The sequence below is a fragment of the Medicago truncatula genome, chromosome 6 (assembly GCF_003473485.1).
Source record: "Medicago truncatula cultivar Jemalong A17 chromosome 6, MtrunA17r5.0-ANR, whole genome shotgun sequence".
NCBI classification, from domain to species: domain Eukaryota; kingdom Viridiplantae; phylum Streptophyta; class Magnoliopsida; order Fabales; family Fabaceae; genus Medicago; species Medicago truncatula.
Window position 1 is genome coordinate 9,436,163 of NC_053047.1, and position 68,106 is coordinate 9,504,268.

Genomic DNA, 68,106 nt, shown 5'->3' on the forward strand with positions numbered 1-68,106 from the left:
ATTTTTTATTTTAATCGTGGGACACGTTAGCTCAAGAGAGAATCCCTGTATAGTTGTCGGTAACTAATAGGTACCCATTTTTCTTTCTTCAATAGATGTCCTTAATAGGTCGATGTACTTATTAAGTAAAAGACTCACATTTGAGATGCTCTAAGTGTTGGGAATCTATCTTCAGATTCATCTTCAACAACGGCGACAACTACAACATTTATCACTATTTCAATTTTCTATCATTTGTCTCTAAACAGTTTCTCTCCATCAACAATTATCTCCTATTCTCACTCACTATCTACATTCAAGGACGCCATTTCCTTGGTCTCATCTTCAACGAGTTCACCAACCTTAACTTGCTCAACCTCAAGCAAACAGGCAATTATGACCTTGACCTTAACGATCTTCTCCATCAGATCTTAAACTTCGCATTGAAGAAACTCACATCGCTCAATATCTCCAACCAATGGACCTTTCCTGCTAATGGGTTGCTAGTTTTATCTAAAAAGATTACAACTTTGACCTCTCTCAATTGTTCCAACATGTTTCTTGATAACAACAAACTGTTATTCGTTGTTGGTTGTTTCCCTTTGCTTAAAGAACTCAACCTTAGTCACACCTTGGTCAACTATCACAGTAATGTCTTTAATTAAATTCACCATTTGTTATCCAAGTGTCAATGTTTACAACATTTGGTTCTTAATAGCACTTATTTTATATATGAATGATCAACATGTTGTCAAGTTGTCTTTGTTTCTTGGTAATTTGGTGTCTATAAACCTTAGTCACAGAATTAGCCTTGTTTTCACTTGTTAGAATTAGCCTTTGTTTCTTGTTTTCACTTGTCAATTAAAGTCTCTTTATTTGGGTGACAATTTGTGGTTAACGGATGAAATCATCATAATGTTTGCTTCCATTTTTTCCAATTTGCATATGCTTGATTTAATTATTGAGATTATATATCTAAAGGTATTTGTCAAGTTTTAAGAAGATGTTGTAAGATTAAACATTTGAACTTCGTTGGATGATCAAGAGTGAAGCTACTTGCAATAAACTTTGTAGTTCCCAAGTTGGATTGTGTTGAATTTGTCAAATATAGAGTTTGATGATGAAACACAGTATATTTGCCAAATTCTTTAAGATCAAATACTGTGTTTCTAACCCTAAACATTTTAATGGAGTGATTACATACGAGCTGCTATACACTGATATGTGCCACTATTTATTTTATTTTTGTTTCATGATTTGTGAATGTGAAAATGAGGAATTTATTGGTTTGAAAATATAATAATTTTTTTTTTGAGACTATTGGATTTGGCTTGATTTTGAACTAAAATGTATTAGTTCATGCATGAGTTGATGGTAGACAACGTTAATTGACATAGATCAAAAATATATTTAACCATAATATTTTTTTTAAATGTTGAATGGCACGACACGACAAGAGACGAACATATTTTAGCACCACATCTATGTGTACCTAAGTGTGTTTCGTATGGCTTAAATACTTGCATGTGTTTTTGTATTGGATATCTTAGATGGAGTATACCTAGACATTTTAATGGAGTGGTTACATACGAGCTGCTATACACCGATATGTGTCAGTATTCATTTTATTTTTGTTTCATGATTTGTGAATGTAAAAATGAGGAATTTATTGGTTTGAAAATATAATAATCTTCATTGAGACTATTGGATTTGGCTTGATTTTGATGTTATAATTTAAAAAGAAAGATGTTGAACTAAAATGTATTAGTTCATGCATGAGTTGATGGCAGACAACGTTAATTGACATATTTATAAGGATCAAAATAATTATAATATTTTTTTTAAATGTTGAATGGCACGACACGACAAGAGATGAACATATCTAATCTGTTGTTTTAGCACCTCATCTCTGTGATTTTCTCCAGATTTTTTTTTTTTTTTTAAATAAGTCAAAATGAATTATATTACCACAAGAGACAAAATCTACGATAAGGAATCCTCCAAATATTTAATTATACTTTTTTTCAACTTTTTAATTGATCAATCTTTGAATTGTATGTTTTCAACAACAAAATATGTTGTACCAAATATCACTTGTGTTGGTAATAATTTGATTTCAATGTGCGAACGAAAGAAGACACAACTCTAGGAGATATTTTTTTACCCAAATAACTTATATTATTTCATTCATTATAGTCTTAATATAAGTTTTTTTGACACAACTCTAGGAGATATTATTAACTAAACCATATTATGTGTACTATCAAATTAACTAGCCAAGATCAATAAATTTGCAAATTTTAAAAGTGTAGTGTTCAAAATGGAAAATTAAACTAAATTACTTGATCATAAAATTGCGTTATTAATACAAAATATATCAATTTGTTCCTTAATACGATCCTTGTCAATTTGTCTATTAGACCAAGTTCCAAGTATATACATTACATGGAAGCACAGATCCTAAGGTCACAAAAATCAAAGTGTCATTAAACAATTTGTGACATTATCACAGTGTGTTAAGATTCTTAGGATTCAGTTGGTTAATTAGGATTACTTAATAGTTAGTTATAAGTTAGTTCGTGGAGTTGGAAGTTAATTAAACAATTGGTTAGTCCATTAAGTCCTATAAATAAGGACTATTATGTACTCATTTAGCATCTTTTATTAATCTATTCATTTCTATAATAAGTTTCTATGAGTATCTTCCACACGAGTACTCTTATGCTTGCTCTCTTGCTTACATCTATGATTTTTATCTCTATGACTCTACGATTTTCTACACAGTGGCAAGTTCACAGACCTAAAATCCAACCAGCAAATACCATCTTTTTCATTCCTTATGTAGATCATATATATATTCTACTTCTCCAAGCTGAGAACTAATGTTTCCTCATACTAATGGATTTACAGTGTAAAGGTAACCCCCATATTCGAACCCAAAGCACACCATGATCAAAATCCAAAGTTTCAATCTTGGTTTCCCTATTCCATTGGTGGACCATAAACCAAGTGTTTCTAATAATCCAAGTAAGAAATCTTTAACAATCTTCTTGATATCTTGTTCTTTGTCCGTCACAATTTGATAAGTAAAATTTTCAATTTCTGCACTATAATTTAGTGTAATCATAGCGAAACAAACAAAAACAACAAGAATAAAGGAGATAAGATCACAAAACACACAACTACCGGAATGATAGGAAATCTTGAAAAAAGGCACGAAGGTAAACCGAATCACTCCAAGAAAATATTAAACCAAAAGCAAAATCACCAAGCCCTAGGCAAGAAAAAGAAGAGAGAGCCAAAACAAGAAGGAAACACACTTCAGCAAGGATCAACAAACCAATTTCCAATCATCAATAGGCAAAATAAGGAAACGAAAGGAGAGATCAAAGGAAGATAACTAACAATAAGACTTATAATTCTTTAAAAAAAAAAAACTTAATTGTGCATTTATAGTAAAACTTATTTTATTTTTTATAAATACAATGATGGCTACTTAAAAAAAAAAGGTCGATCAAAATAAAAGATCTTTTTTGTGGTGGCCGAGATTTGAACTCCGGACCTTGCATATATTATGTATTGTCCCTACCAACTGAGTTTAGCTCACGAGGACAACCTAAATATAAGATCTTATAAAATTGGAATAATTTCCTAAATTATTACAAAAATTCAATAAAAAAAAAAAAAAAAAAACTGACATAGTAGTCAGTGAAAACAACTTTGCTTGAAAATATAGGTTCAATTAATTTTGATTTAGTTTATTTCGGTAGTTCAGTTTAACGGTTATTTTGAGCACTCGTACTCTTAGTTAAAGATTGTACACATGGCACTGTATAGAGGGATTAAAATGAAAGATGATAAATTTATAGTGATTAGATTAGATTAATTTTGGTTAAAATAAGTTGATAGCTTAAAAAATACATCATGTTTCACTTTAAGTCCCACTATATTGTTTTACTTTAACTTATTTTCATAGCAATGACCAAATTTACTTAGGGAAATCATTTGAGGGATCATTGTTTGAAGAAATTTTTTATAGGGATTAAAAATGAAAAATGTTTTATTTATATATACCAAAAATTTATTGTACACTTTGATCAACGCATGCAATTTTTTCAACCAAGTAATTATGCTCAAAATGGTTAGTTGCGCACCCACATATGATATAAATTCTACTTTTTCATTAGATTTACTTACGTCTATATCCTATTTATATGCGGGTATTTCAAAAACAAAAAAAAAAAGGATTGTCTGATTTTGGTAAATACATCCAACCAACTCCAATCATTTTACTGATTAACATGTTAGAAGACTTCACAAAACCCTTCTTGCTTAGTTTTCGAATTTTCATAAATGTATTAGCCGATGAATTAGTCGTTGTTGTTCTTGTTTCGTTAGCTCCTTTAGTATTTTCTGTACATGTTATGTTTCTGGGATTGTTATCAAGTGGTATTCAAGCTTCAATTTTTACTACCTTAGTTGCGGCTTATATAGGTAAATTCATGGAAGGGCGTCATTGATTAGTTGTCAAAATAGTGTCTCTCTTTTTTTTAGTTTAGCCTGCGACAAAGTATGTGTGGCTCATGATAATTTACTTAATAAAATAAACATAAATAAAAAAATTGAAAGAAATTTTGAAAATAATTGTAAGGGATTATCTAACGTCCTCGTGAGCTTAACTCAGTTAGTAAGGACAATACATTAATATATGTAAGGTCTGGGGTTCAAACCCCGGCCACCAAAAAAAAAAAAAAAAGGATTATCCAACCCACTCCAAAAAATGTACTAAGTATGTATAAATAAAATAAAAACCATTCTCAGGGAATGGTAGTAAAAAAATAGGAAAAAGATTTTTTAGATATTTCTCTTTCCTATTTTTTCGAAAAATAGTCTTTTTTTACCAATTTATATTTTACTCCATTGAATATTTTTTTTCTTATTATTTTGTTCATTCAATTACTATGCTTAAAATATAGTTTAAATAATTTTGATTATTTTGAGGACGGCATTATTTTAAAATATAGGATTTATTTAAATGTTGTGCATTTATCAAATTGTAAATGTTTTGTAAATGTTTCTTCAAATGCAATTCATTTTAATTTGTTTCATCAGATAAAAAAAAAAATCAGATAAGACATCAATGTCATCTCTCAATCGAAATGAAAATGTTTATAATCTTATTATACAAATTGGGACATTACAACTAGCAAGGACCTAATTTGCTTACGGAAAACATTTGAGGGGTCATTGTTTAAAGAAATTGTTTAAAGGGATTAAAAACAAAAAATTATATATTTATCAACTCGTCCAATTGTCAACCAAGTGATTTAACTTTAGTGGTTAAATAACTCCCTCTAGGACGAATTTTTCGAGACAATCCAGATACAATTTATAGTGGAAACAATTCTTGGACATACTTTATTTAACTCCCGACCAAACTCTCGGTTTATTGATCATTTTTCTCCGAGGAACCGGAGAGTGGACATCAACAACAAAAAAAAAATCATGTAATTTTCACACTTGAAATGTATTAACTTACGATCCTAACATTTTCTAAACCAAAAAAATTATCAAATTGTAATTTTAATCAATAAATAAATGTTTTTTCACCTCTTCAATGCATAATTATCATAGCTAAAAAACATTCATTATCATTTTTATTTTTCTTTAATTTTGGTACTCTTTCCCTTAATAAAAAAAACCCAAAGAAACTTTGACCAGCATCAAAAACTTTATTTGAGATCTTTATTATGTTTAATTGATCAATTTATTAAGCTAAAGGACAAATATGTCACATTGATCTACATTAGAGACGTTTAAATGGTAAAAAAAAACTATTTAATTGATTTTTATTGAGGGGAGACTATTTAATTGATGTTATCAAAGAATTAAATTTTACTTATAAATTGTTTAAACAAAACTTTATATTTCATATATACATTAAGAAAAATATGGCTCACATTTTCAACTATGTTTATGCTTTGCTAGTGTTTCTTTCTCTATTTCTCATGGTAACCAATGGAAGTAAGTAACTTTTGACATTGTTCTCTCATTTTCTTCTTTATGTACTATATTCCTTTAACAAAATTTCTTTATTGTTATTTGACTTGACAGTACATATTGGTTGCGATAAGGACCGGGACTGTCCAAAACAAATGTGTCACCTTAATCAAACTCCAAAGTGCTTGAAAAATATTTGTAAATGTGTTTAACTATAACCATTGTACTTTAATAATTTCCCTCGCACTTTGGTTTATGCTTCTTTAAGCTTTAAATTTCTTTCACAAGATCAATAATGTATTACTATATTTTAATTTACTTATAAAAGTATGAACTATTTGTATGTCATAAAATTCATACATTAATAATTATTCTTGGACTTTGATTTATGTTTATCTTGTCTTTGTGTTGTCTACCAAACTCGCATTTTATCACATTGGGCTATTCTAAGGTTTTTAATGAGGCAGAAGTTGAAAGTCTTTGGTTCTTTTTTCTTGAGTTTTAGTCTTGTCCCCCGAATTTTTTAACTATCATTTTCACAAAAAGTTCAAATCGTCATATAAACGAGACCCTATCTAGAGCCAATATCCTCGTTTGGGCATGCAACAGAGAAACAAAGCTAAACAATTTATTTCCACATTCCCATTGTCTTTATTTATTCCTATCATTACTATAAACAATTTTTTTTCAAATTCATTGAATAATTGATGTTTGTGAACCGTATGATAGTTTAAATACATCGGTTATTGAATTAATCTGAAAGAAAGAAGAATATTTGTGACCCTTATTATTTTCGGTTTTAATTTTTTATGGAAGGATCTAGTGGTATGTTTTTAGTTTTTACTCAATACACAACAAAGATTGGTTAACTTGGATTTTCAGTCAAATCACTAAATATGGTCACAAACTAAACTACCCTTAACATAAATTTATTGGTTCTTATTTACATTAACATTAAAACTTTTCAAAGCCTCTTTCAGCTCTTCCTTAGTTCAGTGTCCTTCATCTTCCTGGCCATGAGGTTGAGAAACTTAGGGAAGTCAATAGTATTATACCCATCAGCATAACAGTTCCAAGATCATGATTCATTCCACCATATGAATAGTTGTTTTTTAAAGTAGCTTGTGACTTAGTTAATTAGCTGAAAATTAGTTATATGAATATGGTTGATTTGAGGGAAGTGTATAGTGGAAGGCCAGCAAGGCTTTAGCCTTAAACCCCATAATTTTTTTCAATTTTTATCAGAAGTGCTATATGGTACGAACGTATTTTGACGAAATTTCACAAACAGTATTGAAATCATTATCTCTCACTCACCTACGCAACTCAGTGAACTCTTGATAGAAATAATACATCACCTGTCAAGGTAAAATCTTGAGTTGCCTTATACCATTTATGGTTTCTTGCCGGTGAATCAAGTCTCAATTGGTGTTCATGCTCACCTATTGTGAACTACAAGGGTCATGGCCTTCGAAAAGGACAAGACACCGAAAATCAATCGTCGTCCAAACTACTACTCCCTTTTGTCTTTGTTATAAGCAAATACTCATATTTTTTTCTGATTCATTGAATAACTGATGTACCTTGACTATATTATAAATCAAATACATCAATTATTCAATAAATCTGAAGAAAAAAATTCTTAATAGCCATCCAAACTCAACGATTGAGAAGCTTGATAAAAGAAAACCGGAGTCATGGTACCTTGGCACAATACACGAGTGGTGGCAATGTAAGTCCATATTTGCCATCTTTGAGACTTACTTAGGTCCACAAGTCCTAAACTACTTAAACCTCAGTCACCATTCAAGAAGATATTATAAAATTAGAAGTAATACAAAGCTGAATGTCAAATATCATTACAATAATAGTCACCACCATTCACCAATATATGAATGGTAAAAACTGAAATGACCTTAACACTAAAACTTGTTCAAGAGATAAAATTACAAGACAAACTAAGAAGACACCATTCAACCACAATCAATAGCAGCAGGACTTACCACTAATTAAACATTTAACCATGAAATAAAATGTAAAAAAGAAAGGGCAATGATTACTACAAAGCACGGTTATACAAGTAAAACATTGTCCCCCTCCCTAATGTCATTTCCTTAATCAACATTTTCTTAAATTTAGGTTTTTGTGGATATGATGTGAAAGAAAGGAGATCATTTAGCCATCATGACCTTAACGAATTCCTCGTAGTTTATTTGACCATCACCATCAACATCAGCCTCACGGATCATCTCATCGACTTCTTCATCGGTGAGCTTCTCGCCAAGGTTGGTCATCACATGGCGAAGCTCAGCAGCAGAAATGAAACCGTTCTGATCCTTGTCAAAAACCCGAAACGCTTCTTTCAGCTCCTCCTCAGAGTCGGTGTCCTTCATCTTCCTTGCCATGAGGTTAAGAAACTCGGGGAAGTCAATAGTACCATTCCCATCAGCATCTACTTCATTGATCATGTCCTGAAGCTCTGCCTCAGTTGGGTTTTGCCCCAATGAACGCATAACAGTTCCAAGCTCCTTGGTTGTGATGCAACCTGCAAGTTCACACCATATATATATTAATCAACAACAAATTTATAGCTTCATCAACTCATTCCCCTATATGGCTTGTTGTTTATTAAGCTTGTGACTTCTTACCTATGAAAATTAGTTATAGATGATTATGGTTGGTTTACATCCTGCTAGTAAAATGATTATGGCTAATTACAATGACACACCCTGCTAGTATATAGCCACATAACTAAAATGGGAAATCATCCTGAATTAAAATGACGCTAACTAAAGACTATTTTTCAAGTATCTGAACCATTCCCCTTGAGGTTATGAGATCAAGCTCTAGTGATTGATATGACACCACATATACACTAGTCACATATAGTCGATGTGTAGTCAAACCTTTATTCATATAATATGGTTAGTTTCATTCAATTTCTCTTCACCACATGCATCTCTCACCCTTCTCATATATAAGCCACGTAACAATGCCAACAGCAAGGGTAACTCATTCAAGTGTTACTCCTCTCTTGCACATGGGTGCTGTTGGCATTGTTATATAGCCAGTGTCAGTGTGTATTCAAATATTTTTCATTCAATAAAATACAGGTCTTCATTTTTGTTTGTGTTTTTTGAAAAGACAGAAATTCAAATAATACAACGCGACAATAATTGAAAGTTGTGACTCTAAATGAACAAAGAAAAACTTCACAATAAAATCAGTAAGTCAAATAGCAGCACTATGCCTATATCATAGTAGAATTTGAATTAATCACTATTGTTTTGTGATTCCCTATTTAATAGAAAGTGTTGTCATATAGCAGCAAATTCACACTATAGTCTGTAGCGTAGTGGAATTCAAACAACCCACTATTGACAATACTGAATAAGCTACATCATGAAAACCCATATCTTTCAAAACCTGTCACATGTCATGTTTCTCAAAACTCATACACGTAAACAAACTCACAAGCCATAGGCAAAATATCTATGATTAATATTCACAAAAAAGTCAATAACACTTTGAAAAAGGGATGCAGATGTGACTGAACATATCAAGTAACCGTTATATCAAGGTGAGAGTTTTATCATAGCCCTTACTTGTCTCACCCTACTAGTTTATAAGCCACAAAAATGTAGCCAACATGTGTTCAACCTTTTTCATTCAATCAAAATTGAAGTCAAAGTATGTTTTTTCAAATGGAAAAAGAAAAAGAAAAAAACCTTCCAAAAAATCTAACAAGATATAGTGATAGAAAGTTTAGACTCTAAACAAAGAAAAAACTCTACAATGAATAAAATCAGTGTTGTCAAATAGAGGCGCTACAGCATGGTGGAATTTGAGCAAATCACTATTGTTCTGTGATTCACTGTTTAGTTCAAAGGGCTGTAAAAAAACATTATACCACAATAGCGTAGTTGAATTTAAAAAACCCGCTATTTGCTGTGATCCGTGATTGACAACACTGAATAAACTACATCATGAAAACCCGTATCTTTCAACACCTGCCATCATGCCATATTTCCCAAAACTCAAAACACACCATAGGAAAAATATCTATGAATCATATCAACAAAAATGTCGATAATACTTTGAAAAAGGGCTGCATGTGTAGCAGAACATATCATTTAACCATTATATCAAGGTGAGAGTTTTATCTTATTCCTTACTTCCTTATAGGAATCATGATCTTTATCCTTGCTTGTAGGTTATTAATTACAAAAAATGCAGCCAAAACAAACAAACAAAAAGTATTCGAACTCATTTAACACTAACAATTCAGACCAAAGGCGTGTCCAGCTACGAAGCACTTACTTACACTTACACGACAATGACACACCAACACTGGTAATAATTTGAGAAAACGAGTTATTTGAATGTAATCACGTGTGTTGAAACATGCCACTGATTAGATGTGTCGGTGCCACAAAGGTGTCCGATGTCTGACATGTGTAAAGTGTCCATATACTAACACGACAGTGACATATAGTTACATTCAATTATTTCTATTTTCTTAAATTATTAAGAGTATTAACATATCACCGTGATTATAAAGTAGTAACTATATATAAAATTGAGATATAGCCTCAGAATAATCATAGCTTCAAATAAATATGCTATAAAAAAGATCGTCCAACTTATGCAGTAAATCAATTCAGATCGAAGACACGTCTAGTGTCCAATATTAACACGGCAACGACACATATAGTTACATGCAAGTTCAATCACTTCTATTTTCTTAAATTATTACCGTTATTTACCTATCACTATCGTAATAAACTATAAAAATAAAATTGAGATATATCCTTAGAACTATCATAACTTAGAACACGAATAAGCAACAAATTTTTCCTAACTCGCAGTTCTCTTTAGCTTTCTACGTTTTATTTCCCTAAATTAAAGACTTTCTGATTTAATTTTTCAATTTTTTGAAAACATGTGTTAATCTAAATCAGCAAAAAATCAACGATAAATTAACATAATAATAATCATATAAGAAATAATAATATACTCTACATGAAATTCAAAACAAATTAACAAAATCAAACCAAAACATAACAAAACTACAAATCCAAATCACATCACAAATCAATCAAAACAAAATAAATTAACAATTAAAAAATTCCTAATCAAAATCGCATCATAAACAAATCCTAACAAAATCACAAAAAAAAAAAAAAAAATCTACAAAAAAAAAAAAAAAACGAGAACGAGATTGTTACCATCGCCATCCTTGTCGAATAAGCTGAAAGCTTCCTTGAACTCAGAGATCTGATCGTCTGTGAGTTGATCTGCCATCGTTGCTTTTCTTCTTCTTCTGTAGAGAGAGAAACTAAATCGGTTATAGTTTTAGAGAGAGAAAATGAAAGAGCGCGTGTTTGAAATGAATCTTCAATGAAACGCTGGCGTTTTATATATATATATATATATATATATCAATAAATGAATGAATGAATGAGGTTACTGTTGAACACGGTCTTCACACTTCTTTTTCTAATTTTGACTTTTTTATTTATGAAAATTTCACCCATAATAAATAACAACTTATTATTATAAAAAAATAAAAATAAAAACTCCATTTTTTCAATTTTTAAATGATTTGAGTCAACTAAGGAAATTAGATTAGATGATAATGGATCTCTTTTCGTTTAACTATTAAATTTGAATTCAACCAAGGATGAAGTATTGTTAAATTTTTTGATAAGGAGTTTTTTTAAACTATTGGAGCTACCTCTTTTGATTGCAATTCAAATGTTAATTTGTCGCGTTATAAAAATTGAATTATTTTGTGTTTCAAACGGCGTTTCATTTTAATATTGCAACAAGATTCGCGTCAACAAGAATGTTTGATTTTCCAACTGCTCTCTTTTCTTAGCTGTTACTCTTTAAGACATATCTTTGATTGTCCGATCACTAAATCTAAAATGTTCTAACTCCTTCAATTTAGTTCAATTTCGTTGATTAAATAAATGGCATTTATCCACCTTAAAATAAACGCTTAAAACTATAAAGTATAAACAATATCTTTTTGGTGGATAAGATATAAACAATATTTTTGTATCTACCAAGTTTCAATTAAGAGGGGTAAAAAAAAATTTACAAAATTCACGAATTTAAATTCGATTTTTGTAGGAATAATTTTTTATCGGGTTTTAGTTAACTTCACTTTACTAAGAGTCGTTCCGCTTAAAATATATTTAACTTGTTTTATTTTTAGGAAAATTATTTAACTTTTTTTAGGAAAAATATTTAAGTTGTTATTATGTTATATTTTTATCATGTTTTTAAATTTAAATATTTTTTTTTAAAAAAATATTGTTGTAAATTTATTTATTTATTTTATTGTCTTTTTACTCAGTATAGTCAGCAAACTAGCCAAGTGGAGACATAAGACGCGTTACGCGGTTTGGACACGGAATATGTGAAGCGTAGGGCCCCACTTTAAAGTGTGTTATGTCGTTTTCATTCATCCTTGTTTGCACCCCCTTTGAACTTTGAAGTTCAACTGAAAATTCTAATAAGGGATTTTCATGACATTGATTAACTTTTTTTTATTAAAGATATTTTTAGGATAGAATCGATGACATAAAGTGTATAGGACGGTCCATGGGTCACCATCAAAGATAATTGGAGGTTTTATTAGTTAGGTAACTTAGCTTAGGTGAATATTAATAAAGGTTTATTTGCTTGAACAATGATAGTTTAAGATGCAAAAACTCATGGATAAATGAAAATGGATTCAAGAAGAGGTTCTCATCAACAAGATGCATTGCGGATTCAAGAATAAGTTTTCATCAACAATAAATTGCATCATGCAACTTATTCTCCACTCTCCTATCTTGCAATTCAAAAACAAATGATTTCATCGCATTTGTTCCATATTTTGTCTGTCTTTCTTGCTTTGAGGTCGTTTGGTCAACCAATGTGTCCTCGCTGAAGTGCATCTATTATGGAGTAGATATCCTCTATATATTTTAAAAGAAATTATTGGAAAAAACACAAATTCCACGTCGGATAGATAAGACTTATGATGAGAGTTTATAAAGAGGGGCAATCATCACCTTACAAGCCAGGTTTGTAAGGATGAATTAGACCTCAAATTTCAACATGGTATCAGAGCTTGTCGAATTCAAGAGCCACCTACCTATTAACGCACCAAATCCAAAGAGTGATGGGCATGAGAGGTATAGTTTTGTTAGTGCAGCATGTGTAGGTTTTACTTTTCAACAAGTCCAAAATTCCTCACACATTAATTTGGCAGATTGTGCTACTTCTAGAATTTCCTCATGTAAACGTTTACGTGATCTATCCTTATCATCATTTTTTCCATATAAGTTACTTTGCTTTGAGTCTCAATATAAAGAAAGTCCTTAAGCTCATTTTCAAAGTTCTAGAATATGAAAAATCAAGATTAAATTAATACTATTCAAAGGGTATTTTTGGTACATGTGTTTATAAAATGAACACATTAACCACTATCAAATTTTCATAATAAAACTGAAATTTGCATGTTTGTTGTAGCCATATCATTACAAGCATTTATTTAAAAAATAAAATTTTAATTATGGATACTTTTTTCTTGTTTGAGTACGCTTTTTTTTGACTAAATTGTTTGAATACTTTTGAAATATTATTTTAAATGCCTTACTTTTTAGTACATTTGTCTCATTTTAGGGGTTGTACGCAGTTCTTAAAAATATAATTAATTGTTGATATGTATGATAGATGTAGCAAGTAATTTTGTATAAAAAATGTAGCAAGTGGTTAATAATTAATGAAATTCAATAAAACCTCATATTATATGAGTCGTTATATTTTGGGCTCTATTTAGAATTTTTATTTTCAACTACTTTTTTGAATTTTGATATTTTGATCGAATAGATTTCCATAAAAAAAGAGTAGACGGTGGAATAAAAAAAATAAATAGAAGATGAATGTTAACTATAATTGAATCAATCCACTAAAAACTAACTGAAATAAAAAACAGTTACTTAATTGAATCAATTAAATAAACTAACTATAGTATAGTCTAGTTCCTAGTTAACTAACTTGACCACTTCTATATCTCATTTGAAAATGTTTCTCATCGGGGAAATAACTCGAAGATCAATGTTGAAGTCTGTTTATTGCATATGATATGATAGAGATCTGATCATCGCCATGATATGTTAGGGTCCGTTTTTATTTATATTCAACTTCACTCTTTCCAATTTTATTGCTTTCTTTTTTGTTAATTTATATTTTATTGGTTTAAATATCTTTCTTGAACTCTCTTCTTCATACCAATGAAAGTTGAAAGATGCATCCATAAGATTGTAGACTAGATTCATCAACGAGTTATAATATAATTACTTGTGATTGAAAGTATAAAAATGAGTTTGTTTGTTTTTTTTTGCAATTTTTACTTTTCTCAATACTTCACTTCACAAATACTTTTCTTCAAGCCGTTGTATTGTACACTAATCTTAAAAAAATTAACAGGTAGTTTTATCGATGAAAAGATGCTGAAAATCTGGAAGGAATAACAACAAATGTATTAGTTATCTTGCAAAAAATTTAAACCTGGACACCACTTGTTACAGGACCAACAATTGTTAGAACTTGTAAAATTTATATGTGTGTGTCTATATATATATATAATAATAATAATAATAATAATAAAAAGAAGGTATGGTATGTTATGAAGCACAGTCACTCCAGAAATTAACCGTGTCTCCGTGTTGGATATGTGTCGCATCTGACACCGACACGACATCGACACATATAATTATACTGAATTATGTTATTTTCTCAAATTTTTAGCTGTGTCGGCGTGTTTCTGTCGTGTTCGAATCCATATCCATGCTTCATAGTATGGTAACAAGTTGCAATAATGAAAGGGATAGAGCATCTTTTCTTAGCGCTTTTGGTTATGTAATAATAATAAGGTAAAATGATAAAGTAATAATATAAAAGCAGAGGAAAATATAATTCATTGTGTGTAGAGTCTTTACAACCTGATGTCACTTGAAGCCAATTTTCCACCATTTGTTCCAACAAATGAAACTTTTAGATCAATTCGAACATAAAAAACCACTTTGTATTTTTTTCCCCTTCTCAATATTCTGTATATGTAAAGAAAGAAAAAAAAAAAAAAAGCGTAAAAAAAAAAAAATTAGAAAAGCCTCTTGATTAAATAAGCCAAAAAACTAGACCATTCAAAATTTAACTTTTACATTTTTCAAGTAGCTAATAAATGATCTCGCCATGCCCCATAATCCAGGATTAGAGATGCCAACACCATCAGGAAGGCATGAACTCGAGCGGTCATAGTGTACCTCCATTCTTGTTACGCTCCAAGATAGACGTTTGATCAATTGATATTAGAAACGCTGATTTGTCTTGAGTTTACATCCATGGACACTAATTGGAGATAAATCAGTCATTCCAATATCAATTGATCAAACGTCTATCTTCGAGCATAGATGCAAATTGGAAGGAACTTTGAAGGTTTACCTGAGATGACATTGTTTGATGTGAGTGCTGATTTCAGAGTTTCAGAGTTAGAGATGTATATGCTTAGATGCAAGTTCTGATGCCTTTAAATGGACTCTCAATGACTTTTGAGTGTGAATGATTCTATCAATTAATAATGGAATATTTGATCTAAGTTTATATGCTAGAAATGGTAAATACGTGAACCATTTGTTCAACTCCTTCAAGGGAAGCTTTGGATTCTTTAATTTTTTTTTTACCATAAAAACAGAATGTCATCTAACCAAGTTGTTTGAACTCCAGTGGCAAGGAGTTCCTTCCAAGGATGTATCCGGGGAATATCGGGTTCGATTCCCAGGGGGAACAACACTTGGCTAGTGCGCATGCCTCTACGCATGAGCCGGATTAATCACCCACCTTTGATGGGTCGGAAACCGGTGCGAAAGCCAAAAAAAAATATCATCTTCATACTTCTTCATTAGTCCTAAAATTGAAGTTATTTAATATTTGGAAAGAAAATCTCTTTGAAAAGTCAATTGTAGGATAAAATAATAAAGCTCAATATATTAACTTCTTGATATGGTTCTTTAAACAATGAACAATTTCTAACCTTTAATCCCCTAGTTCCAAAGTATTGATGTTCATCATTTTGAAATTACACTCTAATATAAATTTCGGAATTGCAATCATCTCATCAAAGTATTTATTTGGATTTTATAATCATATGCAATTTGAGCTGAGGTCAGAGATCATTTATTTCTAAATTGCGGTTCATATGTGGCATGTGACGCGGGATGACTTTGTTTCTCAACAGCTTTTCATGGCTCTTTTTTTTATCACTTGCATACGACTAGTACTAGTCACACCTCAAAAAAAACAAGTTACACCCCAGAATGACTAATATACCCCTAAGTTGAACATAAGTAAACTTAATTTACATTAATCTAAATTGAATAAGTAAACTGAATTTACATTAACTCAACATAAGTAAACTTAATTTACATTAACCTAGATTGATTAAACTAAATTTACATTAACCTAGATTGAACATAAGTAAACTAAATTTACATTAACCTAAATTGAACATAAATAAACTTAATTTACATTGACATAAGTAAACTAAATTTACATTAACCTAAATTGAACAACTGAATTTACATTAACCTAAATTGAACATAAGTAAACTTAATTTACATTAACCTCGATTGAGTAAACTGAGTTTACACTAACCTCTTATATACATGTAAACTGAATTTACACTAACCTAGATTGAAGGTAAAGTAAACTAAATTTACATTAACCTAGATTGAACATAATAAGTAAACTTAATTTACATTGACATAAGTAAACTAAATTTACATTAACCTAAATTGAACATAAGTAAACTTAATTTACACTAACCTAAATTGAACATATCTCATACCAAAATAAACAATAAACAAATAGAAACTCATTGAAAATGAAATTCATGAAATTCACTAACCTTTATGAATATAATACAGATCAATAACAAAGATGTTGATTCAGATATTGGTTGCACATCTATGGTGATTTGTGGATGAAAGGGGGTAAGGGTTCAGAACGATCATAAAAGATGGGTTTTTAAAAATTTACATGAAGAGGACAATTTTGGTATTATAGTAAAATTTTAAATAAATTTGGGTGTAACTAATTTTTTTTGGGGTGTAACTAGCACCAATCCTTGCATACGAGTTGCGAATTAAACCAAAATCCAACAAAATAATCGAGAGCTTGATAAGATATTGACTCATCAAAAATCTTCCCTTTAAAGTTATGCAATGAACGAAAACGACGAAAAAGACAAAATCGTAACCTAATTAAATTTTTTTAAAAAAAAGTATGGTGCAAGAAAAATAAGATAATTTATTTTGTTTAATTACTTTTTAAATAATATTTAAATGTCTTACGTTTTATACATATTTGAAAATAGTTAACATATTTGTTATGAATAAAATATGGGTAAAGCTAACCAGTGCCCTGCCCCCGGGCACTGGTTAAGGAGCAATACATTAATCGATCCCACTTATTTTACCTCAATTAAAGCGATATAATTGTATTTTCAAGTCCTTTTAGAGAAAGTCAAGTTATTATCTTTTCTGTGGCTTAAAGCTAAACAAGCTTCTTTTCATTTTTGTTATCATGATTGGTGGAGATACCCGCTGCCTTATATGAGTGTCTGCTGATTTATTTGTTATGTTTGTTGGATCTCTTGTAGGACTTTAATTATGTAAACTTGTCAGTGGTGTTCTTTGCACTCCTTGTGCACGAAGCTACACTATTGTTATATCTATATATTCCATTTTGATTTTTCAAAAAAAAAAAAAAAAACGATAGATATGTCAACTAATTAAAATAAAAATAAAAAAAGCTGTATTTAATACTCTTTACAATACACAATTAACTCGGCCATTTAATCTTCCTTCTCAATTTCTTAATGTAATATCTCTGCCATCACTTTTCTGCAAGTTGGCTTAAGTTTCTATAACACTTTTCTACATGTATCGCTCTTCTTTCATTTTTGTACGCTCTTTTTTTTATATTTTTTTTTTACTTTATTTTAATTGTATATTTACTAGCTTTTCCATGAATTGGTTTGAAAGAAAAAAATGATAAAAAAGAAAATTCACGGAAAAAATAAATTGCCTTGAGTAAAATTAGAATTGTTTTTGTGAAGAAATGAAGGATACAGGGATATAAGCAAAATAGTAATGGAAAGGACGAACGTGTGATGTGTAGATGTATAAAGGAAAGGAAATTTGACAAGAGTATTAAATACAACTTTTTCTTATTTTAATTAGTGATTTATTTCTCATTTATTGAGGTAAAATAAGCAGGAACGATTAATTTATTGCTCCTTAACCAGTGCTCTGGGGACACCGGTTAACAGCACCTTTTTTTAAAGAGTTTTTCTAACCTGTGCAAGATTGCAGGATAAGGAGTAATTAATGTTCCATTTTTATAGGTTTCTCCATATCTTATTAATGACTAGATGTTTTTGATTATTTTTTTCCTTCTCTCCTCTATTAATATTTTCCACTTTCTATACTTCTTCCTTTTTTTTTTTTTCACGTCCTCTGTTAACATTTTCTACTTTTTATTCTTGTTTTTTTTTTCTTTTACGTTTTAGAGTCTTTTTCTTTGAAACACAATTTTTTTTCACATCAAACTCACTCCCATAATACATGCTACTTGCAAAAACATCAATATTTCAATGTAAATATTGGTGAAGAGCCAGCTTATGCTACGGTGTTCCAATGATTACTTTTAAAATGACGGTGTTCAAAACTACGTTGTTCCAATTAATAGCAATATAACCAAATTCACATTAGAAAATTTGAAAGCTTCTTCCTCACTTAGAAAACACCGCCCTATAAAAGGTTCAAAATCGTTTTCAATAGTAATTGCTTCTTGTTCATTGCTACTCAACTCAACTACTTCACTTTCTGAATTACCACATGGTTCATTGTTTGGAAGATTGTTCAAATCAACCAAATTTGTGATTCTCAACCTACATAAATAAATTGAAAGCAGGAAGGTTTAAAATATGGAGTAGAGTTGCAAAGCAATTGAAAGAACAACTAATAACAAATGTATTAACATGAAAGAACAACTGATAACAAATGTATTAACATGAAAAACAAGTAAGAATTTAGTTATGGGTTGTTCTTTTCACTTGCCATAATAATTGTTCCTAGTCCAAAACAACATAAAAGGGAACATGCAGGTAAAAGAAAGTACAACAATGGAAAAAGAACAAAAAACATCAATTGAAAACAAAAGGTGAAATAACACATGAAGAACTAAACGTGAAACAACAATTGAAGAACAAATGAATAACAATTGAAATAAAGAACAAGAACAATGAAGGAAAAAAAACGTGAAATAAAAAAAATGATTAAGGAATTAACTCACTCAGGTACAACAACAATATGAGTATAAATGGGTTGTTCTTTTTCACTTGTCATATCCTTGCATAAAGTCCTTCAAAGCTGAAGAAGAAAGTGACGTGAGAGCATAATAAGTTTTAGCTTTGGTGTGGTTTAGTGGCAGTGGAGAGAAGAAACAAGAATAAAACCTGAAAAGGTGAGGAGGAAGAAGAATAAAACGTGAAAAATAATTTTCAAGACTATTAGGCCTAGTTAAATAAAAAAGATACGCTTAAATATGGAAATGGTCTCCGCAAATATCTTACGTTTTGGTTTTAGTCCCTATAAAAATATTTTTTTGGTTTTAGTCCCTGCAAAAATAGAATATTTGGTTTTGGTCCTTGGTATTTTGTTTTAATCCTTGTAAAATCATTTCATATTGAAATTGGTCCCTATAATATTCATTTTAGTCCTCGTTTTGAGAGACTAAAATCAAATATTCTACATATTACAAGGACCAAATCCAATATGAATCAATTTTACAAGGACTAAAACAAAATATACAAAGGACCAAAACCAAATTTTTTATATTTGCAGGGACTAAAACCAAAAAAATATTTTTACAGGGACTAAAACCAAAATGTCAGATATTTACCGGGACTATTTTCATATTTAAGCCAAAAAGATAATAAAAATTAGCTAATAAATAGACAGATGAAAGAAATAATGGAGAATGAGAAAATGAAGGATTGAATTAAATTGAATTAGAATAATTAATTTTCCCATACATAAATCTGCAGGTGATTATGTTCCTGTTGACATGCTTGCTTGGCTCTATTCAAACACTTTGAGATACTGTGGTATTAAGGAGCTGTCAAAGTGTGCGATGAGGACTTGTTAACTTGCTTGCTTGCTGCTGTTCAAATACTCATTATCACTCTAAGTAAAAATAAATGAAAACAATTGTGTACAACTTGTTCTAATGAATCTCTTGTTTATATAAACAAAGTGCTGGCCTGAGTTCTTTCTCATTCAATCACTTTATTATTCAACTCTAAGTTGTTATTGGTTTGGAGAAAGTTTAATATTTTTAGCTTGCAACTGATGTTTGTCACAGTCAATGTAGAAAATATGGTAGACTCTTAGGCGAGATTTGGTTAGGTGGGGGGAGGAAACTTGTAGAAAAAAAGAGAAATGAGAAAACTATCATGACAGAGATGAGTGAATGAGATGGCAAGGCAAGGCAATGCTCTTTAAATATGTGCTTCTCACCTAGTGTGCAATAATGGTTGAGTTTTTTTTTATAATATGTGGTGCTAAATATATTTTGAATCATTATAAAATGTAAAATCTTCATTCGTAGTATGTGTTAAAACTTAAAAAGTTCTTCGACTTTAGTACGACATTATTTTTCGTTAGCAATTTTATATCAATACAAGTGTCAAACACCACACATGTCGGACATTGCATGTGATTATAAACAAAAGAAGATTCTAGAAATAAACATAAAATTGCTTATGAGGCACCTTATTTGGCTCTAAAGAAATCAAATTTTGAGATGATTTTTTACAAAGACGTCTATAAAATTACATAGAAAGGATATGCATAGTTTTATAATATTCTAAAGAAGCATCTATTTATTTTTATTAATTATGAATTTTTGTTTCTCGGAATTATGAATTTTTTCCCCATAATTTTTGTTCCCCATGGTTTGAGGGGGTTGATTTGTGCTTGTGTAATTGCTCAATAAGGTGTGTGCACGTGCATGCGTGCGTACACATGTACATAAGTAACTTCATTCAAACACACATATGGTTGTAGTCTACATTGAAATGTTGATTATATTTTTCATTTTTGTTCGAATTCATTTTATATCTCAAACAGAGTGGCCATTGAGATTTCATTATCATCATTTACAATAATTATAAAAATTACAAATTTAATTAGATTTAATTATCATCATTTACAATAATTATAAAAAAAGCAGAGGAAAATATAATTCATTGTGTGTAGAGAGTCTTTACAACCTGATGTCACTTGAAGCCAATTTTCCACCATTTGTTCCAACAAATGAAACTTTTAGATCAATTCGAACATAAAAAACCACTTTGTATTTTTTTTTCCCCTTCTCAATATTCTGTATATTTAAAGATAGAAAAAAAAAAAAAAAAAAATTAGAAAAGCCTCTTGATTAAATAAGCCAAAAAACTAGATCATTCAAAATTTAACTTTTACATTTTTCAAGTAGCTAATAAATGATCTCGCTATGCCCCATAATCCCAGATTAGAGATGCCAACACCATCAGGAAGGCATGAATTCGAGCGGTCACAGTGTACCTCCATCCTCAACACATTCTTGAGTGTGAATGATTCTATCAATTAAGAATAGAATATTTGATCTAAGTTTATATGCTATAAATGGTAAATACGTGAACCATTTGTTCAACTCCTTAAAGGGAAGCTTTGGATCCTTTAATTTTTTCCATAAAAACAGGATGTCATCTAACCAAGTTGTTTGGGCTCCAGTGACAAGGAGCTCCTTCCAAAGACATATCCGGGGAATACTTGGTTCGATTCCCAGGAGGAACAACACTTGACCAGTGCGCAAGCATCTACGCATGAGCCGAATTAGTCGTCCACCTTTGATGGGTCGGAAACCGGTGCGAAAGAAAAAAATAAATAATGTCATCTTCATACTTCTTCATTAGTCCTAAAATTGGAGTTATTTAATAGGCTTAATTACTCTTTTGGTCCCTTAACTTATTTTTTGGTTTCGTTTTGGTCCCTTAACTATTAAAAGTTTCGTTTTGGTCACTTAACTTACTTTTTGGTTTCGTTTTGGTCCCTTAACTGTTAAAAGTTTCGTTTTGGTCCTTTAACTTACTTTTTGGTTTCGTTTTGGTCCCTTAACTCTTCCTCCGTCAACCACTTTGGTCGTTTATGTTAGGATGAATGTATTAGAGTTAAGGGACCAAAATGAAATCAAAAAATAAGTTAAGGGACCAAAACGAAACCAAAAAATAAGTTAAGGGACCAAAACGAAACTTTTAATAGTTAAGGGACCAAAAGAAAACCCAAAAATAAGTTATTGGACCGAAACGAAACTTTTAATAGTTAAGGAACCAAAACGAAACCAAAAAATAAGTTAAAGGATCAAAAGAGAAATTAAGCCTATTTAATATTTGGAAAGAAAATCTATTTGAAAAGTCAATTGTAGGATAAAATAATAAAGCTCAATATTTTAATTGTATATGTTACTAGCTTTTCCATGAATTGGTTTGAAAGAAAAAAAAGATAAAAAAGAAAATTTACGGAAAAAATAAATTGCCTTGAGTAAAATTAGAATTATTTTTGTGAAGAAATGAAGGATACAGGGATATAAGCAAAATAGTAATGGAAAGGACGAACGTGTGATGTGTAGATGTATAAAGGAAAGGAAATTTGACAAGAGTATTAAATACAACTTTTTCTATCCAGAAGTCCTAGCTCAACTGGCAAAATGCCGAAATTGTTAGGTCGGATGTCATGACCGGGGTTCGAACCCCGGTACCTCCACTTGTGTGTGTGAGTTTATAATGGCTTTGCCATTTCGTCTATCTAAAAAAAAAAAAATACAACTTTTTCTTATTTTAATTAATGATTTATTTCTTATTTATTGAGGTAAAATAAGTAGGACCAATTAATTTATTGCTCCTTAACCAGTGTTCTGGGGACACCGGTTAACAACACTTCATTTACCCCCTTGAAATTTCACAACGTTAGTCAATTTACCCCCTTCTGTTAGTGAACATGACGTTTTGCAAATACTCCCCTAAAGTTTTGCATTTATGTGCAAAATGCCCCCCAAACTAAAAAAATTATATTATTTTTTTTTTAAAAACAAACAATTAATAGTTAAATATTAAAACTAACTATTAATTTTGGAATTTGGGAAAACTGCATGCATATCAGGGAAATTGACAGAAAAATTTGACGGAGGGGGTAAATTGACTAACGTTGTGAAATTTCAGAGGGGTAATTGAAGTTTTGTTAATTTCAGGGGGGTAATTGATGAAACTTACAATTTCAGGGGGGAAATTGACTATTTACTCCATAAAATATTCATGTGTCAGGCTCAGTCCATCTTCATAATTAAAAAAATCTATGTGAGATATTGCATAATATATGCAGGGGTCGGAGTTTGAACATTTAACACCTCACTTATTTACCTTAAAAAAATGAATTTTTAGCCACGAGACTACTTAATAAAAAAAAATATTCATGTATCCTTCAAAAAAATATATTCATGTCCTTCAAAAGAAATATTCATGTATAATAACTAATTTTTGAAAAGTATTTATAGCTATAACTAGTACAATCTATGTTCAGTCAAATATATTTATTTCTTTTTTGACTGAAATCAAAATAAAGTCAATAGAATTATGTCATTAAAGTAATATAAATAAATAGCATTAATTTTTTTCAAAGTCTTTAACATCAACTATATCCATATATATGTGTGCTCGTGTCCTCTCAATTGGTAATATTGTGCAAGGATGATAATGAAGTTGGGAAGCATTCTCTTAATGGTTGGGGCTTTATCTGTTCTCTTCACCCTCACCTACGGATCTGGTATGCTATATATCACAACCTAAAAACTCGGTATCCGATATAAAGACCGACGAATTTGATTGATATTATCTTTAAAGTAGTAGTACGATGCATGCAATAAGTACTTATTTTTGATAATTTTGTTGATTATAATGTTGTAGGTGTGGACTACTGTCTCAAAGAAATTGTAGTTGATGGAAGCTGTAAAGATCATTGGCCACATGGACGTGATTGTACAGATGAATTCATTAATGGAGTAGGATCATGGACCATGGCTAAAGATTGTCAATGTCAACAACTTTCAAGTAATAAGCGTCGATGTCAATGTTGTATCAATTGTCCGGATAAAGCCAACGTATTAAGCGACGCTTTTCATGTTAACGTTACACATGATAGATGTAGCAAGTAATTAATAAATAATAATTAATAAATTGTAATAATACTTCATATACTATGAAGTTTTATATTTTGGTCCTTTGTTTTTTCTTTCAATTTATTAAGAACTATATCTGACTTGTGCCAAACATAGGTTTTAAATGCGATGAGGAAATATCCGCAACTGTGAAACAATAAGTTTAAAATCCTTCAAAAAACTTAAGTTTAATTATTTTTAGGGAAGTTTAAAACCTATATTTAATTTGCATCAATTTGAGCTTGGACCAAAAATCTCATATTATGCTAAAAAGAAATTGCTCCATGAGTTAACTGTCCATCGTAAGCGTGCTTTGTGCAACGACCCTCATGAGGACAGTTACCACTTTTTTTTTTTCCACTGCTGTACAGCAGTTGGTGTTTGGAGAACTGCTGGATTGCGCCAGAAATTATATTTCACCTGCTGGAAAATGATGTACAGGTTCAGGCTGAATTGTGTGCAACAGTATTGTGGAGCATTTGGAAAAGTAGGAACCTGGGATTATGGGAAAATGTGACTGAAACGAAAAGCAATATAGTTGCGAGGGCCAAGCATTTAATCGAGGATTGGAGGTTTGCTAACAAGAAGCAGCAGATGCACGACTGTCAACAGCAAAACACAGCTGCTGTCACACTGCCATATGCACAGCAGAATACGGTTTCAAGGCCAGGGGTATGTAGATGGCAGAGACCGGCACGCGGAAGGTTTAAGTGTAACATTGATGCATCTTTTTCGACTTCTACGAATAAGGTGGGTCTAGGTATGTGTATCCGTGATGAGGAGGGGCGTTTTGTCCTCGCAAAAACAATGTGGTTTTCGCTGGTTTGCTCAGTTGATATAGGAGAAGCTCTAGGTCTCTATCATGCCGTTCGGTGGGTACATGACTTGCAGCTGCCTCTTGTTGATTTTAAAGTCAATTCAAAGCGTATTGTAGATTACTTTAAGCACGGAAATGCTGACATTACTGAAGTGTTATTATGGAGGATACAAGGAACTATTGCTCTCTTAACAAACTCTATTGTCGAGTTTACTAGGAGGCAACCGAATGAGGTTGCCCACGAATTGGCACAGGCAGCCTTTTGCAAGTCTATGCCACAGTTTTACTACGAGTCGTCACTAAAATCTTATTGTCTTTAGCGCCACAAATCAAGTAAGTACTCAATTCAATCCTTTTTTGATGACTCTCATTCCAAATGTCATCTAGGACTAATAAGTATTTTATTTCTGATAAATTTTGACAGAGATTACTTTGCAAGTTGTCCAATGATAAGTTTTCGTCAACTTTTCCATATAATAACGACTCCAATACCTTCTTCAAAATAGTTTTGACATTTGATAACTGCCGAGCGAAAACTATGTACCAGTTGATAAATGTGGTTATATGACATTTGATTCTAAACAGTAACTTGATTTTCACTCTCAGCTGATTTTGACACCCTTTCCTGGTTGCCAAAAACTAGCCAGCCTATCCTTGATTGCAAGAAAATTCATAGGTTTGTTAATCAGGATTTTCCCTGTGAAGACTAATTCTTATATGAACTAAAAAGTATATTTAATTAAAAGGACTAAAAATAAAATTAAAATTTTCAAGACTAAAAGCAAAAAAAAAAAAAAAAAACAAATTATTTGCAGAGATCAAAGTATATTTAATTAGAACGGTATATTAAACAATGTATTATTAATATTTTGCTGACTATGTTGGAGATAAAAATGACACACTGTGACTACTTCACGTGGGAGGATGACTTCACTGTGATTAATTACATGTTAAAATCAAATGAAGTAACTGAAACTGGATCTATATGGACATTTATGATCTTCCCAGCATTCTGAATTAGGCTTTCCTTCGGCACCACCTGCGTGTACAAAAAACATCGTTACACATATACTGTTCACATAACAAACACTCACCAAGACAAGTTGACAACATAACTAATTTAAAAAAGGAAAGGAAATTAACTATATGAATCAGTACCTTGTTTGGCTCTGAAAAAGAGTTCTCATCCATTGGATTGGATGATGTTAGCACTGTTTTTGTTAACTTTGAAAAACTCACACTTGATTCCAACCCTTCAATAGAAATCTCAATAATCACTGCTTTCTTGTCCAAGTTTGCAACCTGCAAAGTCATCAGCTTCTTTCATATGAGAAATTCAATTACAGCACAAGAAGAGGAAATACTTATTCATGTCCTTAAATGTGTCACACAATGACATTATTGTAACTGAAACTACAAACATCATTGATTGAGTGTATCTTCTATTAGTCATTTCATTGACCAAATTGATTAACATATGACACATTTGATTATCATATAAACTAATAAAAGACACAGTTGATGAAAAAATTGACAAATGAAAGATACATTCAAGGAATGTTCTTCTAATTTGGGTGAACTCACGGACTATAATGACAGATTATAATATATTCGAGGATTGTTCTTCTAATTTCATTGACCAACAGTTGATGAATAAATCGACAAACAAAAGATACATACGAGGACTGTTTTATTAATTTGGGTGAACACAGAGACTATAACGATAGATTCTAATATATCCAAGGCCAAAAATGATTAATGTTAGATATTTAAGGTCAAAAAGTAAATAAGCTGAAGAGAACCTATTTTACCTTAATCCTTAAAATCGATGTACCATCTACAGAAGATTTCCATGAAATTGCAGATGCAGCAAGTGTAGGAGAATCAGTCTGAAGAGTTGAATTTAAAAATGTGGCTCCACTTGATTCCTTGAAAAGCTTAATCAACCAATAGCTTGGAATTCCATACACTTGGTGAGAATCAAATACAATTGCATCTGGAGTCCACCTAATTACAATTGAAAATCAAATAATGCTTGATTATCAATTTTGGATTGAAGAAAAATACTTATGTAAAATACTTCACATATCAATAGTTACATACTTCCTATCATTGGTATTCACAAAGAGGGGAGCATAATTAACCATGCTGACAACATCACTGCATCAAAAAATAAAATTTTTAAAGACAAGTTGTAATGAAGTGAACTTAACTGACAGCTCATATTCATAACTATTTATCTAATAGCTTAGTGTGTGTGAAATAAGATGTGTGTGAAATAAGAAGTTTCAAAGAAAAGTTTGACTAAACCTGTTTTTCTCTAAGCCAATCAGGAAACCAGCTTCTGCTACAGCTGCCAACAGGGTTCCATTTCCAGCATCTTCCTTAATTAAGGCATACTCGCTCACAAAAGCCTGAACATTTCGTCAGGATTCGAACACCGTTCAGTCTAACGATTCATCCATAAATGAAATTCATCAAGTATTCGAGTCCAGCTACTTTATTAATAAGATATAATAGTTTATAATTACTTCTCCTACTGTCATATTAAGAAAACGGCCCTTCCACATAATACAGAGACATTGGACATGGCAGGGCTGGCCCAAGGGTAGTTCATTAAAACCATTGCTTTAGGCCAGTTCCCACAAATATCTTAGGAGAGTATTCTCAATAAGCCCCTTAAATTGCTCAACCGATCGGATCGTAACTCTCGATCGGGACTTTTTGAAAGTAAAACCCGATCGGGTCATAACTCCCAATGGGCATTTTCCTGAAATTGTGAGCAGTTTGAGGGTCTTATTGAGCAATCACTAATAACTTACTGATGGGTCCACTTTTGTTTTAAATACTTGGTCACTTTTGAAAGACCCCTTTTGCACCCCCATTGTTGTACTATATATTGTACTCATTTGTTTATGAACTAATAATTAGACCATTATTGTAATTTTATTTAATTATGTCTATAAAAGGTAATACAAGTTAGAACCATAAAAAAATTAAGCCTCACAGCAAGTTTTAGTTTTGAGCCTCAAGTTATGTTTGGCCGACATGCTGACATGACGCCAACACTAACACCGATATATTACACATGCAATAGTTTGAAAAACAAAGTTATTGAATGTAACTACATATGTTATAGTGTCCAACACTGGCACATGTAGGACACCAATCATGCCTTAAATATAAATTTCATATATTTTCCTATGCCTTAAATCTTTCATAAAAATAGATTTTTTTTACTCAAAAATAGAGTTTTGATAGTGAAATTCGGCCATTTTGGTTTTTTTTCACATGAATGTAAGTTATAAATTGAATATATTTGATAAGGATCTTCAAACCTTTGGACCAGTGCGGGACGCATGATCAAAATCTTCAGCCTTGTGAAACATGTCATTGGCGGTGAGTGAGTAATGCTGATAAGAAAATCATATAATAAAGTATTAGAAGGATAAATACAAGTGAAGCAAATAAAAGAAAATGTGCTAGTTAGAATATTAAATATTACATGATAGTCATACAAATCTGCAGGGTGAGTTAATGGTTGCTTAGAAGCATCACAGTTTGTGATGATTTGAATATCTGGGTACACACGTTTGATTGCCTCATAAAAAACAGGGTAATTTCCTGGTCAATCCAAAATACAAAGCCAATTTAGGAAGAAAAAATAATGGAAGTGTGAAATTAAGGAAATCAATAATGTTTATAACATTGACACTTCGAATTAAAAGTGTATTTGGTGTCTAGACCGCACATTGATCACTTCAAATCACCATTGTTTTTCTTAAATTATTAAATGTGTCCAAGTAGTATATGTCAGTACTTCACAGGTTGATGTAAATCAATTTTTCGCTTATAAACCCTAAGTCAAAAAAAATTTGTCTCTAAATATGACTGCATTTTCAAATTGCTAAGTATATTTATTAGTTTTGTCATACAAAACATTTATCATTCTTTCTCATTACCCCTACACTACAATTTGTCTTGATAGATAAAAATATTAGAACTTGGCACATTTATATATAACTGATGATTTAGTAATATTTATAAAAATAGTGTACACATTAAATACACCACTAACTTTTCTTAATATACCAGAAAATTGTCAAACTTATAAAAATATAAAAAGGCTACCTTGATAGATAGGTATGAGATTATTTTGACAGTCTTCATTTCCAACTGCTAAATATTTTAGGTTGAAAGGTTGAGGGTGTCCCATAGAAGCTCTAATGGAACCCCACCTTGAAGTGGGACTTCCTATAGCAAACTCAATACCATCAAGGGCATCCTAAAAATATAATCAAGATTGGAAGTGATGATCAATAACTATGAAAGTTTATAAGAAAAGAAATTGAGGAAATTATTAATAAATTATATTTAAGTTAGAAAAAAAAAGGCCATACTTGTACAAATGGTGAAATGGCAGAGACATTAACTTGTTCACTATGGCTGATACCTAAAATAAGATATATATTTTAAAGATCAAGACACAATTTGTACCTCAAAAAAAGGAAATTGAATCACTACTAATTCTTGGTCTAAAAAAGATGAAAAGAACATATCTAGGACAAGAAGAATACCATTGTTAAAAACCCATATTGGCAATGCATTAAGATCCTCCGCTAGCTGCTTAGAAAAAATGGAGAGTATTACAACTTTCAATTGAATGATTGGAGGGAGGTGTTTACAAAAAACTAAAATTTGGTAGGTTCATTAGTCGTCCGGCGTGATATCTAAGTCATGGTTCAATTGGTTCTACCAATTCAACTGATTGGTTTGGTTTGATTCGATCCAGTTATGAAAACTCAAACAATGAATGTTTGTATAGATATATGGAAGGATACCAACAATGTTGTTAGAATCAGATCCAGAGGTCGGCCTAGTGAGACCGATGAATGATTATTCAACTGGTTTAATTAGCTAAATCACGTATGAAACAAACGACTAATATATGATTAAATAAGTACCAAAAAAGTTTGTTTATAAAAAAAGAAAAGAAAAACAAACAGTTCAATTGAATTATTGACCTGTGGTTCAAATCGATTCCACCCGGTTTGATCCGATTCAAAAAGATTATAAACTAATTGTGGTTAAACCAATCGACAGATTTGCCGATTCCCAATTGAACTGACTGAACTGATCGATTAGATATGATTCTAACAAGATTGATAACAGGTGAATTTTAACTACTGGGAAGGTGGATTACTACTATACTTGGCTAAAAAATGATGCCATATCATAATCATCATAATAATAGTAAAGTAACTAGAAGAAGATACATACTTGGAGACCCTCAAAAAAACCAAAGCCATCATCCGTCCAATAATCCCAAATATCACCATAGTGACCACGTCTGTTCTCCCAAGGTCCAACTGTTTGTTTCCATTGAAATGCATTTTTTAACACATTTCCTTCAACATAACAGCCACCTATATTACATTGCAATGAAACAAAAAAAATGAAAACAGCATTATAGGTACAACAAAATGGTGGACCACTTGTTAAAGGACCAACAATTGTAACAACTTGCAATAATGAAAGGGACAGAGCATCTTTCCTTAGCTCTTTCGGTTAAGATATGTTATGCAATAATAACAAGGTAAAACCATAAAGTAATACTAAAACTTGATGTATACCTGGAAATCTAAATACTCTTGGTTTTAATTCTGCCACCATCTGAAAAAGATCCATACGGAAGCCATGTCCCTATGACAAGAAAACAAAGTCATGAGCTTCAAAGTAATGAGAAGGAAATGGAAAGTGAATTAAAGCAAATCAATTGAAAAGTACATTGAAATCATAGTTTTAGAAAAAGGATTTGCAACTACAATTGTGACTATGATGTCAACGTTTTTGATGTATCCATGATTGTATAGCAAAAAACTACAATTGTAGCTGCATCGCCTGATGTCAAGCTTATATTAGAAGGGAAAAAAAAAGGCAACTGCGACTGTGGGTGCAATGTCAAGGTTTTTTATGTCTCTGCAACTGTATATAGACAGCGGTTGCAACCGCATAAGTCAATGTTAAGATTTTTGAAAGAAAAAAAGGTCTGCTACTGCGATTTTGAGTATGACGGCTTGGTTTTTATGTGTACCTACTATATCACAACCGTAATTGCAGATGCATTGACAGTATTTTACCACAATTTTTCTTAATAGATCTACACAACTGTGATATAAAACCTTAAGTAGCGTACTAAAAATAGTTGCCAAAGACCATTTTACTCGAAACACTAAAAATCGCTTCAAATACGTACCTTATAAGTGTCCAACGGCATAGCCGATACTTGGTCTAACCACACAGTCCCTTTCCCGGTTGCCGTAATTTGAAGGCTTGAGTAGTGGTTAGTTTCGGTGGCCTCCAGCACACGTTCCACCCTTCTCCATGTTGATGCATTTACACCAACGCCACTGAAACATATAGACCAGACTATGTTACTATAATTTGTATTCAATCACTCAATAAATAAATAAATAAAAGCAAAGGAAAATATAATTCATTGTGTATAGAGAGTCTTTGCAACCTGATCTCACTTGAAGCCAATTTTCCACCATTTGTTCCAACAAATGAAACTTTTAGATCAATTCCTTCTGTTGAACGAACATAAAAAACCACTTTGTATTTCTTCCCCTTCTCAATATTCTGTAAATAGAAAGAGAGAAAGAAATTGTGTCAAAAAATTTACAAAAGCCTTTTGATTAAATAAGCCAAAACACTATAAAGTATTTTATAAGTTTGACTTAAATCATGTATACAATCGTTTACACTATAAATCAATAGTAATGCCAGATCATTAAAAAGTCACATGTATCAATGGTTGTTATTTATTAAAATTTCAAAATTATAAACTTTTACATTTTTCAAGTAGCTAATAAATTATCTCACCATGCCCCAGAATCCAGGATTAGAGATGCCAACCCCATCAGGTAGGCATGAACTGGAGTGGTCACAGTGTACCTCCATCCTCAATGCATTCCTGTTACGCTGGAAGACGGAAGTCTGGTCAATAGATACAACAATTGCCGGTTTGTCTCCAATAACTTCCCATGGATGCAAACTGGAAGGAACTTTTTCTCCCTCAGCTTCAAAACCTCTGTTGTTTACGAGCTCCGCCCAAAGTCCACCAGCACCAGCGTGATTAATCTCCTTAAAAAACGAAAAAAAAAATGATAAAATATAACAATATATGAATAAATTCTGTAGGAATAAAAAAGAAGAAAAGAAAAATATAAAAATTGAACTTACCTCAAAAAACACTCCCATGAAGGTATCAGGGATTTGCATCCCTGATGACCGAGAAGCATTGATTACCAACTTGGCTGTTTGACCCTCAGTTGGATCGAATGCCATCAAAATGATACATAATAGATACATGGCTTTCAAGTGCACTGTAAATGTGAAAGAAAGAAAGAAAGAAAAAACATTAAAATTATATTTAAACTAAAATATATTTGAGTGTGAGTGAGCCTATGAATTAAGAAATAAATATTTGATCCAAGTTTATAAGCTACAAACTGTGTATGATATAGTGGACTTGTGAAAAAGTATGATGAGAATGTGAAGGTTTACCTGAGATGACATTGTTGGAGAAAGAAAGGATTTGTAGCTGAGAAAAGCTGAAGAAAGATGACATTGTTTGAAGTGAGTGAAGATTTCAGAGTTTTGAGTATGAGATGTATATGCTTAGATGCAAATTCTGATGCCTTTAAATGGACTCTCAATGACTTTTGAGTGTGAATGATTCTATCAATTAATAATGGAATATTTGATCTAAGTTTATATGCTAGAAATGGTAAATACGTGAACCATTTGTTCAACTCCTTAAAGGGAAGCTTTGGATTCTTTAATTTTTTTTCCATAAAAACAGAACGTCATCTTCATACTTCTTCATTAGTCCTAAAATTGGAGTTATTTAATAGTTGGAAAGAAAATCTCTGAAAAGTCAATTGTAGGATAAAATAATAAAGCTCAATATTTTAACTTCTTTGGGTTGACTGTAGAGTTTATCTCTTTTTTAATCGATCATTCTTTCACATTTAAATAATTTAAAATTGTCATTGTGAAGATTTTTAAAATTTTAAAATTACGAGAATTGACACATAAACGTCAAGTGACAAAAGTTGCACAGTCAACAACTGTTATATATGCGACATTCTGCCAAATCATCTCTTAAATGGGTTTAGGCACTACTTTAAAAGACGTAATTATTTGCAAGGGCGTATTTTAAAAAAAAAAATAGAGACCAAAATTCAAATTGCTCATATTTGGTTACCCAGATATCTGAAGCAAGGCAAATCAATAATCTTACACATTTAAACTCAATCATTTTTGGTTAAAGCAATTAGGTCACAATTCCAATACATAAAAACATGAACTTTCAAATTACCTCCTTCTTTGTTTCCTTTTGCTCTAGAAGCCTATCATTAGCTGGGCCAAAAATTGATTTGACAGGATTCACATTTTATAAAGTAAAAATGAATTTCAAATTCTCTGTTATGAAATGACTAGATACTACTAAATTGTATTGTAACAGGACAAGAGTGTGTTGTGATTGATTCACACCGCGGTGACTACAATTCAGAAAGCAGTGTGTTGTGATTGATTCACACCGCAGTGACTACAATTCAGAAAGCAAAATCCTTAACAGCCGAAATCATGAAATCCTTTACACGACCTGGACCGCGACCGTTATTTTAAACCTTGGCCACGTGTATCCTACTTTAGTTGTCATATATCTTGTAGAATCCAAGCAGGTGGCATAATCTCAATCAACAAAACCATTGACATTTCTGATATGCCATCATGGCATAAATACAGTAAACCAACTTATGTTTCTTTCAAATATCTGAAGATCCATTTCATAGCCTCCGAATTCAGCTTTCCTTGATTTTCCATGTACCTACTCAGTAAACTCATAGCATAAGCCAACGCTTCATAAGCCTATCTGAAGAATGAAGAATTAAAGAGCTCATTTACTGTGAAAGGTGTTCCTTTGTTCCATGATGTTCCTAACAGTGTTCCTTTTAGTTCTGTCTCTGCTATATGCAAAACCTCTGAATCAAATGCACCACCTTCACTTGTTCAACATGTTCATGCTTTTTCTCGCAAAGGTGGTTTCTTTGGATTCTCCCATGAAACCCCTTCTGATAGATTGATGAACTCTTTAGGTAGTTTTAATGGAAAAACTTTGTTAGTGTTTTTAGGCTCAAAACTTGGTGGTCTAGTCAATGGATAGGAAATTCTGGATCTGATTTACAAATGGAAAATCAATGGATTCTCATTGATATTCCTGAAATCAAATCCTATGTTGTTGTCATTCCTATCAATGAAAATACCATGTCATGATTTGTGCTGAAAGTAGTTCAACACAAGTAAAAGCATTGAGTTTCAATGACCTCAACTTCCAAATTCCAAATTCCAATGCTACCATATAAACTCAATCATTTTTGGTTAAAGCAATTAGATCACAATTCCAATACCCAATTTGTATTTTCTTAGCAACCAACAACAATCAAAACATGAACTTTCTCTAATGGGGTTACATAAAAATCAAAACTCTAACACAATACCAAGTTTTAACAACAATCAAAACATTAAAACAGGAAATTTCTCAAATGGGGTTACATAAAAATCAAAATTTTAACAACGAGATGAAGAAGAAACACACCAACCTTAAAAGAATACCGAGGATAATAAATACCAGCATGAACAACTTCATTGTTTCTTGAAACACACCAACTTCATTTTTGGCTGGTGTAATCACTTTTTAGAGGTGAGAAATGTCCATACTTGGAAAGTCTGTCCACCACAACAACTATAACTGTGAAACCATTAGCAGGTGGTAAGCAGTAATAAAATCCATCGATATATCGTCCCAAATAAGAGAGGGGATTGGTAAGGGTTGAAGTAACCGGGCAGGAGCAGATGTGGCAGATTTAGCCTTTTGACATACCAAGCAATTTGACACAAATTTTCGAACATCACTGGCCAAGGATGACCAGAAAAATTGTGCAGCAACCCTTGCTTTTGTCCGAGCAATACCTGAGTGGCCAACTAAAATAGAGGAGTGAAATTCCTCCAATATAGTTTGAATCAGGAACCACCAATCTGGACTTCCAAAGTAAGATACCATTTTTGACATGATAAAAAGGATGAGGTCCTGCATCTTGCATACAAGCTTGCTTGACTCCGAACCAATGTGGATCCTCATTAATGGCAGCATTAATAAGCGTGATGAGAGACGAGGTAGGTCCGGTCCAGACAGAGCAAAGAAAGATCTAGGTAGTGCATCTGCAGCAACATTGTTCTTTCCAGGCTTTTATTCAATGGAAAAATCAAAGCCTAAGAACATATGGAGCCATTTCTGCTGTTCAGGAGTCTGGATGGTTTGCTCAGTCAGCGATTCTAATAATGAATTTCTGACCCAGAAGATAATGTCTGAATTTTGCTATAGCCTCAGTTATTGTATAAAGTTTGCCTTTACGCAAAAAATCACCTGTAAAAGCAGACTTAATCAAATTCTAAACAAAAAAAGGGAAAAAGCCTAAGCAAATAAAAATACACAAGTATGTGATAAGATGTGAAAACATAAGTTCTAGCCGAAAACTATCACTTACTTTCAATTTGCAAGCAGAAAGAATACCCGAAGGTTTTAAATTAATGTGTGCAGCCATAACTACATCAAGGTTTTTGATGTGTTCACGACTACATCCTGACAGCGATTGTTGGCACATGATTCACATTAAGTCACAAATTTATGCAATATCAACCAACACAAAACATTACCGAGACAGAAAAGGGAAATTTAAAACCTTGTAAAAATCCGTCCTAGACCAAGGTAATTTATTTACTGCAAGAGTTAAAATTTATGAAATCTAAAGCAAGTATTGAATATAACTATGTTTGCTAACATATAACTTCAATTGACCCAACTATACCAATTTACCCCAATGTTTTCAAAGACCTCAACTTCCAATGCTCCCTAAATTTACAAATATCATTCATTTTTGGGATAGTCCCTCAAAAAAACTGCTTAAAATTTGAATTGTACCTAATTCTCATCACACCCTTCAATTCATACCCAATTTCAACTCAATCATTTTTGGTTAAAGCAATTAGGTCACAATTCCAATACATAAAAACAAGAAATTTCTCAAACGGGGTTACATAAAAATCAAAACTTTAACAACAAGATGAAGAAGAAACAAACGAACCTCAAAAGAATGATGAAGATAATAAATTCCAGCATGAACAACTTCATTGTTTCTTGAACTAGTTCCAGTAACAATAACTACAGAGTCCACTGTCTCCATTGGGAGAGAGTACGATGTTGTTCCAGTAACTATGAACATGATCACAATATTGAAGAAGGATGAGATCGATTTTGATTTGGGAATTTAGGGTTCTAATCTATTTTAATTCATTTCATTTCAAATTATTATATTTAATTATTTCAATTTTTTTAAGAGTTTTTGATAGAATTATAGCCAGTTTGTGTTTTCTGGCTGTTGTGGTGTTGTTTGTTGTGTGCGGGGGTGTGCTTCCTATATACGGCGTCTGTCTTATCTCTTTCTTGTTTGTTTGTTTGTTTTAGTGCAGACGATGTACTAATATTATTGGATGCTTAAACAAAATATAGAGGACGTGTGAAACATACTTCTTCGGTATCACCAAATGACTCTGTGTCTTGAACTAAAGTGGTTTGGAAGTGTAAATTAAATATTCTTCGGTTAAAATTACTCGACCTGTGTGTCTCTTCGTAAGTGTTAGACAAAACAATTTTTTAGCTTATTACCAATAACTTGTAAATATTAATTTTGAATTTTTCATGAGTTTATAGTTATTTTTTAGCTTATAATCACTAATATTGCTTAAAATGATATACTTTGTTATATATTAATTTTTCATGAGTTTATAACTTATTTTTATTAGCTATTGTGTTTCTTGACAAACTAATTCAATTAGCTTGTAATTTAAAACTTATTAGTTTAAAATTACCAAGTATGAATAGAGTTTTCTCTATGATTTCGCAACAAGAAAGAACAACAATATGAACTCCTTCCTCCAGCAATTTGTTCTTCACTTTACTATTTTATGTCATGTTACTACCTATAGGCGTCTCATTGGCCGTCTTTTATATTTTAACACCACCAGATCAAATATTGCGCATTTGCTACCTAGCGACTCAGTTAATTCATGGCGTGACCAACAAAAGTTTACTACAAATTAAGTTGCAATGCATATGCTATTACATCTTAAAAATTCTCCAGGTCAAGGCTTATTTTTCGCTCGCAATTTTGAATTGCATGTCTTATTAGGATTTGCCAATGATGGCTGGGTTTGTTGCATTGACACCCATAAATCAATCTCTGGTTTTTGTTTTTTTGTTGGTATTACTTGGAAATCGAAGCAACAAACTATTGTGTCTTGTTCTTCCGCTAAGACTGAGTATCATGCCCTAGTTGTTTACTTGTTTCGTGATCTTCCCAAACTCTTCCTCACTTATGTGCTATATTGTGATTGTCAAAGTGACGACTAGTGATTTTTGCCCCACATCTTTAGATTTAGATGTTGAACATGAGCTAAATCTTTCACACTCCAAATTCAAAACAAGCCCTAACACATCGACAGTGACTAGTGAAATCAATTTCAACTTATATTATAGCAAACAATGCATTTTTATAATCTTCCTCTATGTAAAGTGAACCATGCATAAAGATCCACAAGATGGATCTCTCGCCCAATAAACTTTCTTAATCTTGTTTCAAAGAATTTGCCACCATATTTTTTCCAGCAAAGTGCACTAGTAATGTATTCTTCCAAGGTGCACATCAAGATTTAACTAATTCGTTTTTAACAATTGTGTGGTTTAGTACTTTTATTGTCAATTTTATTGTGAATTGTTTCTTTATTTGGCAAACTTGTCACCGCAGTTTTGACGTACAAAAGTGTCAATGTTTTTTTTTATTGTCCATTTTATCATAATGAAGATGAGACTATTCTCCACCGTCTCCTCCATAGCTCTCGATCTACCGCGGTTTGGCAGGGCTGTCGTTTCCCTGATCCAATTTCATTGTGCTTAGATGTGGATGTGGATAATATAGCTAAGGTAATCCACCATACCAAATAGTGAAGGATATTGAGATCCTTGCACCTTTGATTATGTGAAATATTTTGTGTACAAGAAACAAATTAGTTTGTGACAATATTCGTGCAAATATGCACTCGCGACTGTCGCGACAAAATTTTTCCAACTTCTTCTTGCACACAAAGCTTTTGGTACTGACCATTTGGTGACTCCTATTCCAAACCAAAGGATGGTGAGTTGGCAGCATGGGGGCGAGGACATCATAATTCTCAATGTTGATGGAAGTGCTTTGAACAATTCAAGAAAGGCGAACTATGATGGGTTAATACGTAAGCACGATGGAAGATTCCTTCCTGGTTTCTTTGGTAGCGTGTGGATCTCAAATATTTTACATACTTAGATTCAAGCGTTGTCGAATAGTATAAAGTTATGTTGGGAGACAAGTTATAGAAAGCTTATATGTTTCTCCGACTCTCTTCATGTAGTACAGTTGCTGATGAAGGACATCTCGAGGTTTCATCATTATGCAAATCTCTTGGAACTCATCCATAATTATCTTGTTAATTAAGGATTGGTTTATTTCTATTCAGCATGTCCTTCCGAAAGGAAACTATTGCGCTGATATCATTACTAAGTTGGGAGCTAATAGTAATACCTCATCTTCTAATATATATGAGTTGGTATGTTTAGGGCGTGTTTTGAATTTTTATTTTTAAGTACTTTTTGATATTTTGATCGAATAATATTGAATTTTAGAGCGATCTTGACAAAAAAAATCTAGAGGAAGTGGAAAACATACCTCTCCAATATGATCTAGAGTAAGTAGTAACTGTAATTAAAGCATTCCTTCGGTCGAAATTACTCACTCAATGTATCTATTTGAATTTGGACGACAAAACATATTTTTAAACTTATAATTTATAGCTTATAAGCTCGCATGGCTAAAAATAATATGTTTCCTAATTATCATTTTCTCATGATTTTATTACATATTTTTAGTGATTTATTGTGTTTTTTATAATGTTTTTTTTTATCAATGTGTTTTTTGATAAGTTAACTCATATAGCTTGTAACTCAAAATCTTTTTTCTCTCAATTTTACCTTTATTCTTATGAAAAAAATTAAATATTAATTAAATATTGTGTTTTATATCATTTCATATTTACAATCTAGTTTAACGGTGAAATTTACGATAACAATAAGCATCATCACGAAAAAAATAGCAATATGGCTTTTGTTGACGTCAAGTATGTATAAGTTCCAAGCTGCATGGCTATGAACGAGCACTAAAATTCAAGATCTACAATTGCAGGTGAATCAAGATACCCCAAGAATGTCCTAAGAATAAATTAAGTAGTAATTTGGCCAAAAATTTTCAAAGAAGTTGCTAAGAAATTTTCAAGATACTTCTTTTTAACTACTAGCTTAATGTGTGTTAAAAAGAAGTTGCTAAGAAATTTTAAGTTTCACTAAATGGAACTCAGCCAAAAGGGTTTCATTTCCGGTCAAGGCATACTCTCACACTCTCACAAAAGCCCAAACAATATTCAAAATAAAAAGTTATTTAATATTCACATGACCACTTAAAATAAATAAATAAATAAATTATATTATTTTTTCTTTAATAAAAAACAAACCAATAGTTGATTAGGATAATTTGGTAAGATAACATATCTCTTTCATTTAATTAATGTATTTCTTAATATGTGTGTGTAAAAACCTTAAACGACATTCATTTTAGAACGGAGTGAGTACAATTTTCTTTTTTGAACGATTATACAATTTTCTTAATATCTATGAAATTAGCAATAGACTCACGTATTATAGAACGGAAGAAGTACAACCTTGCCAACAAAAGAAAAACTAAATACGACCTTAAAAAGAATTAAGCCTCACAACAAGTTTTGATTTTGGACCTCAAGTTACGTTTGGCCGCCATGTAGACATGACATCGAATTTAATAGGCACATGCAATAATTTTAAAGGTAAATAATTGAATATAAGCATATATGTTAGTGTCCACACAACATTAAAAACGTGTTTGGTGTCTGCACCACACATTGATGACTATCAATCACCATTGTTTTTCTTAAATTATTATCAATCTTTATGTGTGTATTGTGTATCAATGCTTCATAGGTTTATGTAAATCAAATTTTCGCTAACTAACACATGCGATCTTCCTAGCTGATTATAATCCCTAATTCAAAAAAATTTGTGTTTAGATAAGGTGTGTGCACGCGCACGTATGCGTGCGTGCGTGACATGTGCATATTAATGCGAAAAAAATTAATTATGCTAGTGTGTAACTAATGTGATTCAAATTTAATTCTATATGTTTTACGCTTCTTAGTTGCTATTTCAAAAAAAAAATAAAAATTAGAAGTTTTAATTATATGTAAACATTTTAATTATATGTAAGGTGTGTTTTAAAGTTACGACTTCAGTAGTGGTTGTTCTCATTTTGCTTTCGACATCCACTTTGCATTTAGTTGAGGCTCAAACAGTCAAGTTGGTCATAAATGCCTCTAGGTCATTCATTAATTAGGGAAGCAAATCCTTGATACCTTCATGGGAGTTTTTTTTGAGATAAATTCAAACTTCATCAAAATATTGATATTTTTTATTTTTAGAAGATTTAATATCTTCATTTTAACATATTGATTTTATTGTTTTAGGAGATAAATCATGCTGGTGAAAGAGAAATGCATATTAACAAATTCATATGTTTTGTCATTGACATTCACAAAGAGAAATACTTTAATTAAAATAAACATATATTGTGGAAGAGAAATACATATTAACAAATTCATACGTTCTGTCATTGACATTCACAAAGAGTGGCGCCAAAGAGGAACCCAGCTTCTGCTACAGCTACCAATAGGGTTCCATTTCCAGCCTCTTTTAAAATTAAGAGATTTAGGAATAGGCCATGACAAAATATCTTTCACCTTTGTAGGATAAGCTTGGACACCGTTTCCTGAACCATTTAACCTAAGATATGTAGATGTCGGTAGGATAAGCTTGGATACCGTTTCCTGAACCATTCAACCTAAGATATGCAGCTGTCGGAAATGAAGACTGTGAAAGAAATCTCACAGCTTTATATCTAGGTAAGCTTTTTTATTTTTATAGGTTTGTCCCTTTTATAATTCTTTGTGTGCAATCTTTGTATAAATATTGCTAAATTGTCATTCTTATATAAATGTGTCAAGTTCAGTTTTTTTTTGTTTTTTTTTGTTTTTTTCTTTTTCTTTTTTACCTTTCAAAACAAATAACACTTAACCGACCATCTCATTAATTTGGCACTTTCTTTATTTTTCTTTCCTAATTAGCCTTTGTATTTTTTTTTTACTAGAAAATTACCCTATTTTCTATAATGCAATCAAACATGCCTACCCAGATATCTAAATAATCACAAATTGCGATGCTTCGGGGCATCCATTAACCCACTCTACTTATCTGAATGATTTTCATGTAATATAACTCTATCCTAACTAATACAATTTCTTTCATTGCTTCAATTTCCTTTATCTTTTTAATACTATGATTTTCCTGTGATCAGCAATACCCATCATCTTCCATTGATATGTTTCACAATCTGGCTCGTGACTCGTTTGATCATGCCTCACGTATTGGTCCAAAGGTTTGAATTAAGTGCACGCAACATGAGAGGAAAAATCAATTTCATGAGAGGAACCTTGGAGTGCCAGACCTAAGTTACTTAGATCCCGACAAAATTTTGGATTACCAAAACCCCTTTTCTCCTTAAAACCAGAGGGTTAAGAATAAAAACCCTATTATACCTTAATATAAAAAGTTAAGTTTACAACATAATCATTTCTTTATTTTAAGTGCTTATGCGATTATTAAATAACTTTATATAATTTCTGTCCAACCCTATTTGAATATTGTTAAGGCCTTTGTGCCTTAATTTTAAAAGAGGCTGGAAATGGAACCCTATTGGCAGCTGTAGCAGAAGCTGGGTTCCTCTTTGGCGCCACTCTTTGTGAATGTCAATGATAGAACGTATGAATTTGTTAATATGTATTTCTCTTCCACAATATATGTTTATTTTAATTAAAGTATTTCTCTTCGTGAATGTCAATGACAAAACATATGAATTTGTTAATATGCATTTCTCTTGCACCAGCATGACTTATCTCCTAAAACAATAAAATCAATATGTTAAAATGAAGATATTAAATCTCCTAAAAATAAAAAATATCAATATTTTGATGAAGTTTGAATTTACCTCGAAAAAAACTCCCATGAAGGTATCAAGGATTTGCTTCCCTAATGAATGACCTAGAGACATTTATGACCAACTTGACTGTTTGAGCCTCAACTAAATGCAAAGTGGATGTCGAAAGCAAAATGAGAACAACCACTACTGAAGTCGTAACTTTAAAACACACCTTACATATAATTAAAATGTTTACATATAATTAAAACTTCTAATTTAAATTTTATTTTTTTTGAAATAGTAACTAAGAAGCGTAAAACATATAGAATTAAATTTGAATCACATTAGTTACACACTAGCATAATTAATTTTTTTCGCATTCATATGCACATGTCACGCACGCACGCATACGTGCGCGTGCACACACCTTATCTAAACACAATTTTTTTTGAATTAGGGATTATAATCAGCTAGGAAGATCGCATGTGTTAGTTAGCGAAAATTTGATTTACATAAACCTATGAAGCATTGATACACAATACACACATAAAGATTGATAATAATTTAAGAAAAACAATGGTGATTGATAGTCATCAATGTGTGGTGCAGACACCAAACACGTTTTTAATGTTGTGTGGACACTAACATATATGCTTATATTCAATTATTTACCTTTAAAATTATTGCATGTGCCTATTAAATTCGATGTCATGTCTACATGGCGGCCAAACGTAACTTGAGGTCCAAAATCAAAACTTGTTGTGAGGCTTAATTCTTTTTAAGGTCGTATTTAGTTTTTCTTTTGTTGGCAAGGTTGTACTTCTTCCGTTCTATAATACGTGAGTCTATTGCTAATTTCATAGATATTAAGAAAATTGTATAATCGTTCAAAAAAGAAAATTGTACTCACTCCGTTCTAAAATGAATGTCGTTTAAGGTTTTTACACACACATATTAAGAAATACATTAATTAAATGAAAGAGATATGTTATCTTACCAAATTATCCTAATCAACTATTGGTTTGTTTTTTATTAAAGAAAAAATAATATAATTTATTTATTTATTTATTTTAAGTGGTCATGTGAATATTAAATAACTTTTTATTTTGAATATTGTTTGGGCTTTTGTGAGAGTGTGAGAGTATGCCTTGACCGGAAATGAAACCCTTTTGGCTGAGTTCCATTTAGTGAAACTTAAAATTTCTTAGCAACTTCTTTTTAACACACATTAAGCTAGTAGTTAAAAAGAAGTATCTTGAAAATTTCTTAGCAACTTCTTTGAAAATTTTTGGCCAAATTACTACTTAATTTATTCTTAGGACATTCTTGGGGTATCTTGATTCACCTGCAATTGTAGATCTTGAATTTTAGTGCTCGTTCATAGCCATGCAGCTTGGAACTTATACATACTTGACGTCAACAAAAGCCATATTGCTATTTTTTTCGTGATGATGCTTATTGTTATCGTAAATTTCACCGTTAAACTAGATTGTAAATATGAAATGATATAAAACACAATATTTAATTAATATTTAATTTTTTTCATAAGAATAAAGGTAAAATTGAGAGAAAAAAGATTTTGAGTTACAAGCTATATGAGTTAACTTATCAAAAAACACATTGATAAAAAAAAACATTATAAAAAACACAATAAATCACTAAAAATATGTAATAAAATCATGAGAAAATGATAATTAGGAAACATATTATTTTTAGCCATGCGAGCTTATAAGCTATAAATTATAAGTTTAAAAATATGTTTTGTCGTCCAAATTCAAATAGATACATTGAGTGAGTAATTTCGACCGAAGGAATGCTTTAATTACAGTTACTACTTACTCTAGATCATATTGGAGAGGTATGTTTTCCACTTCCTCTAGATTTTTTTTGTCAAGATCGCTCTAAAATTCAATATTATTCGATCAAAATATCAAAAAGTACTTAAAAATAAAAATTCAAAACACGCCCTAAACATACCAACTCATATATATTAGAAGATGAGGTATTACTATTAGCTCCCAACTTAGTAATGATATCAGCGCAATAGTTTCCTTTCGGAAGGACATGCTGAATAGAAATAAACCAATCCTTAATTAACAAGATAATTATGGATGAGTTCCAAGATATTTGCATAATGATGAAACCTCGAGATGTCCTTCATCAGCAACTGTACTACATGAAGAGAGTCGGAGAAACATATAAGCTTTCTATAACTTGTCTCCCAACATAACTTTATACTATTCAACAACGCTTGAATCTAAGTATGTAAAATATTTGAGATCCACACGCTACCAAAGAAACCAGGAAGGAATCTTCCATCGTGCTTACGTATTAACCCATCATAGTTCGCCTTTCTTGAATTGTTCAAAGCACTTCCATCAACATTGAAAATTATGATGTCCTCGTCCCCATGCTGCCAACTCACCATCCTTTGGTTTGGAATAGGAGTCACCAAAGGGTCAGTACCAAAAGCTTTGTGTGCAAGAAGAAGTTGGGAAAATATTGTCGCGACAGTCGAGTGCATATTTGGATGAATATTGTCAAAAACTAGTTTGTTTCTTGTACACAAAATATTTCACATAATCAAAGGTGCAAGGATCCCAATATCCTTCACTATTTGGTGGTGGTGGATTACCTTAGCTATATTATCCACATCCACATCTAAGCACAATAAAATTGGATCAGGGAAACGACCGCCCTGCCAAACCGCGACAGATCGAGAGCTATGGAGGAGACGGTGGAGAATAGTCTCATCTTCATTATGACAAAATGGACAATAAAAAAAAACATTGACATCTTTGTATGCCAAAATTGCGGTGACAAGTTTGCCAAATAAAAAAACAATTCATAATAAAATTGACAATAAAAATACTAAACCACCATAATTGTTAAAAACGAATTAGTTAAATAAAATTAAGGAATACGCGTGTGTTTTTTTTACTTATATTCATGTTTTTATTATTTCGCCATAAAAATGTTTTTATTATCCTTCTTTTTACTCATTTTTTCGTAATTCTATACCTTGATTATTTTGCTTTAGTTTATTAAATAAATAAATAAAAGGGGTTATTCATTCGTTCTTCCAATTTTTTTGAACAGAATCGGGTGTACTAAAAATAGCGTGACAACCACAGTGTAAGAATTGAAGGAAGGAAGATTCAGAAATTAACGAGAGGAAGGGACACTTGTTTCTAAAATTTAGGGCACATTAAATATACTCATAAAGTGTCCAATCATAACCTAGTGAAGAAAAAAGAGGTTAGTACTAAACACACTCCAAAACAAATTGTTAAGTTAATCAAACAAGATTAGAGAATAGCATACCATCTTGGTTACATAGTGCTCCATGATGTTGGAAAGAGCTGCTCATTTATTAGAAGATTGGAAGATGGTTAGTGTGATTCAGAAAGGCAGTTGAGTGGTGAACACCAATCAGGGCTGAGTAGAGTTGGTCTATAGAGATGTAGGAGGTGTTGGGCCTCTATAATGCTCTGATCTGGGTGGATGACCTTAAACTAGATAATATAGATTTCACTCTCAACTCGAAAAAGATTATAGATTATTTTCGTGAAAGGACTAGAGATATTATTGAATTTGGTAGTATTATGAATGTTTGTGAACAATTGTTTAATGTTAATATTCAAAACTCTAATGTCGAGTTTAATCGAAGGCAAGTCACTAGGTCGCTCAGACTTGAATAAAATATCGTCATTTTATGCTAGCTCCCACTTGTTTATTGATGCACCATCATGTAGTTATACCTTGATTTCTAATGAAATGTTATAAGTTTGTTCCAAAAAAATAATATAAAAATAATAAAATTTCTTAAAGGATAAGGACAAGGTTACTATGGTTCAAATCCAAATGCATGGTTAGTGGTGGTTAATGGTAAAAAAAAACAAGTATTGGAATAATGTAAGTACTATTTGAGTTTAATCTTGATGTGCACCTTGGAAGAAGACATTACTAGTGCACTTTGTTGGAAAAAATATGGTGGCAGATTCTTTGAAACAAGATTAAGAAAGTTTATTGGGCGAGAGATCCATCTTGTGGATCTTTATGCATGGTTCACTTTATATAGAGGAAGATTATAAAAATGCATTGTTTGCTATAATATACGTTGAAATTGATTTCACTAGTCACTGTCGATGCGTTAGCCGTTAGGGCTTGTTTTGAATTTGGAGTGTGAAAGAGTTTCGGAAGAGTTTGGAAAGATCACGAGACAAGTAAACAACTAGGGCATGATACTCAGTCTCAACGGAATAACAAGACATAATAGTTTGTTGCTTCGATTTCCAAGTAATACCAACAAAGAAACAATAACCAGAGATTGATTTATGGGTGTCAATGCAACAAATCCAGCCATCATTGGCAAATCCTAATAAGACATGCAATTCAAAATTGCGAGCGAAAAATAAGCCTTGACTTGGAGAATATTTAAGATGTAATAGCATACGCATTGCAACTTAATTTGTAGTAAACTTTTGTTGGTCGCACCATGATTAACTGAGTCGTTGGGTAAAAAATGCGCAATATTTGGTCTGGTGGTGTTGAGATATAAGAGACGGCCAATGAGACACCTATAGTGAGTAAGATGAGATAAAATAGTGAAGTGAAGAACAAATTGCTGGAGGAAGGAGTCCATATTGTCGTTGTCTTTCTTGTTGCGAAATCATAGAGAAAACTCTATTCATACTTGGTAATTGTTCCATGATATTAAAAATTGTATCCCTTTGTCTTCAAGTTTGAATAACCTAGCATTACTCATAGCTAACAAACACATGAAGCAAGAAAAGTATATCAAATACATAAAAAAAAATGGACACCCGACACCTGACATATCACTACCAACATTGGTAAAATTTTTGAAAAAACAAATTAATTGAATGTTCTTAAAAAAAAATTAATCGAACGTGATCACATGTGTTGTTGTCCTACACCGATAATGTAGAATATAAAATTTGATGTCCGTATAAAATGGAACCACTTATTTAGCAATTGGGAGTGAATATGTAAAAAGAACCAATAAAATTTCTCCCAATCACTCTAGAATTATTCAACCAAAATTCAAAAAAGTACTCGAAAATTAAAATTCAAAATTGAGTATATAAATAATAAGTTTTAAATTACAAGCTAGTTGAATTAGTTTGTCAAGAAACACAATAACTAATAAAAATAAGTTATAAACTCATGAAAAATTAATATATACAAAGTATATCTTTTTAAGCAATATTAGTGATTATAAGTGTTCGAGTCAGTGCTTGATAGGGTTATACACCTTGTAAATAAGGATGTAATAACTAACGAAGAAGGAAAAAAAAGAGACAAAACGATATAAAAAGAAAATCATGAGAGAAAAAGAAAGTATCGTGTGATTATAAGTGTTCGAGTCAGTGCTTGATAGGGTTATACACCTTGTAAATAAGGATGAAATCAATATCAGCTACCATTGCAATATTCATGTCATCACCGATCATCGAGATTTTGAGCCGAATCAACTTATGATCTTGAAATAAGTTAAATGGACCGGGTCAATTTGAAGAGGGCGCGTGCTAGGAATGTATAAAGACGTATTAAGAGACCCACTTTTGTTAGTCTTTCATTTCACAAATGCAATACTCTTAAAAGTTTTTTTTTTTTTTTAAATGAGTTTCTTTTTATTAAAAAAAAAAAAAGCAATAACAAATGAGCTATAATTCTATCAAAAACTCTTAAAAAAATTGAAATAATTAAATATAATAATAATAATTTGAAATGAAATGAAAGCAAAATCGATCTCATCCTTCTTCAATATTGTGATCATGTTCATAGTTACTGGAACTACATCGTACTCTCTCCCAATGGAGATAGTGGACTCTGTAGTTATTGTTACAGGAACTAGTTCAATGAAGTTGTTCATGCTAGAATTTATTATCCTCATCATTCTTTTGAGGTTCGTGTGTTTCTTCTTCATCTTGTTGTTAAAGTTTTGATTTTTATGTAACCCCATTTGAGAAAGTTCATGTTTTTATGTATTGGAATTGTGATCTAATTGCTTTAACCAAAAATGATTGAGTTGAAATTGGGTATGAATTGAAGGGTGTGATGAGAATTAGGTACAATTCAAATTTTAAGCAGTTTTTTTGAGGGACTATCCCAAAAATGAATGATATTTGTAAATTTAGGGAGCATTGGAAGTTGCTTTAGATTCAAGAATTGAACTGTTGCAGTTGCAGTAAATTAATTCCTTGGTTTAGGACTTTTACAAGGTTTTGAATTTCCTTTTTCGGTCATGGTAATGTTCTGTGTTGCTTGATATTGCATAAAATTGTGACTAAGTGTGGGTCATGTGCCAACAATCGCAGTCGGGATGTGTAGTTGTTAACACATCAAAAACCTTGATGTAGTCAGGATGTTTCCTTGTTTTCGGCTAGAACATATGTTTTTACATCTTATCACATACTTTTGTATTTTTATCTGCTTAGGCTTTTTCCCTCTTTTTTGTTTAGAATTTGATTCAGTCTGCTTTTACAGGTGATTTTTTGCGTAAAGGCGAACTTTATACAATAACTGAGGCTATAGCAAAATTCAGACATTATCTTCTGGGTCAGAAATTCATTATTAGAATCGCTGACTGAGCAAACCATCCAAACTCCTGAACAGCAGAAATGGCTCCATAAGTTCTTAGGCTTTGATTTTTCCATTGAATAAAAGCCTGGAAAGAACAATGTTGCTGCAGATGCACTACCTAGATCTTTCTTTGCTCTGTCTGGACCGGACCTACCTCGTCTCTCATCACGCTTATTAATGCTGCCATTAATGAGGATCTACATTGGTTGGGAGTCAAACAAGCTTGTATGCAAGATGCAGGACCTCATCCTTTTTATCATGTCAAAAATTGGTATCTTACTTTGGAAGTCCAGATTGGTGGTTCCTACTAATTCTACACTGATTCAAACTATATTGGAGGAATTTCACTCCTCTATTTTAGTTGGCCACTCAGGTATTGCTCGGACAAAAGCAAGGGTTGCTGCACAATTTTTCTGGTCATCCTTGGCCAGTGATGTTCGAAAATTTGTGTCAAATTGCTTGGTATGTCAAAAGGCTAAATCTGCCACATCTGCTCCTGCCGGGTTACTTCAACCCTTACCTATATCCCCTCTCTTATTTGGGACGATATATCGATGGATTTTATTACTGGCTTACCATGTGCTAATGGTTTCACAGTTATAGTTGTTGTGGTGGACAGACTTTCCAAGTATGGACATTTCTCACCTCTAAAAAGTAGCGGAAGCTTTCATGCAGAACATTGTCAAACTGCACAGTTTTCCTCACAGTATTGTGTCTGATAGGGATCGAGCTTTCACTAGTGCTTTTTGGCAGCACCTATTCAAACTAAGTGGTACTGAATTAGCTATGAGCTCAGCATACCACCCTAAAACTGACGGGCAGACCGAAACAGTTAATTCGTGCCTCGAAATGTATCTCCGCTGTTTTACCAATCAGTCTCCAAACTTGTGGTCGAAGCTCCTCCCTTGGGCAGAACTCGGGTATAACACTTCTTTTCAACATAGCATTGGCATGACCCCCTTCAAGGTTGTGTACGGGCGTGACCCACCACCTATAATTAAGTATGATACGGCTGAAAACGACCCTCCTTCACTGCAATCTCTTTTGTTAGAAAGAGGTCTCACCTTGCAATTGCTGAAAACAATCTTGCTGCGTGCTCAACAGGTTATGAAAAAGTATGCGGATGCTAAACACACTTTTGCTGAATTTCACATTGGTGATATGGTTTTGGATTGGTGAAGTTGCAGCCCTATAGACAAACTTCTGTCTCTCTCTCCTGTCGTTGAGCGCATTGGGAAGGTACTTTCGAATTGACAGTAATGCCATTTTTATTGAAAAATGTAGGAGCTACTTATCAAAGAGCAATGAATTTGAATTTTCATTATTTTATTGATGGCTTTATAAAGTTTCACATTAATGATGTTATGGTCAAATAAAAGTCAAAATTAGACTATTTGCAACATCTAAGAACATCATTCAAAAGAATGAGGAAGTTCAATTTGAAAATGAATCCAATTAAATGTGTTTTTGCTGTATTTGCATGGAGATTTCTTAGATTCTTGATACAAGAAAAAGGAGTAGAAGTGGATACAAACAAAATAGAGGTCATTTTAGAATGTAGTCCTCCATAGAATAAAACGCATCTTTAGTCTTTCCGCGGCAAAGTCAGTTAACTTAGAAGATTTGTTCTGAATCTTTCTGGAAGAATAAAGGTGTTTAAAGCTTTATTAAAGCTAAAAAAGGAAGATAAGTTTCGATGGGCTTTCTGATCATCATAAGAAATTTGAGAAAATGTTCCATTAAAAGCAATGAAGGGCCAAATAATTGTTGATTTTCCACCTAATTATTCTGTCGGCAGTTACAATAATTTCAAATAAAACTATATAAGTTTTGATTTATGGAAGCTAGATTTTGATGGATCATGCCTCAATAATGGTAGTGGGATCGAAATACTGATAGTAACTCCACCTGAACAACCAGCCAAACTTACGTGTCTAGAAAATGTTCTAACAATGAGGCAGAGTATGACGCTTTAATTGCAGGACTTGGAATTATTGGTTGAATTCAAAGCCAGGAATGTATTAATTTGAGGAGATTCTTAATTGATCCTCTGAAATACTTTGAAAAAGCTTATAAGTTACTTGCAAATTTTGATGAATTAACTTTAGAATATATCCCTCGAATGGAAAATTTCGAAGCTAATGAACTAGCTCAAATTGCATCTGATTATAAAAATCCAAATAATTTCAAAATGATGAACATCAATACTTTGTAACTAGGGGATTAAAAAATGATGAAGCTCAATATTGGAACTGTAGTTATCCCTGGAAGTTTTTTTTGGGTGTAATGCAAAGAATGCAGCTATTAATTTGAGGAGATTCTTAATTGATCCTCATAAATACTTTGGAACTAGGGGATTAGAGGTTACAACAAATAAAAGGTTTACAGCTAACATTCTATGTTTTTTATGGAAAAAAATTAAAAATCCAATATTAAGAGATAAGGTACAAATAAACCCTCCCTTTAAGGAATTGAACAAATGGTTCACGTATTTCCCATTTCTAGCATATAAACTTAGATCAAATATTCCATTATTAATTGATAGAATCATTCACACTCAAAAGTCATTGAGAGTCCATTTAAAGGCATCAGAACTTGCATCTAAGCATATATATCTCATACTCAAAACTCTGAAATCTTCACTCACTTCAAACAATGTCATCTTTCTTCAGCTTTTCTCAGCTACAAATCCTTTCTTTCTCCAACAATGTCATCTCAGGTAAACCTTCCACATTCTCATCATACTTTTTCACAAGTCCACTATATCACACACAGTTTGTAGCTTATAAACTTGGATCAAATGTTTATTTCTTAATTCATAGGCTCACTCACACTCAAATATATTTTGGTTTAAATATAATTTTAATGTTTTTTCTTTCTTTCTTTCACATTTACAGTGCACTTGAAAGCCATATATCTATTATGTATCATTTTGATGGCATTCGATCCAACTGAGGCTCAAACAGCCAAGTTGGTCATCAATGCTTCTAGGTCATCAGGGAAGCAAATCCCTGATACCTTCATGGGAGTGTTTTTCGAGGTAAGTTCAATTTTTATATTTTTCTTTTCTTCTTTTTTATTCCTACTGAATTTATTCATATATTGTTATATTTTATCATTTTTATTTCGTTTTTTAAGGAGATTAATCACGCTGGTGCTGGTGGACTTTGGGCGGAGCTCGTAAACAACAGAGGTTTTGAAGCTGAGGGAGAAAAAGTTCCTTCCAGTTTGCATCCATGGGAAGTTATTGGAGACAAACCGGCAATTGTTGTATCTATTGACCAGACTTCCGTCTTCCAGCGTAACAGGAATGCATTGAGGATGGAAGTACACTGTGACCGCTCCAGTTCATGCCTACCTGATGGGGTTGGCATCTCTAATCCTGGATTCTGGGGCATGGTGAGATAATTTATTTGCTACTTGAAAAATGTAAAAGTTTATAATTTTGAAATTTTAATAAATAACAACCATTGATACATGTGACTTTTTAATGATCTGGCATTACGATTGATTTATAGTGTAATATTTTTTTATATTGACGATTGTATACATGATTTAAGTCAAACTTATAAAATACTTTAAGGTGTTTTGGCTTATTTAATCAAAAGGCTTTTGTAAATTTTTTGACACAATTTCTTTCTCTCTTTCTATTTACAGAATATTGAGAAGGGGAAGAAATACAAAGTGGTTTTTTATGTTCGTTCAACAGAAGGAATTGATCTAAAAGTTTCATTTGTTGGAACAAATGGTGGAAAATTGGCTTCAAGTGACATCAGGTTGCAAAGACTCTCTACACACAATGAATTATATTTTCCTTTGCTTTTATTTATTTATTTATTGAGTGATTGAATACAAATTATAATAACATAGTCTGGTCTATATGTTTCAGTGGTGTTGGTGTAAATGCATCAACATGGAGAAGGGTGGAACGTGTGCTGGAGGCCACCGAAACTAACCACTACTCAAGCCTTCAAATTACGGCAACCAGGAAAGGGACTGTGTGGTTAGACCAAGTATCGGCTATGCCGTTGGACACTTATAAGGTACGTATTTGAAGCGATTTTTAGTGTTTCGAGTAAAATGGTCTTTGGCAACTATTTTTTGTACGCTACTTAAGGTTTTATATCACAGTTGTGTAGATCTATTAAGAAAAATTGTGGTAAAATACTGTCAATGCATCTGCAATTACGGTTGTGATATAGTAGGTACACATAAAAACCTAGCCATCATACTCTAAATCGCAGTTGCAGACCTTTTTTTCCTTAAAAAATCTTGACATTGACTTGTGTGGTTGCAACCGCAGTCTCTATACAATTGCAGAGGCATAAAAAACCTTGACATTGTACCCACAATCGCAGTTTCCGGTTCTTTTTTTCTTCTAATAAGCTTGAAATCGGTCGATGCAGCTACAAATGTAGTTTCTTGCTATACAATCATGGATACATCAAAAACGTTGACATCATAGTCACAATTGTAGTTGCAGACCCTTTTTCTAGAACCACGATTTCAATGTCTTTACAATTGTAGTTGCTTTAATTCACTTTCCATTTCCTTCCCATTAGTGTGAAACTCATTACTTTGTTTTCTTGGCATAGGGACATGGCTTCCGTATGAATCTTTTTCAAATGGTGGCAGAGTTAAAACCAAGAATATTTAGATTTCCAGGTATACATCAAGTTTTAGTATATCTTACCAAAAAGGGCCAAGAAAAGATGCTCTATCCCTTTCACTATTATTGCAATTAATTGTTACAATTTTTTATTTTTATATAAATTTTGCAAGTTGTTACAATTGTTGGTCCTGTGACAAGTGGTCCATCATTTTATTTTGTGATACAATATAATGTACCTATATATAATGATATTTTCATTTTTTGTTTTGTTTCATTGCAATGTAATATAGGTGGTTGCTATGTTGAAGGAAATGTGTTAAAAAACGCGTTTCAATGGAAACAAACAATTGGACCTTGGGAGAACAGACCTGGTCACTATGGCGATGTTTGGGATTATTGGACGGATGATGGGTTTGGTTTTTTTGAGGGTCTCCAAGTATGTATCTTTTTCTAGTTACTTTACTATTATTATGATGATTATGATATGGTATCAATTTTTCAAACTTGTTAGAATCATATCTAATCGACCAGTTCAGTCGGTTGAATCGGGAATCGGCTAATCTGTTGATTGTTTCAACCACAATTGGTTTATAATCTTTTTGAATTGGATCAAACCGGGTGGAATTGGTTTGAACCACAGTTCAATAATGGTTCAATTGAACTGTTTGTTTTCTTTTCTTTTTTTATAAACAAAATTTTTTAATACTTATTTATTTATATATTAGTCGTTTGGTTCAAACTTGATTTAACCGATTAAACCCGTTGATTAATGATTTATGAGTCTCACTAGGCCTATCTCTGGATCTGGTTCAAACATACCTTCTGTCAGTTGAATTGGTCGAACCAATTGAACCATGACTCAGAGAAAACGCTGGATGACTAATGAACTTACCAAATTTTAGTTTTTTGTAATACTCTCCATTTTTTCTGAGCAGCTAGCAGAAGATCTTAATGCACTGCCAATATGGGTTTTTAATAATGGTATTCTTCTTGTCCTAACTATGTTCTTCTTTTCATCTTTTTGAGGTACGCTGGTAAGCATGTCTTGATCTTTTAAAAATATATCTTATTTTAGGTATCAGCCATAGTGAACAAGTTAATGTCTCTGCCATTTCACCATCTGTACAAGTATGGCCTTCTTTTTCTAACTTACATATTTATTTATTAACTTCCCCAATTTCTATTATTTTTCTTACAAACTTTCATAATTATTGATTATCACTTCCAATTTTGATTATATTTTTAGGATGCCCTTGATGGTATTGAGTTTGCTATAGGAAGTCCCACTTCAAGGTGGGGTTCCATCAGAGCTTCTATGGGACACCCTAAACCTTTCGACCTAAGATATGTAGCGGTCGGAAATGAAGACTGTGACATTGACAAACTCAGACCTTTCTATCTAGGTATACGCGTTTATTGGTTTCATTAATTTTGCACTTTTTTTTTTTGTTTATTTTTCCTAATGTCTTTGTATTTATTTTACCAGAAAATTACCCGATTTTCTATGATTCAATCAAACGGGCCTACCCAAATATCCAAATCATCACAAATTGTGATGCATCTAAGCACCAATTACCTCACCCAGCCGATCTTTATGATTATCATGTAAATATCCTAACTAGCCTTCTAATACCTTTCATTTTCATTTGCTTCAATTGCTACTATCCTTCTAATACTATATATTTTCTTGTCAGCAATACCCACAAACTGCCGAAGATATGTTTCACAAGGCTAAAGAGTTAGATTCTTCGCCCCGTGTTGGTCCTAAGGTTTGAAGATCCTCATCATGCATATTCAACTTATGTGGTTATTAAATAAATTTTAATTTGACCAATCATATATTGTTGTATGGTAAATTACTCCTCTCAATAGTTATTTTACGTGATTAATTCAACTACTGTTCAGGCTTTTGTGAGTGAGTATGCTTTAAATGGAGGAGATGCTGGAAATGGAACCCTATTGGCAGCTGTAGCAGAAGCTGGGTTCCTTATTGGCTTAGAGAAAAATAGGTTTGTTCAAACCTAAATTTCTTAGTAATTTCTTATTTCACACACTAAGCTATTAGATAGATAATGAATATGAGCTCTCAATCAAGTTCACTTTTTTATAACTTACCTAACACTTTTCTTTTTTAATGCAGTGATGTTGTTAGCATGGTTAATTATGCGCCCCTCTTTGTGAATGCCAATAACAGGAGGTATGTAATTGTTAATATGTATTTTTCTTGCACATATATATTTAATTTATGTGAAGTATTTTCTTCAAACCAAAAAGGATAATCAAGCATTATTTGATTTTTCGATGGTTAGCTGGACTCCAGATGCAATTGTATTTGATTCTTACCAAGTTTATGGAACTCCAAGCTATTGGTTGATTAAGCTTTTCAAGGAATCAAGTGGAGCCACATTTTTAAATTCAACTCTTCAGACTAATTCTCCTACACTTGCTGCATCTGCAATTTCATGGAAATCTCCTGTAGATGGTAAATCAGTTTTAAGGATTAAGGTAAAATAGGTTCTCTTCAGCTTATTTACTTTTCGACCTTAAATATGTAACAACAATCATTTTTGGCCTTGGATATATTAGAATCTATCGTTATAGTCTCTGAGTTCACCCAAATTAATAAAACAGTCCTCGTATGTATCTTTTGTTTGTCGATTTGTTCATCAACTGTTGGTCAATGAAATTAGAAGAACAATCCTCGAATATATTATAATCTGTCATTATAGTCCGTGAGTTCACCCAAATTAGAAGAACAATCCTCGAATGTATCTTTCATTTGTCAATTTTTTCATCAACTGTGTCTTTTATTAGTTTATATGATAATCAAATGTGTCATATGTTAATCAATTTGGTCAATGAAATGAGTAATAGAAGATACACTCAATCAATGATGTTTGTAGTTTCAGTTACAATAATGTCATTGTGTGACACATTTAAGGACATGAATAAGTATTTCCTCTTCTTGTGCTGTAATTGAATTTCTCATATGAAAGAAGCTGATGACTTTGCAGGTTGCAAACTTGGACAAGAAAGCAGTGATTATTGAGATTTCTATTGAAGGGTTGGAATCAAGTGTGAGTTTTTCAAAGTTAACAAAAACAGTGCTAACATCATCCAATCCAATGGATGAGAACTCTTTTTCAGAGCCAAACAAGGTACTGATTCATATAGTTAATTTCCTTTCCTTTTTTAAATTAGTTATGTTGTCAACTTGTCTTGGTGAGTGTTTGTTATGTGAACAGTATATGTGTAACGATGTTTTTTGTACACGCAGGTGGTGCCGAAGGAAAGCCTAATTCAGAATGCTGGGAAGATCATAAATGTCCATATAGATCCAGTTTCAGTTACTTCATTTGATTTTAACATGTAATTAATCACAGTGAAGTCATCCTCCCAGGTGAAGTAGTCACAGTGTGTCATTTTTTATCTCCAACATAGTCGGCAAAAAATTAATAATAGTACATTGTTTAATATACCGTTTTAATTAAATATCCTCCCATGTAATTAGTCACAATTTGTTGATTAGTCCCTGTTTTTAAACGTGTGTTGGCAACACTCACAACCGGCCAAACAACAACAACCGGGATTGACATCGCAATTAAATCTGGGTCGCTTGAAATTTTTTATCTACCAGTTTCTCATACGTCTTACGAATTTTGGATTTCATAATCCGAAAAACATAAACACCCTCTAAAACACGTTCAAAAACCTTCCATTTTATGGGATATTACAATATGCATAGGGTACGCGGTAAGAGAGAAGGACGAGAAAAGAAATTCCTAAAACAAAGGTCCAAAATGCAAAACTCATACTATAAGGTATTTATTATTAGGATTGTAAAATTCCATTATTGATTAATTACTTGCTACATCTATCATGTGTATCATTAATTTGGCGTAAATGCAAAGCGGCGCTTAACAATTTAGCTTCATGATCACAATTGATACAACATTGGCAGCTGCGTTTATTTTCCTGAAGTTGTTTGCATTCACAATTCTTAGCCATAGTCCATGATCCTACTGTTTGAAAGAATTCATCATGACAATCACGTTTAAATGGTCCATGATCTTTACAATTTCCATCTCTTATAATTTCTCTGAGACAAAATTTTGTTTCAGAGTCTGCTGGCTGCACATCTACAACATTATAAATTGTTAAAATTATCAAAAATATAGTACTTATATAGCATGCATGGTATTACTACTTTAAAGAAAATATCAATCGGCTTCGTCAGTTTTTGAATCGGATATCGAGTTTTTAAAAGAAAAATATTAATAATCATAGGTTGTGAATATATAGCATACCAGATCCATAGGTGAGGGTGAAGAGAGCAAACAAAGCTCCAACCATTAAGAGAATGCTTCCTAACTTCATTGTCATCCTTGCACAATATTACCAATTTTGAAATGAAAAATGTTGGGATGAATGTAATTGAGAGTAAATGAGCACACATATATATGGACACAATTCCTTCAAAATATATATATATATATATGGACACAATTGATGTTAGAGACTTTAAATATAATTAATGATATTTATTGATATTACTTTGATGACATAAAGATATTGACTTATCTTGATTGTAGTCAAAAGAAAAAAAATATATATATATTACTTCCATAGTCTTATTACGGGTGTCTCATCATATCACAATTATTATATCTAATCTTTGTTAATATTGCTAATGACTTTACAAACTCTAAACCTAAATGGTTTTGGCTCCAAAATAAGGGAGACCGTTGGATCTCATTATTTAGCTAAACATGCATCTCATCCTTTGATCTAATCTGATCGCAGACTTTCATTTCCCCATGCCATATTCCAATCAGATATTAAATGTTGGTGCTATTTCCCACATATGCATAGAAATAATACACTCATTTGCTCATATACGGAACCGTTATATGGGCATATAACATATATAACGAACTGTTTCATTGTTGTTTGAATTCTCTGGTTGTGCACCTCTGGTTCAGAAGTTGTCATTTTGTTTTTTGTTAGGAGCATGATTTTTATAGCATACTGCTAAATTTGATATAAAATCTGTTATGCTTACACCGTGAACTTAACTTCTGATGCAAAATTAACCAAATTCACCGTCTAATTGAAAAAATTTCTCAAGCAAATAACAATCATAACACATGAACTGAAATAAATCACACAACGGATAAGAACCAAAATTCATGTCAAGGCTGCGATTATCACTCATCATAACCTGAAGAAAAACCTGATAATTTCTCTTTGCAATATATTAGCTTTTCCATTGTTTATGACCCGGGCGGTAGCACGGGTAAAAGTTCTAGTATGAATAATACATTAAAAAAAAAAATTACTTGTGTGATTTTATTAATGAAATAAATTTTAATTACTAAGATATTTTTTTAAATGCAGTTATGGAATCCACAAGTCTTAGCTCAACTGGCAAAAATGCCCAAATTGTTAGGCCGGATGTCATGATCGGGGTTCGAACCCCGGTACCTCCATTTGTGTGTGTGAGTTTATAATGGTTTTGCCATTTCGTCTATCTATAAAAAAAAAATGCAGTTATGGAGTTGTTATGTAGGAAAAAGTACAATAAAAATAGGCAGATACTACTCACATTAATTGAGTTTACATACAAATATACCCTTTAATTGAGTTTACGCGTTTCCACATTAGTTGTATATACGTAAACTTAGTTTATGTAAACCGAGGTTACATAAGTTAAATGAATTTTTCTATCATGTGTAAATTTGCACTTGTTAAGAAGTTCAAAATAGTAAATTTGTATTGTAACTTGTGCATTTTATATTAAATATGTAACTTTTCAATAAATGATTGTTGTTTTTCAATTAAAGGTTGCTACTTTTAGTTTCCTTAACATGTGCAATATTGCACATGTTAGACAAACCCAAGTTAAATAAACTAAGTTATAAAATGAGTTCACGTGTGTACATGAATATAAGTAAATTGAGTGTGCATTTACGTGTGCATGTTTATAAGTTAAGTAAACTAAGTTTACGTGTGCATTTATATAAACTAAGTAAATTGAGTTTACGTGTACATGTATAAATTGAGTCAACGCTTCATGCATATTAGTTATATATACGTAAATTGAATTCACATGTGTGTTACGTAAACTTAAATCACGCTACCCCTGTGTGTGCTACACAAACTTAAATTTCACACATTGCCAACGTAAATAATACATGCTTAATCTAAATTCATGTCTACCCTATATGTCACACACAGATCGGAACAAAACGAAAAAAATGACATCAAACAAACAATAAATAGAAACTTTTGAATGAAGAAATTCATGAAATTCACTTGCTTGTATGAATAGAGTACGAATCAATGAAAAAAAATTGATTCAATCTTTAATTTTGGTAGGTATTGGTTGCACTTCCATGATGGTTTGTGGGTGAAAAGGGGTGAAGGTTCAAAGTGATAATGAAAAAAAGGTTTAGAAAATTTACACAGAGAGAATTACGATATTATTGTAAAATTTTAAGTAAATTTAAATGTAACTAGAATTGTATGGCATGAGACTAGAAAAAGCCATAAAAATATATTATTAGTAGACAAAATATAATGAATTCTTCATTTGTATTCTAAATTGATTAGTAATTAATTTTAAAAAAGAATAATGTTAAAAATGGAACATTTTTTTGAATAAAATAAACAACATTCATTCATTCAAACTGATAGAGTATATTAATACAATACAAATTCAAAGTCGCCAAAAACAAAAAAGATGAAATTGCGAACAAACTCACAACATCCATGTTCATAACATAAAACGACATAGTACATATGCCTACAAATATGACTATATTCAAATTACCGAAATATTCATGTTTCGGATCTGCAACGTTGACGATGCAAAAATCATTGATTGAATATGCACTTGATCAAAACTAATCTTTCAACTTTGATCAAATAAATGCCGTATTAAGATGGAAAATAAAAAACACATCGCACAAAGACGAAAAACTAAAATAAACAAAGTCGTGCTAGACGACGAAATCACAAAAATAATTGAAATAAAATTAAAGATATGTGAAAATCACTTGTAATGAAACATACATTAGATTTCACAATTATTCTTCTTAAATGTGAATTTTTTACATCTATATTATTTGACAAAAAAAAAAAGTACATAAAAAATATTTATATTATTAAATCCTTTATGATCACTAGCATTCAAACTTGGATCTCTTTGAAATATTTTTTTCTTTCACTAAACACCGTAAAAAGAAAAAAAAAATTGTTCTGACCAAATGTATATTAGTTATAGCTATAAATACTTTTTAAAAAATAGTTATTTATTACACATGATTTTTTTAGGGTTAATTAAGTTTTTAGTCCCTATAAATATTCACAGTTTTGTTTTTAGTTCCTAAAGAATAAAATAGCATTTTTTAGTCCCTAGAAAATTTTCCTTCAACATTTTTAGTCCCTATAAAATTTTTCATCAGCACTTTTAGTCCGTGCAAAAAAATTTCATCAACAGTTTTGATCCTTAAAATGCTTAAGAAAAATGTCACAGGGACTAAAAAGTGCGATTTTATTTTGTAAAGACTAAAACAAAACTGTAAATATTTATAGGGACTAAAAACTTAATTAGCTTTTTTTTAAGGACATAAATATCTTTTTTACTATAAAGAGTGTAGCCTAACACATATAAGAAATAAAATTAACTTTTTTCAGATATGTATAAAACGTAACGCAATTAAACATTATTTTAAAAGTATTCAAACAAAATGAATTATCTTTTCTTTTTCGAATAAAAAGTGAATTATCTTATTGTTTTACGCTACACCCTTTTTTTTTTCTTTTGGTAATATTTTTCGTTTAATTAGGTTACGATTTTGTCTTTTCGTCGTTTTCTCTCATTGCATACTTTTCTATTGGTAAGATTTTTAACCAATCAATAATTTTCTATTGGGCTGACGCTGTCCATATGCAGGGACGAAACCATAAATAATTCTTGAGGGGGGTGGCTGGAATAAACGAGGCATCAAAATAAAAATATTACTACAATTTAGTTCATGACAAAAATATAACATACAAATTAACATAGGAATTTTGATTTATCTCTCATATAAAAATGTAAGAAACTTGAATATTATTTTTGTTAAGAGCAGAAATTGATCACGAAACTTGGATAAAAACTGATTTTGAATGTATTGATTCAAACTTAACAATGACTAAAAGCGATGTGAAAATTACTTTTAGAGAACTATAATCAATTATGACTCCGTGAACATAAACTTAAATAAAGTGAAAACATAAAATAAATGATTATATTATATGATATGATTAGTTAAAATTAAAAAGGTATGGTTTTGTAAACTTAACTCAATTGATAGAGACATTGCATACTACTATATGCAGAGATCAAAACTCGAACCCAACCACCATTCTTCTCCACATTTAAAATGTGTGAGCTACATCCACTAGACTATTGACAATTTTTTTTTGGCTTAAATGTGTGTTTAGTCCCTACACTTTCGCTCAGTTTTGGCATTGGTCCCTGCGCTTTTTTTTGTTTGGTATTGGTCCCTGCACTTTCTAAAACTTTTGGCTTTAGTCCTTCCGTTAACTTTCCGTTTAAAAAAAAAAACAAAACTAACGGTGTGCCACGTGGCCCAATCATGACACGCCACGTGGCACACTAAAAAACAAAAAAAATCAATTTTTAATTATTATTTTATTCATTATTTTTTTACTTAAAAATATCATTAGTCCCTGCACTTTCAGCATTTTTTTATATTAGTCCCTGCACTTTGGTATTAGTCCTTGAACTTTTTTTAAAAAAATAAATAAATACTTTCAATGAAATTATTATGTTTTAATTATTGTTTTGTTCATTATTTTTATTGAGAATAATCATAAAAAAATAAAATAAAAAAAATCTTTGTTCATTATTTTTAATTAACATATAATTGTACTTTCAAAGTCGAACAATAGACTATATTACGACAATAATGAACAAAGATTTTTTGATTTTATTTTTTTATGATTATTCTCAATAAAAATAATGAACAAAACAATAATTAAAACATAATAATTTCATTGAAAGTATTTTTTTTTTTTAAAAAAAATAAAATTCAAGGACTAATACAAAAGTGCAGGGACTAATATAAAAAAATGCTGAAAGTGCAGGGACTAATGATATTTTTAAGTAAAAAAATAATTAAAAATTGATTTTTTCTGTTTTTTAGTGTGCCACGTGGCGTGTCATGATTGGGCCACGTGGCACACCGTTAGTTTTGGTTTTTTTTTTAAACGGAAAGTTAACGGAAGGACTAAAGCCAAAAGTTTTAGAAAGTGCAGGGACCAATACCAAACAAAAAAAAGCGCAGGGACCAATGCCAAAACTAGGCGAAAGTGCAGGGACTAAACACACATTTAAGCCTTTTTTTTTTATAAAGTTGTGTTGCATTTGACAAATCTTTTGTGGATTACATAGTGGCTAGGGGGCAAACACTAATTCACGCATATAGGGTACTATGGTAGTATGAATTGTTGGGGTGATGCTAGCCATGTATAGGTCCGTCCATGCATGCATGCAAGTGGTCGGTGGTGGACCCCTCACGGCCGGGGTGGTCCGTGATAACTCGGAAAAATAAATAATTAAAAATTATAGATCTATTTTGCAACTAAAGAAATCCGCAAAATAATAGTTATACTGTAAAAAACAGTCAACTTTATGGATAATGCTTATTACAATTTAAATTTTGTATTCATATATATTATAGTTTATTTTATTGATTGTACTCATGTGATGTCGACGAGTAAGGTGAATATCGTCTATCTTCAATAACAACAGCCTCCTTGCCCTTATGTTCTTTTTGCTCACCCACGAGCCCTAATTCTTTTAGTATACGAGCCTTACTTCTTGAATCATTCATGTATAATATTGCATCAAAATCATATGTTAGAATGTCTACCTTTTCTATAGTTATCAAGGATTTCATATACCATATGTTTTTAGCTAATTGAAGATAACACCATGTTGGTCCAAATCACAATAAATTGAATACTCAATTTCATAACTATAATCGATGGCACAAAAGAAGTTCTTTTTGGGATTTATCAAAGTTTGAAAAACCGTTTATATAGAATTAAAAATTGAGACTACTATGATTTGCATCCAAAAAGATTGATTGATTTCAAATCATAGAATGGAGAAGAGGCTGAGATCTATGGTGATGATCATGAGTTTGAGGTTTATTTTAAATCATAGAATCCAGCCAGTTAATATATCCCTCCTCTTATAATATTGATGTATTATTACTCAATAAAAAACAATATGGTAAACAATATTAGCTACTACTAAATTTCATTAATAATTAATTAAGGAAAAAGATTTCTATAGACACCCAAACCACTTATTTACACCATGAGATAGATAGATAGATATAAGGTTAATGATGTGATAAATATGATATTGAATATCTGGTTGAAGATAAGGAGTGTCCAAATATAAGTGCCCATTGATTACTTGTTACATCTATCATGCGTATTATCATGGTGTACGTGCAAATCGTCACTTAATAAGTTGGCTTCGAAATTACAATTGAAACAACATACTTATCGACGCTTATTTTCCAAAAGTTCTTGACATTCACAATCATGAGCCACCATAATCCTATTGCATACACGATTTAAGCACCACTATCACATATATAGGTTGATCCATCATTTGGATGATAGTCTCCATATCTCTTCTAATATGAAATTTTTAGATGAGGAAACAGTGACGGATCTTGACTAAAAATGTGAGGGGAGCCAAATAATGGTAACTTATATATATACAAGTTGTTTCATAAAATAGACAAAAATTGATATGTGTTGATGAAGTAGCACAACAAATGAGAATATTAGAGAAAGTAGAAACCATTGAAAAGTCAAACATTACACATGCTAGCAATAGCAAAACCGTTCCACATGTGCAAGTACAACAAATGAAGTAAAAATCCCACACAAACTATAATGCTAAAATTATCATATATTTGTATCATATAATTTTATTTATGAATATTTTAACGTCCTTATATGATGTTTCACGAATTATCTACTACTATAATATTATCAAAATTTAGAATGGGTAAATAAATAGAAATGAGTTTTTTGATTTTGTAAACTAATGTATCTTCCGTGCGTTATTGCAAAATTCTGAATTAAATAATTAAGAGACTCAAGTATCTACCATTTGTGTCAAACTATATAGATTTATGATATAAGGTTTTTATTATAATAAAAGAGGTGTTGAGGATGGTGTTCATAAGATACATTGATGTTCATAAGTTATTACAGTTTTCTTGCTCATGTTTTGGTTCAAATCTATATGCCATTTTCTTTGTTTGAAATCCATTTTTGAATTTATGGTTGATAAAATTATGTTTGATAAACTGCTGTTGTGAATTCTCATCAACATTAGTATCACTACAAGGTTTGATGTTGCTCTTTTTTTGATTCATGAATGTTTCAATAAATTTGATTATTTGTTTTTGCCATAAACCCAATTCATATCCTGCATACAAAGATTGATAAAACATGTTTGGTTATAGTCATGAATTTTTTAACACCCTGTTCTGTTTTAAATGATCTGCAAATTTATTTGAAAAGAGATGGAGAGAAAAACTTAATCTCAAGTAACATGCAAGAATTCAAAACGATATAACTTATCATGATTAAATTGTAATCAGGAGTACAACTTCTACATATCTCTTCAAGTCTTCTTAATAGAAGTGGCTTAAGTTCAACTGTCTTCCTTTTTTCTTCTTATTTTTAGTATTAGAAGCTTGTGCACCATTTTATATTTTTTTTGCAAATTTAATATGCAATGTCTATTTCCTCGTACTACGTACACAAACACAAATAAAATTCTAATTATGAATTTCAAAAATGTCTATTTTTTTGCCGTCATCGTTGCCGTTTCCAGCATAACAAATGTTGTCGTCATTATCATTGTCTTTGCCGTCATCAAAGTTGCTGTTTCCGACGATGCCATCCTCGCCGGTGTAGTCCTCTTCCCCTCGGTATCATCGTTGCTGTTTCTCTCTCTTTTCTTTTGTCACGTCTTCATTTCTTTTATTTTTTTACGACAATCTCTCTCTCTTTCTCTCTATACTTACCTAGGCACAAGTATAAATAATTATATTTAGGCATACACACAAAACCATTAAAAAAATAAAAGAGAATAAAATCGAATGAAGTCAATTGATATGACTAAATATTTTTTCTTTAATTTTTTCACTTTATGTGAGGATGTTCCTAACAAAATTGATTTGTGAAGCATCACTTAAGTTGGCTTCGAAATCACAATCTACACAACATGCGCAGCTACGCTTTATATTCTGGAAGCTTGTTGTTGACATTCACAATCTTGAGTCATGGTCCAAGATCCTATTTGGTCCAAGAAATTATTTTTTTCAATATTAAAATTCTATTTTTAAGTTTGTTAACATGTGTCTTTAAGATACAAGTTAACAAAACTTAAACAAAAAAAATAAAATAAATCACAACTTTAGTTGTGGTAAAAATTCCCAAAATTGACGGTATATTAATTTTTTTTTTAAGGATATTAAATATATTTATAAAGTGTCCAATCACAACCTCGTTAAATTAATCATGGTCCAAAACAAATTGTTAAGTTAATCAAACAAGATTAGTACAAGAGCATACCATCGTTACACAATGCCCCATGATTTTTGAAAAAGCTGCCCATTAATTCAAAAATTGGAAGATGGTGTAGAAATAATTGTTGTAATTAGCTATAAGTAGTTGGTTACAATAGGATTAGTGAATTAGTTACACAACTAAGCAAGTTGTTGAAACTATACACATATAAATACACTTATGTACTCATTTCTCAATTAATTGAATAGAAAGAGTTTTTCCCCCCTTTCTTTTCTTCTCTGTCCAGTTCACAGTTTATTCATATGGTATCATTGAGCCTGAGAGTTTGTTGAGGCGGTTACAGAATGGTTCGCAACCGTTCGGTGGTGGAGGTTCTCGGCGTTCCGGCTCTCACCGATCCTTCTCAGAACCCTTTCTATGTTCATCCTACTGAAAGCTCGACGGCGGCGCTCGTTTCTCCGCTGCTTAATGGCAAAAACTACCATTCTTGGTCTCGGTTGATGAAGAAAGCAATTATCATGAAAAATAAGCTCCGATTCATTGATGGTTCGCCTCCGATGCCAGATTCCTTCGATCCAACCTTTGAAGCGTGGATCCGCTGCAACAACCTTGTTCATTCTTGGTTAATGAACTCTGTCACTCCTTCAATCGCGCAAAGCCTCATCTACACTGATAGTGCCACTGATGCATGGAACGATTTGCAGGCACGTTTCTCTCGCGCTGATTGTGTTCGCATTTCGACCTTACAACGCGATTTACACAGTTTTCGTCAAAATTCTCTCTCTTTCACTGAATACTTCACCGAACTCAAGAGCTACTGGGAAGAATTGGAGGTTTTTCGTCCAATTCCTAATTGCACTTGCAATGTTAGATGCAGTTGTGAAGCTATGCGCAATTCGCGACGAGGATCTGATACTCCTCTTTCTCACAGGTTTGAACGATAATTACGCAATTGTTCGTTCCCAAATTCTTTTGATGGAACCATTTCCCAATCTTAATTCTGTTTTTGGAATGATTCTTCAACATGAGAGTCTCAATGGATTGGATGTTACTGAGAATTCAGAAGTCATGGTTAACCTCTCTGATGGTAAGAAACCCACTGTATATGGTAAAGGCAAGGGCAATTCCAGTACTAAGCCTTGTTCTTATTGCAATCGCACTGGTCACACTGTGGATACATGTTACCGAAAGCATGGCTACCCTTCGGGTTTCAGATTTCGCGATGGTTCTGCACCTGCTAAGCACCTGATGGCTACAGTTAATTGTGTAGATACCGATGATACAGATACTAGGTCGATCTCTGCTCATATGGATGACTCTCACCCTGGAGCTTTCTTTAGCATTGAGGAGATGCAAGCTCTCAGATCTATTCTCAAGAACACTGTCAAGGGTGATGCTGAGCATGCGGTGAATGTTGTTCGACATCTTGGAGCACCAAAGCCTCGCTCTGACATGACACAAGGTAAGACTTGTGTCTCATGCTGCTCTACTTCTGGTTCCATAGATGCCTGGATATTGGACAGTGGAGCTACCGATCATGCTTGTTGTTCCCTTAGCATGTTTAGTCGATATAAAAGGGTTCCTGATATTCCTGTTAGGTTGCCAAATGGGAACTTAGTGCACACAAATATTATTGGTGATATTCACGTCACAGCTTTGATCACTCTCACTGGTGTCCTTTATATGCCTCAATTCAATTACAATTTGATATCTATCTCAAAAGTAACTCAAGCATTGGATTGCAGTTTTGTGTTCACTGACAATTTATGTTTGATTCAATCCTCCATGCAGAAGATGATTGGTTCGGG

At 31.8% G+C, this 68,106-nt stretch overlaps 6 protein-coding genes across 10 annotated transcripts; 3 read left to right on the forward strand and 3 right to left on the reverse strand.

Annotated features, from left to right (window-relative positions):
* Window positions 1–7,778: 7,778 nt before the first annotated feature.
* LOC11414942 (calmodulin-7) lies at window positions 7,779–11,390 on the reverse strand. Its single transcript, XM_003618827.4, has 2 exons — window positions 11,208–11,390; window positions 7,779–8,524 (listed from the first exon to the last, which is right to left on the reverse strand). Exons 1-2 carry the CDS (start codon window positions 11,281–11,283, stop codon window positions 8,151–8,153), a joined length of 450 nt encoding a protein of 149 aa, XP_003618875.2. The 5' UTR covers window positions 11,284–11,390; the 3' UTR covers window positions 7,779–8,150.
* A 12,447-nt stretch (window positions 11,391–23,837) lies between these two features.
* On the forward strand, window positions 23,838–24,413 carry LOC120575950 (putative defensin-like protein 244). Its single transcript, XM_039826855.1, has 2 exons — window positions 23,838–23,957; window positions 24,098–24,413. The coding sequence occupies exons 1-2, from the start codon at window positions 23,882–23,884 to the stop codon at window positions 24,343–24,345; spliced, it is 324 nt and encodes a 107-aa protein (XP_039682789.1). The 5' UTR covers window positions 23,838–23,881; the 3' UTR covers window positions 24,346–24,413.
* Window positions 24,414–24,677: 264 nt separating this feature from the next.
* Window positions 24,678–25,485, forward strand: LOC120575971 (uncharacterized). The gene is made up of 2 exons (XM_039826899.1): window positions 24,678–24,686; window positions 24,790–25,485. The coding sequence occupies exons 1-2, from the start codon at window positions 24,678–24,680 to the stop codon at window positions 25,483–25,485; spliced, it is 705 nt and encodes a 234-aa protein (XP_039682833.1).
* Window positions 25,486–25,973: 488 nt separating this feature from the next.
* Window positions 25,974–36,681, reverse strand: LOC25495788 (alpha-L-arabinofuranosidase 1). Of its 4 annotated transcripts, none has more exons than XM_013596032.3 (19): window positions 36,379–36,681; window positions 34,837–35,660; window positions 32,735–32,781; window positions 32,411–32,553; window positions 32,051–32,311; window positions 31,689–31,807; window positions 31,422–31,575; window positions 30,799–30,868; window positions 30,446–30,591; window positions 29,743–29,788; window positions 29,566–29,618; window positions 29,297–29,450; window positions 28,671–28,789; window positions 28,504–28,578; window positions 27,476–27,579; window positions 27,269–27,325; window positions 26,977–27,172; window positions 26,324–26,467; window positions 25,974–26,204 (listed from the first exon to the last, which is right to left on the reverse strand). In XM_013596032.3, the coding sequence occupies exons 2-19, from the start codon at window positions 34,881–34,883 to the stop codon at window positions 26,109–26,111; spliced, it is 2,031 nt and encodes a 676-aa protein (XP_013451486.2). In that variant the 5' UTR covers window positions 34,884–35,660; window positions 36,379–36,681; the 3' UTR covers window positions 25,974–26,108. The 4 variants fall into 4 exon arrangements, with proteins under 4 accessions (XP_013451486.2, XP_039691115.1, XP_039691117.1 ...); XM_039835181.1 differs by having other exon boundaries at window positions 32,735–34,064; window positions 36,379–36,680; XM_039835183.1 differs by lacking the exon at window positions 32,735–32,781 and having other exon boundaries at window positions 36,379–36,679.
* An 11,521-nt stretch (window positions 36,682–48,202) lies between these two features.
* Window positions 48,203–57,217, forward strand: LOC25495793 (alpha-L-arabinofuranosidase 1). 2 transcript variants are annotated; one of them, XM_024785314.2, is made up of 20 exons: window positions 48,203–48,370; window positions 48,952–50,048; window positions 50,152–50,286; window positions 51,720–51,766; window positions 51,945–52,087; window positions 52,186–52,446; window positions 52,705–52,823; window positions 52,937–53,090; window positions 53,643–53,712; window positions 53,950–54,095; window positions 54,595–54,640; window positions 54,735–54,787; window positions 54,906–55,062; window positions 55,146–55,264; window positions 55,354–55,428; window positions 55,565–55,668; window positions 55,800–55,856; window positions 55,969–56,164; window positions 56,674–56,817; window positions 56,937–57,217. In XM_024785314.2, the coding sequence occupies exons 5-20, from the start codon at window positions 51,983–51,985 to the stop codon at window positions 57,030–57,032; spliced, it is 1,902 nt and encodes a 633-aa protein (XP_024641082.2). In that variant the 5' UTR covers window positions 48,203–48,370; window positions 48,952–50,048; window positions 50,152–50,286; window positions 51,720–51,766; window positions 51,945–51,982; the 3' UTR covers window positions 57,033–57,217. The 2 variants fall into 2 exon arrangements, with proteins under 2 accessions (XP_024641082.2, XP_013451491.2); XM_013596037.3 differs by lacking the exons at window positions 48,203–48,370; window positions 48,952–50,048; window positions 50,152–50,286 and having other exon boundaries at window positions 51,539–51,766.
* Window positions 57,218–57,457: 240 nt separating this feature from the next.
* On the reverse strand, window positions 57,458–58,132 carry LOC120575863 (putative defensin-like protein 244). Its single transcript, XM_039826634.1, has 2 exons — window positions 57,967–58,132; window positions 57,458–57,798 (listed from the first exon to the last, which is right to left on the reverse strand). Exons 1-2 carry the CDS (start codon window positions 58,040–58,042, stop codon window positions 57,521–57,523), a joined length of 354 nt encoding a protein of 117 aa, XP_039682568.1. The 5' UTR covers window positions 58,043–58,132; the 3' UTR covers window positions 57,458–57,520.
* Window positions 58,133–68,106: the final 9,974 nt, after the last annotated feature.

Excerpts from the sequence above, each read along its gene's own strand:
- LOC11414942 (XM_003618827.4), bottom strand. The coding sequence starts at position 11,283 with ATGGCAGATCAACTCACAGACGATCAGATCTCTGAGTTCAAGGAAGCT. Across the intron at positions 8,525-11,207 it reads ATTCGACAAGGATGGCGATG|GTTGCATCACAACCAAGGAG; the intron begins GTAACAATCTCG and ends GTGAACTTGCAG.
- LOC120575950 (XM_039826855.1), top strand. The coding sequence starts at position 23,882 with ATGATAATGAAGTTGGGAAGCATTCTCTTAATGGTTGGGGCTTTATCT. Across the intron at positions 23,958-24,097 it reads CACCCTCACCTACGGATCTG|GTGTGGACTACTGTCTCAAA; the intron begins GTATGCTATATA and ends ATAATGTTGTAG.
- LOC25495788 (XM_013596032.3), bottom strand. The coding sequence starts at position 34,883 with ATGAAGTTGTTCATGCTGGTATTTATTATCCTCGGTATTCTTTTAAG. Across the intron at positions 32,554-32,734 it reads CTCCAACAATGTCATCTCAG|TGCACTTGAAAGCCATGTAT; the intron begins GTAAACCTTCAC and ends TCACATTTACAG. Across the intron at positions 28,790-29,296 it reads TCTCATACCTATCTATCAAG|GAAATTACCCTGTTTTTTAT; the intron begins GTAGCCTTTTTA and ends TGGATTGACCAG.
- LOC25495793 (XM_013596037.3), top strand. The coding sequence starts at position 51,703 with ATGTCATCTTTCTTCAGCTTTTCTCAGCTACAAATCCTTTCTTTCTCC. Across the intron at positions 52,447-52,704 it reads ATCCTGGATTCTGGGGCATG|AATATTGAGAAGGGGAAGAA; the intron begins GTGAGATAATTT and ends TTCTATTTACAG. Across the intron at positions 55,857-55,968 it reads GTGAATGCCAATAACAGGAG|CTGGACTCCAGATGCAATTG; the intron begins GTATGTAATTGT and ends TTCGATGGTTAG.
- LOC120575863 (XM_039826634.1), bottom strand. The coding sequence starts at position 58,042 with ATGACAATGAAGTTAGGAAGCATTCTCTTAATGGTTGGAGCTTTGTTT. Across the intron at positions 57,799-57,966 it reads CACCCTCACCTATGGATCTG|ATGTGCAGCCAGCAGACTCT; the intron begins GTATGCTATATA and ends ATAATGTTGTAG.